At 45.9% G+C, this 71,504-nt stretch overlaps 1 protein-coding gene across 3 annotated transcripts; it reads left to right on the plus strand.

Moving 5' to 3' along the window:
- The first annotated feature begins 13,446 nt into the window (after positions 1–13,446).
- Positions 13,447–49,190, plus strand: SFXN1 (sideroflexin 1). 3 transcript variants are annotated; one of them, XM_032851849.1, is made up of 11 exons: positions 13,447–13,569; positions 25,926–26,100; positions 31,867–32,037; positions 32,738–32,836; positions 34,189–34,264; positions 34,839–34,924; positions 36,027–36,154; positions 38,035–38,084; positions 44,179–44,228; positions 44,622–44,669; positions 48,120–49,190. In XM_032851849.1, exons 2-11 carry the CDS (start codon positions 25,937–25,939, stop codon positions 48,214–48,216), a joined length of 969 nt encoding a protein of 322 aa, XP_032707740.1. In that variant the 5' UTR covers positions 13,447–13,569; positions 25,926–25,936; the 3' UTR covers positions 48,217–49,190. The 3 variants fall into 3 exon arrangements, with proteins under 3 accessions (XP_032707740.1, XP_032707739.1, XP_032707738.1); XM_032851847.1 differs by lacking the exon at positions 13,447–13,569 and adding an exon at positions 13,831–14,159; XM_032851848.1 differs by lacking the exons at positions 44,179–44,228; positions 44,622–44,669; positions 48,120–49,190 and adding an exon at positions 40,672–40,755 and having other exon boundaries at positions 13,471–13,569.
- Positions 49,191–71,504: the final 22,314 nt, after the last annotated feature.

Raw genomic sequence — 71,504 nt, forward strand, 5'->3', positions numbered from 1 at the left:
TAAAAGTCTGGCACAGCTGTACTCAGGGGGGGGAAAAACCAAACAAGACAGCCTTTTGGGAAACAACTTTAAATATAGGTAGAGGCGGAAATATTTACAAGATTCTAATTCAGCTTGCTGTTTAATAACCATGCAAGGAAACCCAAGTATCTGTAAAATCTCTTTGGAGATGCCTGGGCTCTGGGTCTTCCCAGTGTAATGTGTCTTTAGTTACACGAAGCCTTTTGTAATGATTGGCCATCAAAGGGAACACTATTCAAACTGGCATCTATCATTCTTGGAAGGTTTATAAGCTGCATTTTTCTTTGCCATTTTCATTTTTTTAAAAGCATAGTTAGCAGGTTAGCTAGAGAATAGGAGACCCAGGGGTAGATCTTAAATCTCTAAGATCCATTTGGGTCAAATTTTTGCAAAGCACAGCCAATGCCAAATCAGTGAGGTTTCTGAATCAAAGCAGTAGAAACATGTTATCTTGTATTTGCTGCAGTACAGTATGGGTTATGTTGATGCTCCTGGTGCTAAAATGAAACACATCAGAAGAATGACAGCTACTAAAGCAACAAAGTAGGAAAGAAACTGATGTCTTTAGCGCCATCTATAGGTCAACTCTGGTCGAAGTTTTATTGTCTTTATTTTATTTTATTTTAAAGATTTTATTTATTTATTTTGAAAGAGAGAGAGAGATCACAAGTAGACAGGCAGGCAGAGAGAGAGGGGGAAGCAGGCTCCCCACTGAGCAGAGAGCCCGATAATGGGGCTCAATCCCAGGACCCTGATTTCTTGACCTGAGCCAAAGGCAGAGGCTTAACCCACTGAGCCACCCAGGCACCCCTGTCCTTATTTTAAGTAGGAAGAAACAAGCTCAGTAATATTTGTCAATTTGTCTGACATCGCCTACTAATAAGAGAGAGGTCTGAGCTTCATGCCTAATTCTATCTGATTGAAAAGACTGGGCTCTTTGCAGTTCCTTCACATTTATATGTTCATTCATTCTGTAATGATTTATCAAAAACCTACCTTGGGTCAGGCCTCCATCACATACGTGCACACATACACACACACACACACACACACACACACAGAGTTTTTAAATAAGTGTGGATTTATTTATAATTTACAACTATATGGCATATGGTTGGCTCAGTTGGTTAAGCGTCTGCCTTTGTTTCAGGTCATGATCCCAGGGTCCTGGGATCGAGTCCCACATCAAGCTCCCCTTGCTCAGTGGGGAGCCTGCTTCTCCCTCTCCCTTTGCCTGCTGCTCTCTCTGCTTGTGCTTGCTCACTCTCTCTCTCTCTGTCAAATAAATAAATAAAATATTTTTTTTAATTTACAACTATAACTTGTCATGAAAGAAAGAGAAAAGAGGAAATAATGTAGTATAAGGATGATATTTTTGGTAGGTTACATTATCATTCAAAATATTTGCTGTCCTTCCTTGGGAAAATATTATACTTCCCCAGCTCATTGACTTCAGGTTTGGCCATAGGACTCATGGTGCCCTCCAATGGATGCATTAAGCATCCACACTCTGTTGCAGGAGTGTTCGTGTGACTTATTTTGGCCAACAGGATGTAGCTGGAAGTGATATGCATTTTTGTCACACAGATAGCTTAAAACCAGCTCACAGTTTACCATCTCTCTTCTCTCTGCCTTAAGTGCACAAAGTCCCAGGTAGAGGCTGCCCATCAGCCTGTCCTAGAGTGAAGCAATTTTGGATCAGGCTGACCTTTGATGGACAAGCTGTTGCTGTAAGCCACCGAGATCTGGTGGTCATTTGTTAGCGCGGCATAACACAACCTATCCTGACTTACGCATCTTCATAACTGAGGGCTGGTCAGTGAAGAGTTATTTGTGGAAGTAACATAGGAGCGGAGACCTTAATGAAGGGTCCAGCTAGGTAAAGAGCAGGAAAGAAGTTCCCAGAAAGGACAAAGCAGCCAGTGCACACACCTTTTAAGATGAGAAAGAACTTGGCACATTTGAGGAAACAAGATCTGGATGTCTGGAGCGGACAAGAGTAGTGAGAAATGAAGCTGGAGAGCTGTCTGGGCTTGAGCATAGGGAACTTGAGAGCTAAGTTGAAGGCTGGATTTCATTCTATGCAGGATAGGAAGCCACTGAAGGATTCCAAGCGGGGGATGAAATGATCAGATTCAAGCATTCATAGATTTATATATATTTATATATATAGTAAATATTTATATAGAGAGATTTATATATATTTATATATAATAAATATGTATAATATTTATATATAGATTTATATATAATAAATATTTATATAGAGATAGATTTTTATATAAATATAAATGGAATATAATATATATGGATAGGTTTTTTATTTTTAAAGATTTTATTTATTTATTTGTCAGAGAGAGAGAGAGTGTGCATAAGTAGGCAGAACGGCAGGCAGAAGCAGAGAGATAAGCAGGCTCCCTGCCGAGCAAGGAGCGCCATGAGGAACTCCTTCCCAAGACCCTGGGATCGTGACCTGAGCTGAAGGCAGCGGCTTAACCAATTGAGCCACCCAGGCATCCCTATATGGATAGGTTTATTGTAAATATACTGATACAAAGGATGTATAGAACAAAATTTATAAGTGATAATAAATTACATAATATTTTTATAAATTTCGTAGAGGCAACTGAGTTTTACATTGATTTCATTGATTTTTCATGATTCATTGCTTCCTTGACTTTTGCCAAACTCTTGTATCCTTACCCAGATTATGATTATAATCGAACAAGTTTAGTTCTGAGATAGAAGTTGATATGATAAAATAAAAGACAAATAATTAAGATATATGTTTGAACTTCGCTCAGCCAAGAACGTGAGCAACTTCCATAATTGAATTAATCTCTATTTCAGGCTCCCATTTCAGTGAGGTGGTTGAACGTTTTACCTACCTTCCCATTTTCTTGGGGTTGCCTCTAAGTTCCAGGGCCCATTGAGGGGAAGCACCTGTTAAGCCTTCATTATTTCAAGGAGGTCATTATTTACACATTTATATGCCCCAGAGCAAATGTCAACGTTTACATATCCCTCATTCCTATCTTCCAGGACTCTTCAGGTCTGCAAGAGCTCTTCCTGCCACTCAGTCTTAAGAGCCTGACAACCTCTACAAAGCTAAGATTCTGTCTCGCTATATTCATTATAGAGTCAACCAGGGAAGCAGAAGACAAGGTTCCCTTTCCCTGGAACATATTAATATCTGGATTTTTCAATGCTTTCCCTCTTCTTTCCTCCACTTTCATCCTGAGGACATCATTCTCAGTCTTGGGGAGAAGTAAATCTCTACACTCCACAAATATTCCGACCCACAGTTTAGTACATAGTATAGTAAAAACTGGCTCACTCTTCGGAGAAAAATAAAGTTGAATCCCTACCTCGCAACATATACAAAAGTAGATTCTGGATGGATTCAGGACCTGAAGGTGAAGCATAAAACTATACACTAAAGAACTAAGTGTGAGGAATATTTTTATGACTTAGTATCGGGGGAGATTTTGTAGATCAAGACCTCAAAAGCTGAAAACATCAGGCAACAAGTCGTTGGGTTTGATTACATTGATGTTACCACAAGTACTCCCCCAGCCAAGGGAACGAGCTAGACTCCAGCACAGGGTCTGCTTAGGAGCCAGATGATCTGGGGTGGCTTTAGTCAGAGGTAGGAGTGGCTTTTTGTAACTCACTTGCCAGAGAGGGTGACCAGAAAGACACCGTATGTGTGTGCCGGCTGGAGTCCCAACCCTGTCTCATCAATATTCTTCTCAGAAAGTCCCAGATGACTCAAAAGTTTCTTTGCAGCCTCTGCTTTCGGTGTAGTCCTGAGGCTCTTCCACTCATCCTTTCGCTCTGCCTGGCATGCTCTTCCCCTGATCTCTGCATGGCTCCTTCCCTCCCTTCATTTGGGTGTCTCTGCTCCAACATCACCACCAAAGACAGACCTTCCCTGAACACCCACTCTGAGTCATCACCCCCATCCTCTCCTTGCTGCATCTGTGCTCCGTCCTCTTAACCAGCTTTCTTCACTCTACTTTTCACTCCCTGAAACCCCATATGTTTGGTTCAATGTCATCTTCCCCATGGGAACGTAAGCGCCCCAAAGGGAGGGACTCGACCTTGTCAGTGCCTGTCTACTGCGGGCACAGAGTAGGTGCTCAGTAAATGTGGGGTGGGGGCTGAATGAAAGGATTGGATCTAAAGAGCAAGCAGGAGATGGAATTCTTCTCAGAAGACGGAACAGCGAGTACTTAACCAGAGCAAAAAGAAATGTGAAGTATTATTTCTCCCTCATTTCTGCCCTATTATGTTAAGATTAATTTGACTAATGAACCAGTTCCTTAAAACTCATAATGGAGTGAGTCAGCTCTCTCAGAATAATCCACATTGTGTTTAGCCTCCAGGACCTATTTAAAGACATAATTGGCTTCCAAGTGATATTTAGTGTTGTTTTATTTTTAAACAAAGAGCCAATTCATGATGTGTTTTTCAGATGCATTGTGTGTGAGACACGCTGGCCTCTTACTCCCAAACAGGAATGCTTTTAGGATTATGTCTGCATAGTTGAGGAACGGAAGTCTAAGGCCTGTCCACCTGCTGACCGCAGTCCAGCCCCACCACCGGGCGGACAGCTGGTCAACTCTGCAGTTAGGGCTTCGATCCCGAGGCAAACCCCCTTGTGTCTCAAGCACGGACGGGCCCCTTGGAATCAACTGGAAGATGATTTTGTAGCTTCTTTGATGTTTGGTCCATCCTGTTACAGTGGCAGTTTCCATCCCTGGCCACACATTGAAGCTTTAAAAATCCAGATTTCATGTCCCACCTTTGAGGATTCTGATTTAACTTGTCTGGGGAATAGAGGGAAAAAAAAAAAAAATGGGAATTTTCAGAAGCTCCCAGGTGCTCCTAAGCCGGTACTAGTGTTGAGTCATTGTTTTAAAAGATCCTTCATAGGACTTGAAATCTCGCTGCCGCCTGTCCTCTGCCTGGATAAGTACCCTTGTTTTCTCCTTCATTCACTCTGCTACTTGGGCCTCTCTGCTTTGCTGGCCCTTCCTGGTCCCTGACCTCTGATCCTGACCCCATTCTCTCCCTAACCTCTTCGGTGAAGGATCTCATGAGGATGCTCCCTCCAGCTTTGACATCAGCCCCGGGTCCCAGGCAGAATTCCTGCATGTCACCCAGCTACACAGCCCCCGTGTGGGTGGGAGAGGGTTACCCCTGCCCCTTCTTCACTCACCCTTGCCCTTTGCGATCTACCAGCAGGCCGACCCCACGCACCACCTTCCCCGCATGAGCCACAGCTCTCCCATCCACACCCAACTGGTTGGGCCTTTATCCTATGACACATACTATGTCTTCTGCAAAGAATGTCCTTTCAATCCTCTTCAGCTCCCTTTCTCTTACTTGTCCTTTGAGCCCTGGTTCATCTATCACCTTTGCCAGGAGCCATTTCCTGACACGCACGTAAAACGGACTGGTTGTTTCTCCCTCTGGATTCCGTGTCTGCTGCTTGGACCACCTGGCCCCAGCCTGTGTCATGCTTGCTGCCTCAATGGATCCTGAGCCTTGCCTCACCGGCAAGACCGTGTCTGACTCACCTCGGTGCCCAGAGTGCCCTCCTGAGCCCTAACCCAACACAGTAGCATCCGAGAGCCTGGGATTGAGCCACTAAGTAAAAGGGGCATCAGGGAGAACGGGGAGGTCTGGCTTGGCTTACAGGTGAGTCTGTGTTGGAACCGCAAGCAGTAATCTATCAGTTTAATTTTTAACCTTCTAAAGGTTAGAATTATCAGGATGCAGACCTAATGCAATACAGCTTTGTGTGCAAGGAGCAAATTAGTGAACAGGGGCTTGATGCAGCCCACAGATGTCTTTTGATGATCTTACCTGGTGTTTAAAATCATAACTTAGTTATCAACATTCAAAAATGAGGAAATTCTTCAGATTTTACAGATTGTAGGTGCCTCAGAAAAGGAGGCCCCACAGAGCCCCTATTCCCAGGGCAACAATCTGCTGGGCAGGGCGGACTCCGCCCCATCTGGTGGGTGTGCCCTGCTTGCTTGGCTCAGGTCTGTGCACTGGGCTGCTTTTCTGACCATGACCCAGCTAACCCTGGAGGGCCTTGGAGCTTGAGTCCCTGGTCTCCATCAGCCTGGTGTATGGTTATCAGCGTGCCCTCCACCATGCGCCGTGAAATTAACAGCACCTAACCTAGAGTCACAGAAGCCGTGCAGCATAGGTAGATGAGTTCACAGCTCTGAGCCCCTTCTCTGCCTTCCAGCAGCTCACCGATAAGAAGAGGAGACAGACGATGATCACAATAAGATACGTGATGAAATAAGCACTTTAACAATATTAACACCAAAGCATGATTTTTTTCCATTCACACCAATGGAAAGTACAATAAAACACCTGGCAAACTGAAGGGCAGCTTCCTGGAGGAGATGTCTTTCGAGCTGGCCTTTGAAGGATGGGTATCGGTTTGTCCAAGAATCCAGACTCTCTGGAAGAAAGGCATTCCAGGCAAAGTGTATGTGGAAACAGGAGGAAGAAAACAGCCTGGAACAGTCTGGAAACAGTGTATCTGCTGCAGGTATAAGGCAGGAAGTGAAACTTATTCAAGTTTGAGGTCAGTATCAAAAAGCCTTGAATGCCATACCAAGGAGGTTGGCCTTTATCTGGAGGGCAAAAACAGGCTTCCAGTTGCAGAGTAACAAGAGCTTCATATCTTGGAAAAATCACTCTGGAGGCAGAGTTAATGGGTCAAAGCACATCCACCAAACATTGAGAACGAAATGCAGAAAGAAAAAAAAAAATCAAAATCTGCCTTCGTATCTCTAAGAAGTTTGTATATGAATGTTCTTGGCAGTTTTATTCATAACCCTAAACTAGAAACCTTGTAAATTCTAAAAACAGAGTTCTACACAGTGAGAAAAAACAAACTACAACTAAATCCAACAACACAGATAAATCTCAAAAACACACCCAGTGAGGGACGCCTGGGTGGCTCAGTCCCTTAAGCATCTGCCTTCAGCTCAGGGACTCTGGGATCGAGTCCCACATGACGGGAAGAAAAATCCCAGCTTTTCCCTCTGCCTGCCGCTCCCCCTGCTTGTGCTCTCTCCCTCTCTGTCAAATAAATAAACCAAATCTTTAAAAAAAAAAAATAGTGAGTAAAAGAAGCCAGACACACACACACAAGCATATACTGTACAGTTCCATTTAGATGAAGTTTCAGAACCCTAATTAGAAACAAGTGATAGAAATCAGAAGAGAGTGGGTAATAATATCAGGATAGTGTTACATCTGGAGTGGGAGTGTAGGGTTAAGGTTAGGTTTAGGGAAATAGGACAAAACAGAGAAGGAGGGGCCATAGGCCATAGGGACGAGTTTTATTGTCAGTAAAACACACAAAACAGATTTTCTTGTCAGCAAAATCGGGAGATAGTGAGGATTTAAAAATAAGAGACAGCACGATCTGATTCACTTTTTCAAAAGACCAGGAAATGGATTATTAGAGGCAAGAGTGGAAGTGGAGATGGAAAATGGGGCAAAGAGGACTGTGATGTTTAGCTTTCTGTGTCAACCAGGCTAGGCTACAGACCCAGCTGCTCGATAAAACACCAGCCTGGGTACCGCGGTGAGGATACTTTGTAGATGTGGCTCACACCTACGATCCGCTGACTTTACAGAGAGAAAACTAGCCTTCCTAAGTGAGGGTCTGCCACATCCAGTCAACCGGAAGGGCTTGCCAGCAAAACCTTATTTTCCCAGAGAAGTTCAACCTCTCAATACTGTAGAATCAATTCCTGTCTGGGCTTCCAGCCTGCTGTCCTGTCCCACAAATGTCACACTTGCCAGCCCCACCCCACCCACATCACGTGAGCTAATTTCTTATCAGAAATTTCTCCATACAGGGCGTCTGGGTGGCTCAGTTGTTAAGTGTTTGCCTTTGGCTCAGGTCATGATCCCGGGGTTCTGGGATCGAGCCCTGCATCGGGCTCCCTTCTCAGCAGCAAGCCTGCTTCTCCCTCTCCCTCTGCCCCTGCTGGTGTTCCCTCTCTCGCTGTACCTCTGTCAAATAAATAAAATCTTAAAAAAAAAAATTCCTCCATAAATGGATAGGAAGAACTAGAGATATATCCTATTGGTTCTAATTCTCTCAGGAACTGACTGATACAAGCAGTTCACCCCTCAGGGTTCCGGTGCCGACCAGAGAAGAGGATTGTGAAAAAGACTTCTCTGCACTCCGCTTAAAGTGGGCACACGAATGCTGTTACTGCTGAAACCCCACAAAAGCAAATGCACCTGAGTGGATAGTGTATAAGAGAGTCCCCTCACCAGCTTGAGTGGATGACGATACACATCCTCTCCGTGGAATGTTCCACAGTCATTCCAATAACTAAAGACCCTTTCCTCAGAGGTCTGTCTTGAGGACACTCCCTGCCACCTCCCCCTGCTTCATGTAGCCCTAGCACGTCCTACCACTCTATACTGGTACCCATTCACTGTGTTTATTGTCTGTCTCCTCCTTCTAGAATGCCAATGGCCTGAGGGCAGGGGGTTAAATTTATTCTTTTCGATGTAGACTCCTGAGCCCCTGGAACAATTACTAATAAATAACTGGTGTTCAATAAACATCGATTGAATAAAAGCAGGAATGAACGAACAACAAAGATTATAATGCAATCTGAGAAAAATATTTATGAACTCTAACTTTATTTTATTTTATTTTTATTGAATGATAGTAAAGCAAAGTTTATGAAGCAATGGTACAAAGCTCCCAAAGAGGGAGAGGACCGGATTGCCCTGAGCTCTGACTTTAAATGAAGACCGTAGATCATAAAATAGGCACATCACGATCTAACCACATGTTCAGCCAACACGTACTAAATCCACCACGTGCCCTGGACTGTGCTAGACACTTGAGATGGAACTTGGAGCGAGATCATTGCTGTTGTTTTTTTGTTTTGCTGGGTTTTTTTGCTGTTTTTTGTTTTGTTTTAATTTTTAAAAAGGGTTTTTGGTCGAGAGAGAAGACAGGTCTCTAAGACCATAGTGGAAGAGTATGAGGTAAGTGCCCACACGAAATTTATGAAGTGCTCACTGGGCCATGAAGCTGGGACTCGGGCGACAGCAGCTCTCAAACATTGAGCCTCTAACATTGAGCTTCTGTGGCCAGGCACCCTGATAAGGTCTGCATATACGTCTTCTCTGGTCATCTTCACAACAGCACCATAGAAACTTCAGAGACAGAGAAGCTAAGGTACAGAGGAGTTAAGGAGCTCGTCAGTTTAGGGTCTCAAAGCCAATCAGGGCAGAGATAGACTCAGAAGCCAAGCTGGTCTGCTTCCAGATCCTGTGTTCTTAGCCCAGGGCTGCGTGCTTCCATCATACGGATGGGAAGTGGGAACTCAAGCACAGGATGAACAGAAGTTTGATGGGTCAGAAAAGAAAAGAAAATGCTAGAAGAAAACTTAGCTTAAAAATAGAGCATGGAGTGTGTGCAAGAACTTTTCCAACCTTTTCAAATTCATGTGACTGTGTATTTATTCTATCATCATAAATGCCTAACATAATCTGGAACTTAAGTTTTCACTAGAAGCTTAATATTTAAAAAAAAAAATGATTCTCGCTAAATTCCCCGTTCTATTGTGAGGAAAAATTCATCTGGCGATATACTCAGCAAGATCTTTCTTCAGCTCACTGAACTTTTAGTATGCTCAGAAATGCATCCCCTTCTTTGCTGACTTAAGCATTGTTTTCTTTTCACCGTGCCCCAAACGGTTCAAAGTCCACATTAAAACACAAGTGTTTTGCAACCTTTGCCTTTGCAAGCCTAGCATGAATTCCCCAGCACCCTGTCCCCTCATCAACAAAGCTGGAAAACACCATCTTAGCTTCCACACTATCTGAGTTTCCAAAGGCTGTTTATTTGAAACAATGGTAGGAACACATGTGGACACTTACTTTTCATTCTCACAACCTCAATTCTTTTCCACTTCTTCCCTCTGTCTCCTTTTCCAACTTTTTCAAATTTAGTAGCACATGGCTCAGATGTCACCCATTCTATGAACCCCACCCCAAGTCAATCAGGAATAGAAATCTAACTGGAAAGAGCTTTGTGATTTAAAAAAAAAAAAAAAAAAGAGTGTATGCGGGTGGCTTTGTTGGCTCCCATAACTGGAGGCCCAGGAGCCCAGGTTGGCTGAGCCAGGGCCTGAAATGATGTCATCTGAACTTTGCCTCTTTCATCTTTCAACTTAGTTTCTCTTCTGCAGAGTAGCAGAAGGTCTGCCCCGACAGACAGCCCCTGATCTACATTCTCCAGCTCAGTAACCCCCATAGGGGCAGGGGAGGGGCACGAGACCACCTATAAATTCAGGACAAGGTTCTGTTTGGTCCAGCTTGGGTCTTGTACCCAGGACCGTGGTGGGCGTGAGAAGATAAATGATTGACAATCTGACCAGGATCAAATGAAGTGAGATGAGGGAGCTCCACCAAAATAAGTAGGGGTGCTGGGAAGGCAAAGAAACGCACATGATGACAGAATTTGCATTACAGGATATCCCCCATTCTCCCTCTGCCTGTATATCTACACATATTTGCGATGTCACTTTACAGCTCCTCCCATCCAGAGATAAAATCTATTTTCCCCTGGATCGGGGCTGCGCTTGTAATTTGGTTTGACCAGTGTGGGACGAAGTGAAAGTGAAGGCGTTTCAGTCCCAAGGCTTGGCCCTAAGAAGCCTTGAGTTTCCTTCCTCTATCTCTCTCTCCCTCCCTCTCCCCCTCCTCTGCACTGTTGTTGTCGGTCCACTTGTCCCAGCTGAGGGTCCAGACACGTGAGAGAGCCCTGCTAAGACACACAAAGCCACCGACAGCCCACAGCTGACCAGACACATGAGTAAGCCTTGCTGAGCCCAGTTCCCATCAATACAACTGCCAGTCAACATAGCCCCAGGAACAAAAATAAATGTTCCTTGTTGTGTATACTCCTGAGGTTTTGTGGTTCTGCTATAACATTACTGTAGCGACAGATAACTGATACACTTTGTCTCTGTTCTCTGTCTCTTGCACAGCATTCTGCAGGAGGCTAGGCAGTCCCCCTTCCGAGCCCTCACAGCCCTTAGTCAAACAGTCCACATTATACTGTTGCAATTTTTATACTGAATTATAATCATTTCTTGTAATTATTTATTTCCACGTCTATCTCTTTGCCAACAAACTCTGTGAAGGAAAGACTTTTTTTTTTTTTAATCTTTTTGAACCAAACATTTGGCACAGGTTATGATAAAGAACAGAAACCGGTTCAACATTCATAGGAATTCTGAGGATAAGGAATGCCACCAAAAATCTATTTGTGAAACCTCTGCTGAGTGCCCAATCACTAGCCTGTTGGAGTATCTTTACTTATGTGTGCGGGCCATTTGTTTTTCCCTCTCTGTAAACTGTAAATTCATGCTTTTGTCTTTCCATTGGGTTATTTCTTCTTACTAGTTTGCAAACAATTTTTGGTAATATTTTCTGGGTAGGTATTCTTTACCATATCCGCACATTGAAAATATTTCCTCCCGGTCCATGAACTTTTCACTTCTCTTGTGCTTTCATTGGCGAGTTATCAAACTCAATTTCTGAGTTTTCCTGAGGTTTAACTTTTTAATCTTTTTTTTTAATTTTTGTGCTTTTTGTGCTTATTTAAGAATGTCTCCTTGGGGCACCTCGGTGGCTCAGTGGGTTAAAGCCTCTGCCTTCGGCTCAGGTCATGATCCCAGTGTTCTGGGATCTAGCCCCACACCAGGCTCTCTGCTCAGCAGGGAGCCTGCCTCCCGGCGCCCCCCCCCCCCCCCCGGCCTGCCTTTCTGCCTACTTGTGATCTCTGTCTGTCAAATATATAAATAAAGTCTTAAAAAAAAAAAAAGAATGTCTCCTTATCCCAGGGTCATAAACATACCATCCTATATTGTCTGCTAAAAACTTGGGAGTTTTGTTTCTCATACTCTAGTCTTTAATGCATCTGGAGCTGAGTTTCGTGTACGGTATAAGGTAGAGATTCAATTGCCCCAGTATTATTGAGTGAGTATTTATCCTTGCCCCCTCACTTGGGATGCCAGCTCAGAGCACGTTTCTGCACGAGCAGGGTCTGTGTCAGGTACCTCTCTCTGGCTGTCCTAAGCTATTTGTTGATCCCTCACAAACACACTACCTCCTCATATTTTTAGGATGAGTCACTCCACCTTACTTTATTTTTTTTTTAAGATTTTTATTTATTTATTTGACACACAGAGAGAGAGAGAGATCACAGGTAGGCAGAGAGGCAGGCCGGGGTGGTTGGGGAGCAGGCTCCCTGGACGATGCAGGGCGATCCCAGGACCCTGAGACCATGACCTAGCCGAAGGCAGAGGCTTAACTCACTGAGCCACCCAGGCACCCCTCCACCTTACTTTTTCTTCAAAATTGTTTTGGTTATTTCTCGCTATTTTTCCATATACGCTTTATAGTTATCAAGTTGTAGGGACACACTCTTAAACACACTGGATTTGTCAGAATTTTGTTTGGAATTGCATTGTATTTCTAGGTTATTTGAGGAAGAATTTACTACTTCAAAAAAATAGAATCTTCTCCATGAACATGATGTGATTCACCATATATTAGATTTCATCAGCCCCCAAGATATACCCAAAAACCCAATAATTCTCACCACCTCAGCTGTATCAGCCGGGTCCAAGCCAACGGGGTAGCCTCCCTCCTGGCCTCTTGCTGCTTCATGACCTTTCCATACTGTACCCAGAGCCATTCTTTTCTTTCCTTTTTTCTTTTCTTTTTCTTTTCTTTCTTTCTTTCTTTCTTTCTTTCTTTCTTTCTTTCTTTCTTTCTTTCTTTCTTTTTCTCCCTTCCTCTCTTTCTTCCTCTCTTTCTTTCTTTCTTATTTATTTTGTGATTTTATTTATTTGACAGAAAGAGAGACAGTGAGAGAGGGAACACAAGGAGGGGGAATTCCCACTAAGCAGGGAGCCCAATGCGGGGCTCGACCCCAGAACCATAATCCCGCGATCATGACCGGAGCTGAAGGAGACGCCCAGAGCCATTCTTTCAAAGACGTAAGTCAGTTCGTGGCCCTTTTAGCGCCTAAAATTGCCTTGTGTAACACACTCCACAATTTGGGAAACACGGGTTTAAATGAGCAAATGAGTGAGTGAATGGGTGGCTGCGGACTTTCTGCAAGATCCTGGCAATAAAGAAATGATCGAGTAGGGCACAGTGCCCTCGGAGAAACCCAAACGGAAAGCAATGGCGGTGGCCTGAGCAGAGAGAGCCTCACAAGGCTTCGAGGAAGAAGCTGGAAGCTGACCGCGCGGGGAGGAGCCAGCAGCGAAAGCGCGGGCACGGGGGAGAGCGCGGGGCTCCACGCGGCCGCGCTCCCTGCGCACGGGGACGCGCTCCGAGGGCGCGCACCAGGCGGCGGCGGCGCGCAGGGCCGCTCTGGCTGGAGAAGCGCTTCCGGTGGCGGCGCAGGCGGCGCTTTTCGGGTGCTGCAAGCAGCGCGGGCGGCGGGGAGCGGTGAGTGGCTGGCGGCGGCTCGGGCAGGGCTGGGTGGCGAGTGCGCGGGGAGCCCCGCGGAGGGGTGAGGGCCGGGGAGGGGGCGCGCGATTGCGGGCCTGCAGCGCGGAGAGCACCCCCCTACTTCCCCCGGCGGGAGGTCGGGAGCCCCTGCGCCGTGCCGGCGATTCCGGGGCTGGGGGGTGGGGGTGGTCCCTGCACCTTAGGGACCCCTGCCCTCCCGCTGCCTGGTACCTTCCCCGCCTGCAGCAGCATGACCTGCCCCTGAGGTCCCCCTGAGCGACGTGATGGAGTGCGTCTCGCCCCGGACGGGAAGGGGCTCACCCATCCACGCGGCACGCGCCCTGCCACTCTGTGCCCGGCGGACGCGTGACGAAACTCCCCGCGGTGAGGCCACCCAAAATGGCTGCCGCGGGGACAGGCCACCGCGCTACGGGCTCGAGGGTTTGCCTGGTGACCGGGTGTTACCGACCCCCGTGCCCCCACATTCCTAGCCCTTGGCTTCTCCTCTTGTCGCACAGCTGGGCTCCGGGGTCAGAAAGGAGACCACCTGGCCTCTGCCCTGGAACCCGCAGTCTTTCAGGAAAGAGGTGAGAGAGTGGTCCTGGACCGGCCTTGCATCTCTCCATGCTCTCTGATCTTTCCCACGTGTCACAGGTCTCTAACCTTCCCAGAATGACAACCATGGCATCCACTAAGTGTATGTAGGTGACTTAGGTCCATTGACTTTTACATTCTTCCAATCCTGTGAGGTTGTGGGTTTTGCTTTTATGATCTCAATACAAAAGATGGTGGTACTCAGAAAGGTTGAGTAACATGCACAAGGTCACACAGTTGGCTGCCTGTAACGCAAGGCCAAGTCTCAGCTTAAATGTTATTTGCTCAAAGATGCTTTTCCTTGACTGTGTTGTCTCAAACTGAGCCCTCAGGCAGGCGTTTTTTGTTAGGCTACCCCTGAGTTCTTATCTTAAATAGCATCTGTCATCAGTTGAAATTAACTGTTTCCTTGCTGGTTTTTTTTCTCATCTTGTGACCAGGACCTATTTTTGTCTTGCTCACCTATCCCTCCCTGTATCCGGTAGACCCTCAATGAATATTTGTTGAGTACCTGAATGAAAATGCCTACTTCTGAGTGATTGCATAGCTCAAGTGCTTAACCACTTCATGGACAACTGCCTTCTGAACACCCACTGCATTTTGTTCGTACTTTTCTCAAACTCATCATCCCTTCTTTTGCCTTGCCCTCTAGAGTTTGACTTGGGCGCCTCTTGATTTTCTCTTCTATTGTCCATCCCCAGTTTCCATGTGTTGTAATAGGTGGGAACCGGGTATGTTATTAAATAAGGAGGCTTTGCGGCTCTTGTGGTGCTGGACCCAGACATGACATGCAAGATGTATAAGAAGAGAAGGGGAGGATGAGTGGAGGCTCTACCTAAGTAGGTCCTTTCTCCCTTTAGGACTGCAGGTATCTAGCTTACAAAACAACAATTTGGAAGGAAAGATCTATCTGTTCCTCTCTAGTCTAGGCCTATGTATCGTCGCTCCAGGTATGCGTTTAAGGTGTTTTAAGCCCATGGGCCTTCAGGACAAGAGGCCATATCTGTGGTTGTAGTTGTCAGAGAGGAACCCGTATAGCAAAGGCTGGCTGAACTTCAGGGTCAGTCAGATGTAGAATGCTCTTAATACTCTGTAGAAGTTTTATGAAATCTCATGTGGATGGGTAGAGAGGGGTGCCACCTGGGAGGAAGCATCCATCCCCCACCCCTTTTTTACTTCCTGGGGAAAAAGCTTAGAGGCTATCCAGAGCAGCAGTGACCCTAAGAGCCTGTCCATCATCCAAACTTTTTGCTGTCCAGTACCTTAGAATAAAATATGGCATCTACACCCGTCCTACTGTGCAAGCAATGGTCAGATGTATTTAATTGGAGTATAGTCATGGGTGGAACCCACCTTTTATATGAGGTTAAAGGTAAGAAATCAGTATCAATAAGTCAGAAAAAGGCTGACGTAGCTACCATGTGAAAAGTTGTTAAGTTAGAATAAGTATCAGACCTATGCAAATATACAAAGTTCAAAGTTGCCAAGTTTTAGTTAGCTATTACTTTGTCCCATGTTTTCAGAGACATTATATGTAACCTGATTTGACTCTTTCAAGTGGGTAGTAAAATAAATACTCAAATGAATAAATACTCAAATGAATACAGTTTGGTAGTATTTTAACATTTTTAGAGGCTGATGCCACCATCTCAAGTAAAAACCAATAGAATTTTTTTAAAAATGGTTGAGAACTTCACCCATCCTAAGTAAGTGATTAAGAAACCCACGCCCAAAGTTGATCTTAAGGCCTGGAATACGGCTGATGATTGCACTGTCCCCAGGATGTTCTCAAGTTAATCCAAGAGTGGATCTGCATTGTGGGGTGGGAGACAGGGTGAGAAGGAAGCCAGCAGGGAGACAGGTAGAAGGCAATAATTCTCCATGTTTTCTTGATTCTAGAAAAGCCCTCTGGAGTAGAGGAGAGTGTGCAACAGAAAGCCACTGATGAGTGGAAATTCACTTTGAAGGAGTCTTGTTCTTTACCCAGGATTCAGCCTTCTGGTCTATAATTTGATCTCCTGTGTGGAGAGAATGGAGAAAGGAATGGTGTGTGTGGACAACCAGCCCAAAGCCAAACAAATTAGTAAATGGGCTTTTTAGGCTCCTCTGGTTAGGGTGATTACCCTTGGCAGCCACATCACCCCTGGCCTCCCACGGGTCAGAAGTGTGACAGAAAGACAGACAAGCAGCACTTCTGGGCTCTGCTATCTTGGGGGTGATGCTTGATTTTTCTGAGCAGCTCGACAAATAAGCGGCATTTTCTTAGAGGACTGAAATAAGGATTTCACATCTCATAATGCCTTAAAAGCCTAGTGTCTGGCACATAATGGGCGTTCAGTCCTGTCCCCCAGACAGTGACTTTGGCGGGCTCTTTTGCACCTGCCCAGCCCCAAGTAAGCAGACCAGGGTGACCCAGCTTTCTTACCTCTTTCAAGCCTCTTTTAGAGTTGTGTTAGTCACCAGCAAGTTTCCAGTTTAATAATGTAATTTCCATTGTTAATTTTTAGCCAGGTTTAAAGGTCTTTGTTAATAAGTCCCTGATGAAAAACACATTCTCTGCTAACTTGTTACCTGCAGAAATTTGGAAGAAAATTTTTTTGCCAATTTAAGTATTTTCTTGGCATGTAGCTGAAGGTCGGAAAATAAAGTTTATCTTGGAGAAAAGTGATTTTTGTTGGACATTTCTGATCATCTTCTTCAGGCACCCAAGCTCCAGTCCTTTGCTCCCACAACCCCATCACTACCACCCCCATCAGCAGCGAATGCATGTATGGGCAGGACTTCAGCCAGTGAGGACAGAGCTCCCACTCCTGGGAGACTGGTTTGTTAGACATGTGCCCTGCCTTTGTTTAGCATTTGACAGTTAATAAAGGTTTAAAAGCCGTCTGGTACACCTCAGCTTACTAATCCTACCAACTCTGTGAGCCGACTCTTTCCTCCATCTTGTAGATCAAAATACTGAGGCTCAGAGATGGGAAGTGACTCAGCCGGTGACATGGCTTGAAAGGAAGTGACAGATCAGGACTCCAGTCCACACTGCGCTTGGTCCAGTCCAGTTCTGATTCCAAAGGTTGTCCGGGTAAGGTGCTCAGAGGACCAGGCCACAGGGCAGGGAGCTAGCCTCAGCAGGAACCTGCCAGAAAGAACAGGCCAAGCCACCAGCCAGGAAGTCATCTAAATGTCCTCACTAGTCCTGCAAGAGGCTCAGGGTCTTCCCTCAGCCAGTCGGGCATTGGGTCATTTTTTTTGTATTATTTTTATGTTCTTTCCAGCATAATTTCCCCAAATTTACTTAATCAGAGGATACCGCCGGTGTACTTCTTAAAAATCTGACTCCTAAGCCTCACCACAGCTCTACTGAATCAGACTCTCCAGGGAAATACTTCCCTGGCCACAACTGCTTCCCCAGCGAGCCAGGTTCTGGAGCCAGACAGCTTGGGTTCACACACTGGCACCCTTCCTCACTCGAGCAAGTTCGCTACCCACCCCTGGAAACAACTGTTGTGAGGGTTGGATGAGATGATAATACAAGGAAAGCTCTCGTATGGTTATTAAATTAGTGGTTATTATGAAGTAGTATCCTGATTTTGTTGGTAAAGATCCAGGAACTTGGAGCAGTGGGCTCATGCGTGCGAGGCTATGGCTTCATCGCTGGAGCTGGGATGTGAGCTCAGGCCTGCTGTCTCCACAAACACAGTCGCCTGACCAGTACACACTGCTTCCCGCCTTCCCTCCGCCCAGGGATCCCCAGTTACAGTCCAGCTTGGAGCCAGGAACGCAAGCTCAGCTCACGAGCTCGTTCAGTGAACTTATCTGGAAACGAAACTGATCACCATTGCCTTGCTGGTGCAGACTTCCCTAGCCATGAGGCTAATGTGCGGTGGGAGTGGGGCCTGGGCCTAGGAGCGAGCGGGTGGTCCTCACCCTTGCAGAGCTGTGTGCTGTGTGCTGACGGTGTGACGTCTAACCGACCAGGGAGGCAGAAATGCCCTCCCAGAACTGTTCATGAAGATGGTGATGTAGTTTAAATAATGCCTTGGGGAAAGATGGAATTCATTAACATCGCCAGCCGGCCTATAATAGGTAATGCCTTATAAGTGGAAGGTATTTGTCATGGCACTCATTTGGGCTTTAAAAGTTTATTAACTTGGGGTGCCTGGGTGGCTCAGTGGGTTAAAGCCTCTGCCTTCAGCTCAGGTCACGGTCCCAGGGTCCTGGGATCGAGCCCCACATCGGGCTCTCTGCTCGGCGGGGAGCCTGCTTCCTCCTCTCTCTCTGCCTGCCTCTCTGCCTACTTGTGATCTGCCAAATAAATAAATAAAATCCTTTAAAAAAAAAAGTTTATTAACTTGGAGTACATGGTGGTGCAGTTGGTTGAGAGGCCAACCGTGGTTTCAACTCAGGTCATGATCTCCAGCTCATGAGATTGAGCCCCAAGTTCAGCTCTGCACTCAGCGTGGAGTCGCTTGGGAGTATCTCTCCCTTTACCCCTCCCCCCACACGCCTGCTATGCCTCTCTCTCTAAAAATAAATCTTTTTTAAAAAAAGATTTTATTTATTTATCTGAAAGAGAGAGCAAGCAAACAAGCAGGGTGCAGCAGCGGGAAAGAGGGAGATGCTGCTCAGCAGGGAGCCTGACACGGAGCTCAATCCCAGGACCCCGGGATCATGACCAGAGCGGAGAGCAGTTGCTCAACCAACTGAGCCATCTAAGTGACCCTAAAAATAAAACCTTAAAAAAAAAATAGCTTATAAACTCTGTGACTTGGCTATTAACAGATTTCAGAGCAGGCTTACTCCGTTGAAATAATGGTTATTTTGAAAAGTCTATAGATTTGGATACAGGAGTCATTCAACAAGATTAGTGATCTGATAAGTCAGCTGAAGCCTTTATCAGCAGAGTTAAGTGATGGCCATATCCAGTAAACTCTATGTGTGAAGCATGTCTCCAAGTTTTTCTGGGGAAATTTAGGTTGCATTCATTAAAATGGTTTTTTTTTTCAACTTACGGTTTACTGTGTGTGGGGTCTTTCCAAACCCAGGATCAAGTCAGTGCTGGGTACAAGAGAGGCCCCTCAGTGAATATTGAATACATAAAGTAATTTTGTGAATGAATGAATGAACATAAAGACCTGGAGAAATTTATTTTGATGAGGCTCCCTGAGACTATATTTCTGTAAAACCTTAGCCAGGAGATTGAATTTTAAGCTATTTTCCTCCTAAGAGATTATTTCTGTCCCCTTTCTGGGGTCAATTAGTGAATCAACATATATAATATGTAAAATAATCTCTTTAGAAATGACTCATTTAAATGCAGTCTAATCCTCTAATGGTTGATGGTCCCAGATAACCATGTCCTGAGTTCATTGTAAGTGATTTTGTCTTTAAGTGATAAAGCCTCGACTATCTTCTGATAGCTAAGTGATGTCAGTCAACCACAGAAAACTTTTTCAAAAGCTCACTGTTTTTTTTTCTCCTACGAAGAACATTTTAATACCTTTAAAATACATTTTTTTTTCTTTAAAATTACTCATAGAAAAGATTCTTAAGTCCAGATTAACAGCTCAAGTGGTGAAACTTCAGGAGGCTCCTTACAGCTATATAAGTATACAAGTAGGTCCCCTTCAACAGCCATCTCCCTGTCAGGTCTCTGTACTGGACTCTTTTAACAGCCTCTGTCTCCCTCAGCTCCCTTACTCCACCCATTCAGGTTGTGAAAGCTGAATCTGTTGAACGTCAGACACGTGCCAGGATGATATGGTGTAAACCATCACATTTGGCTGTTGACCGTCTACAGTTATCAAACCCGCTGGTAACTGGCTCGTAGGTTCCTGCTGGGCAAGTTCTTCACTGAGTGCCCCCACCCCCGCGGCTGTGACGTTCTGCCCCTCCTGTCTCTCTCTTCGTGGCCTCTCCGAATTCCTGAAGACCATTCCGCAGTTGCACACAACTGTCGAAGCCTCAGGTAGACACACAAAGGGAGCAGCCTCCCCACTGGTATCTTCTGATTCTCAACGTGGCATCTTTCACTTGCTTCTGGTGCGATAAAGCCAGTCAACTCACACATTCTTGGTGTCCTGTGCAGTCTGTCCCCTTAAGGTATGACATTTTCCCTTACCCATGCTACTGCTGCAATCCAAAGGGATCTATGTTCTTCTCTGAGACTTTTTGTTTGTTTGTTTGAAGGAGGGGTGGGGAAGAGACCATGAGCGACAGGAGGGACAGAGGGAGTGGGAGAGAGAGCATCTTAAGCAGACTCCACGCCCAGCACAGAGCCCAACACAGGGGCTCCATCTCACCACCCTGAGATCATGATGTGAGCCGAAATTAACCGACTGAGCTACCCAGGCACCCCTCTCTGAAACCTTCTTTTGAGCCATACTAGTTCTTGCTCATTCCTGCTGTCCCTGATATCATCATAAATAGTTGTACAACATAATGACTTCATCCAGTGTTCTCTGCAGAAATTCCTAGTTGCTGAGTACCTGTTAAAAAGCGCCAGAACCATGTGCTCAGCTGTGTTTGAGAACAGCTCCCCACGAAGGTGTCTGATCTTTGACCAGGTTCACCCTGGGTGGGGCGGGTGAAGGAGCAAAGCCCAGGAACCGTGAACCTCCAGATGGCGGTGCCCGGCTGAACCAGACTGCAAGGAAACCAAACTGGTTCTTTTCTGTCCTACCCCTGGGGACTTGGCTTCCTCCCCACAAAGGTGCCTGCGGTGGCTTTAGCATCCCCAACCCTCTGACCCAAACAGCTGCCCCCAGTATGCGGGGACCAGTGCTGCCCACCAGCCAGTGGGTGCCCAGGACACGGTGGTTTGACCAAGCAGTGACGCCCTTGGCCCAGCCAGCAGATGGAAAGGGGGCATGTCCACGGGACCCCCTGCCACGTGGTGGCAAAGTCCCAATGCAGACACATTCCCCCTGGAGGTGGTTGCAGCATCAGAGGCCCAGGTACAAAATGCAGCACTTCTGGGGTGCTGATGAGAGGGGTCCCCAGCAGCACCTCAGTGCCCCCTCCCCCAGCACCCTGACTCAATGCACCAAGAGCTATTGCTTGGCCCTCAGAGTGCCCAGGCCTGGGGCGGGGGGGCCAGGGGGTAGACGACTGCCCCAGGGCCATGGGGGGACCACTCCTGGCCCCACAGTTTAATGTGGAATAGAACATAGATTTTTTAAAAGAAAAAAAAAAATGAAAGTAGGACTCTTGATTACAGAAACTGGTTGATTTATTTAGAGTTGAGAGAGTGAATTGTGCTTGAAGGTTCATACATGAAAAGGTTTGTCTAATTGAAACATGGGAGTTGCAGTTAATAATTAAAATTTTACCTGGATTGAGATCAGCTGTCCTTGTAAGAATGTTAATATGGAATTCCCTGATTAGGCTTTTTTATGTTTTTTGCAATTCGTAGGGGCAGAGACAGGTTATTGAGGCTAGCTAGTATTCTTATGCCAGTATATAGTGCTATTTGAAATCCTTTCTAAGTAGGGAAAATAGTGCTGTATTAGTTTCCTATTGCTGCTATAATAAATAACCACAAAGTTAGTGGTTGTAAAATAGCATATCATCTTACAGTTCTGGAGGCCAGAAGTTGAAAATGAGTCTGTGTGACTTCTGAAGGCTCTTTGCCTTTTCCAGCTTCGAGAGTCTGCCCACATTCCTTGCCTTACCACCCCACATCACCCCAATTTCTGCTTGTCTCACTGCTGTTCCTCCGACTCTCCCTCTCCTGCCCTCCTCTTTCTCTGGCAGGGCTCTTGTGATCACATCAGGCCCACCTGAATAAGCCAGGCTAGTTTCCCAGTCTCAAGATCTGTAGCTTAATCACACCAACAAAGTCCCTTTACCACAGAAGATAACATATTCACAGTGTGTGGGGCTAGGATGTGCACATCTTGGGGAAGGGGCATACAAGGCCCATCGCCATAAGCTTTCAGTGTCAGGGTTTGGGTGGGTGTGGCCTGGAGTCCAAAGTTCAGCCTCCTTCCTCTCTTGCTGGGTAGGTAAGGGTTCCTTGGGAGCAAAATCTCAGATTCTGACCTACCTCTGCCATGAAATGTGGATAGTATTCATAGGGCCCACTGTCATTGAGAGCTGGGATGGAATGTTCTGCCACAGGCACGTAGTAAAGGCTTGCACTCTCAGACAAGCATCTAGCCCAGTTCCTCACTTGTAACGCAAACTCCAAACATTCCCCACCTCTCCCTTTTTCCTTTGCCTGTTAAAGACTTTGTGAGGCCTTCACAGCCCTCTTGCTCACGTGCTCCCGAGTCACCCCAGGCTCCCGGTCGTGCAGAACTTCACAGCGTCAGCACAGTGTCAGTAGGAACGTTTGCCTTTAGAGGAATAGGAGGGCCGCAAAGAGACCGGTTCTGTGCAGGTATTGATTGGTACACTTGGAGGGGAACATAGCTAACAGAGAGTGGTAGAGGAGAAGGAGGGAGCTGGCACACCCGTGCCCAGGAGGGCAGCCCCGCTCTGGACCTGCGGCTCTTCTAATGCCACTGGCACCACTCACGCAACCTGGGCAGGTTATCTCCCTCTCCCTGCACCCCTCCTCCCGGGCCTCTGTTTTCTCATCTGTATGGTACAGATAAAAACCGTGGGTCTTTTTAAAGATCCTATCCAGCTCTTGTGCAATTAGGATGTTTGATTTTATAAAGTAACCAGGTTTTAAACCCAGGTCATATTTGTGGCAACTTGACCTAAATGTTGCTTTCTATTTCAGAAATTGGAAATGGTCTGTTATGGTTTGTTAGATGATGTATGTTAGGCATAAAGGACAAATAGTGATGGGGAGGGTTGTACTTGCAGGGGAGAAAGAGTACTGAGCCCTCGGTTTTATGAGAGCCGTCTGTATCAGATATCCACCACGGAACGAAGCGATGGTTCGGGCCTGAGGGACGGCATAGGCAGCACAGAGAAAGGAAGGCGGCCAGGAAGGAAGCCGCCCCAGCTGCATGTACAGCCATAGCCTGGTGCCCAGACTGCTGGAGGGCCCGGCCGGAGCGCCGGCACAGTCCCACGCCCGGCCTCACTCTGGGCCTGCGGAATCCGCATCTCGAGGCGGGAGATAGTAATTGTCTTTGCAGGGATGAACAGTTCCCCAGGGAGGACGTTTGATGTGTGTGTGCAGTCTCTCCCTGCTTGCTGCACTCATGGCTCAGAATTCTTAGAACTTGCAAAGACGACCATCTCTGCAGTGTCCCCCTCCCGTAGACTGGCCCCTCGGGGTTGTATGCTCCTCTCCTTACCATCCCACCAGGGGGTGTCACCCCCTACTGAGGTGTTCCTTTGGGCCAGTTTGACTAGAGGAGACTGTCTTGCAGGACACCGTGCTCTCCTTGCTTTTTCTCCCGCTGGTCACTCGTCGTCAGCCTCCTTTGCTGTAACCCCACCCGCTGAATCCCCTCCATGCCTGGGGGGCACTGAGGCATCTCAGCAAGGCGCCAGGTCTCTGCAGACACTTCTAAAAACTTCCGCTGCTCTCCTGGATGTGAATTGGAGTTTTTGTTTTGCTTTATTGCATGTTTTATAAGTAACACATGTGATATAGTCTAATACAAAGTTTAGACATTTCTCATACGATGGCACAGCTCTCTCTAGTCCATTATATTTCTTGCATCCCTGGGCTTCCTGCCCATGATGGGGATGTGTCCTAATTTGAAATTTAGATGTTTCTGTCACCACAGCTCAGTCAGCCAGAGCCCAGCAGGGACAAACCTGTAGGCCGACAGAGTCACGCTCACTGGCTTCCAGCTTCGAGGGAGACCACACACCAGAGGAACAGAGTGTGTCTCACCAACAAGGGAGGAGCTAGAGCTTTTGGAGTATCTTAGAGAGCGGTGGACTTTCAGCGATGCTTAGTGAAGTCCTATTCTGATTGGCTCAGACCAGGGCTGGGTGTTAAGGTCTAGGCTGATGTGGCCCCACCACTCTATTTCCTTGGAAAGTACAAAGTTAAGAGAAACGTGGAATGGCGCGTCCAGAAACTCCCTCATCTGAGACTCCACACCTACGCAGGAAATCCAGACTCCTTTTCGTTGTCCAGAATGGGATGTTTCATTCTTTCTGTTACCATTTCAAGTAGCAAAGTTCCTCACAGTGTGGGATTATAGAAGAAACGATGTCTCAGTGAGATCAAAATGCCTTAGTCATTCAAAGAAGGGCAGTGTTAGGACACTTCACCGCTGTGACCTTGGGAGAAGTACGGCTTCCCGTTAACCTTTCACCTGACTTTGTGCTTATTGTTCCAGCTGGCTTTGCAAGTAGCGGGGCCGATTTTTACTTTCTCCGTCTCACTGACCAGCTGTCTCACGGGCACTGCATTCCTCCCACCCGTTGTCCTACCATGCTCGATTTTTGACCCAGTGGGCTAGGATACGTGTTAGTTTGAGATTTTGATGAAGGATAAATGACCAAAGTGCTTAGCATCTGCATTTGGCATCGTAAGCTACCTAAGAACTTGAGAAGCACTAAAAAATAACTTAGTGGAAAATGACCTGGAAAAGAAAGCTGCTATTTGAACTGATATTAGAAACGTGGGGAAGGGAAGCAGGAATAACAAAAGAAAAGCAGTGGTTTGAAGCCTTCAGAGGGACTCAGTCCTTCAGTCTCCTTAATGTCACACCGAGAGATCTGGTCTAAGGAGATCACCAGCTTTGAGGGAAAAGATCATAGACAAGGATACATTATTTATCATGGTGAAAAACTGAAAATAATTTAGACATTAAAGGTGTTGTTATATACCTAAAATGAATATTTAGTGCCATGGGAAATGATCATGAACATGAAGTAAGCGCCAAAGGAGAAAATAAAAGAAAAATCAGGAAATTAAAATACAAAGTATGATATCAACTTTATTTTTTTATTTAGATGCTATGTATAAAAAATGTCTACAAGGAATCACCAAAACATAAAAGACGGTTATCTCAGTGTGGCTAACTTATCAAAGATTCTGTTTCTTTATTCTATATTTTCTACAATAAACTTATATTATTCAGAGCATGACCATAAGCATGCGTTACAATAATACAGTGCAGTTCTAAAAATAAGTGTGTATCACTCAGAGAAAGAAATTAGTTACTTTTGGGAAAATAGTGATGGTTCTTAGCTGTAAAATAGATATTATATGAGGGAGATGATAGGCTACAGTGTTACCCATATTCATGGGCTTGTCGGAATGTATTTTTCCCACCTTTTCCCTGTTAGATTGAGGGACATAACTTTGCATTTTTGATGGTGGTTTATATACTGAACAGGCTGACTGAATCTGAGTCTTTTTCTTAATTGTAGAATTTTTAGCATGTAACCCTTTTTTGCATAATTAGTCACTTCTACCAGTAGAAGTAACAAATTTAGTAGACCAGAATGTAGTAGTAGCTTGGCATTGGTTGTTATGCCCAGAAAAGGGATTTCAAACTTTAAACCCTGTTACTACTGATGTTATTTTTAACTTTTTCTATTTCTACTTTTTCTAGAGTATTTCTAGGCTCCCAAAAGTTAAAGAATGATTAAATACTATGTATCTATCACAAGAAATATGTGGGAAATTATTTAAATTTGGTTACGATCCATCGGGATATATGGACAAAGGAAGTTTTGGATTTAGATTGTCTTTCTACCACTTATAGCAAAGTTATTTTTATAAAGAGGAATGTACATAAGTCTTTATCTGGAAATAAATATGACTATAGAGTTTCTAAAATGTGTAGCAACACTGTTAAGTCTTCAGTAGACTTGTCTTTTTGACCCTCTAGAGTCCAGGACGATGTCTGGAGAACTTCCACCGAACATTAACATCAAGGAACCTCGATGGGATCAAAGCACCTTTGTTGGACGAGCCAATCATTTCTTCACTGTGACAGATCCCAGGAATATCCTGTTAACCAACGAACAACTAGAGAATGCAAGAAAAATAGTGCATGATTACAGGTAACCTTCATGATTATGCTTTTTTGATTAATACGGTAATAGGTCATCATGTTAGCCTGTTGTCTTTTAAACCTTCACTTAGTGATTTTACAACTTTTCTTTTTTTTTTGCAATGGAATCATCTTTACCCCCCCAAAAAAGAGGAAATAGGAAGGCGTGTTTTATCCCCAGAGGCTGAGCCTTAGTGCAGATATCTGGGGTTCACAGTGACCTGAAAATAAGACAGCCATCCTTCCAACTCCTAGGTACCAATCCGTGAGGTCACCTTTCCCAGCACTCTCCCTCCTGCTCTCTAGTTCATCCCTGTATCCATAGCCCACCCCCTCCACTTGCATCTTTCTGTCCCCAGATGGAGAGAGCACCATGCAAAAAGCAGGTGGTCAGAATTAGAGTGGGTTGGTTGCTTCTGAAATTAAGCCTCAGTGAACGAACCTTGCCGGGAGGGACTCAGACGGAAAGATGCTGTAGCAGGTTTGTAGGTTTGGGCTGCGGTTCATGGATTCAAAGAGCCAGTCGTGACGTCAGAGAAGAGCGGTGCTCTAACAAGGCAGTGGTCACAACTGTCTCCATAAAAGACCACATGAGAAATATGTTGGGCTTCGTGGGCCACAGAGGGTTTCTGCCCCATAGTTTTCTCAGTTTTTTATTTTTGTTTTGGGCGTTTTTAAAAATTCTATATTTTTAAAAATACAATCTTTTAAAAAATTAAAAGCCACTCTTAGCAGGTGAGGCAGACAGGCCACAGACAGTAATTTACAGACTCCTGCTCTGGGGGAGTCAGCCAGAAGCTGAGATCTGGAGCAGCGGGCGCTACGCCACCCAAACATGCCGTGAGCGGCACCCACAGGCAGGTGTTTGATGGTCACGTGGGTGGTCAGGGAAGGAAGCAGGGCAGTCTGCAAAGTTCATCATCAGTCACTGAGGCTGGCCAGATCTTAGCCCGTACCAGCACATCAAGAGAAAAGAGCCGAGCGGCAGAACATCTTGGAACCTTATGCCAAAGTACCAAAGAACGGACAGAGGAAGAACAGAAGCACGCGTCAGGAATTCGGGAAGGGAGGTGTTCTGTGAATCTGGAACAAAAGCCATAAAGCAGAGAGGTGCAGATCAAAAGACAGAGGAGTTGAAAAGAAGACATAAAAGCACTGCAAAGGAGGTAACACTGGAGAGCAAAACAGGGGCAGTGGGAGGCACGAATTACAGCGCTGGCTCGCTCGGTGAAAAAGGAGCAACAAAGACGTGGAGAATAAACCCGAGACACTCCGCCAGTGGGGGAGAGCAGAGGTTGGCATGCTTTCCCCGCAGAGGGCCAGGGAGCGCTGTTCTCAGCTTTGCAGGCCATACATTCTCTCGTGCATATCCTTGTTGTTTTTGCTTGTTTTTACAACCCCCTAAAAGTGTAAAAACCATTTTTAGCACACAAGCCATTCAGAAGCAGTCCATGGGCTATATAGTTTGTCAGTTCCCGATAACAGATGGGAAGGTGGAAGCAGATTAGGGTTTCCAAGAAAGGGGGGAAAGCCTCCAAAGGAGCCTGCTTTTGGGAAGATGAAAATATTCCATACCATGACGCTGGAGGTGGCTGCACCACTCTACCTTTTCCAGAACTCACCAAGTCATGCACTTAAAATGGGTGACTTTTACTGCAATTAAATTATACCTCGGTGAAGCCGATTTAATTTTTTGAAAAAGGAGATGCTTCCCAATTAATTTGCAGCACTGATACTGTAAATGACAGAAGTACACTGAAAGAGTACAGTGACCAATCTTGTAAATTAATAATGTAAAAATCCAGAATAAAATACAAGCACATCAAATCCAGCCTTTCATGAAAGTATGAACAAGTAGGATTTATTCTAGGAATAAAAAGTTGTTTAAGGGGTGCCTGGGTGGCTCAGGGGGTTAAGCCTCTGCCTTCGGCTCAGGTCATGATCTCAGGGTCCTGGGATCGAGCCCCACATCGGGCTCTCTGCTCCATGGAGAGCCTGTTTCCTCCTCTCTCTCTCTCTGCCTGCCACTCTGCCTACTTGTGATCTCTATCTGTCAAATAAATAAATAAAATCTTTAAAAAAAAAAAAGTTGTTTAATTTTAGGACATCTATCAGTGGAATTTCTCACATTGAAGCAAGAAAGTCACATCTTGATAGATGCCTGAAAGAAGGTTAAATTATCCATGTGTTCCTCAGAAAATAATTGATCAGCTAGGAATAATGTACTGTATTTCTTTAATATGGTAAAGAACACACACCCACGTTAGCAGCCAGCATCACACCAAATAATGAAAGAGTAGAGCTGAACGTCCCAGACAGTTCAGCAGAAAAGCAATCCTGTGGAATATTTCACCCCAACACCAGAGAGGGAGAGAGAGAAAGAAAGAAAGGCAGAAAGACAGAGAAAGATAGAAAGAGGGGGGGAGGAAAGGAGGGGAGAAGGAAAGAAAGGAGAGAAAGTGGCTTCCATAGTCAAATTTGGAAAAGTTTACAGCCCATTTTCTTTTTTTTCTTAAGATTTTATTTTTAGGGGTGCCTGGGTGGCTCAGTGGGTTAAAGCCTCTGCCTTCAGCTCAGACCCTTCCCCAGGGTCCTGGGATCGAGCCCCGCATCGGGCTCTGTGCTCAGCGGGGAGCCTGCTTCCTCTCTCTCTGCCTGCCTCTCTGCCTACTTGTGATCTGTCAAATAAATAAATAAAATCTTTAAAAAAAAAAAAAAGATTTTATTTTTACATAATCTCCATAGCCAACATGGGGCTTGAACTTAAAACTCAGATCAAGAGTTGTGTGCCTCACTGACTGAACCAGCCAGGCACCCCGATATCCCATTCTTAAGGATGCCACACCCCAATGACTGCAAAAAATTCCAAGAAGTATTAGAATAAATAAAGCCATTAGTCTGTTTTCCCAGACTTGAACATAACACCTTATAACACTCCCCTAAAAGTTTTGCTCTATGAGGCGTTCTCTTTAAAGTCAGGAGCAAGTCAGGGATACCTTTATCTTCACTATTGTATAACATTGTTCTGGAGCTCTAACCAATTCGAAAGACCTAAAAAAGAAGTAAAAGGGGTGCCTGACTGATTTATCAGTTGTGCATGGGATCCTGAATTTGAGCCGCATGTTGAGCGTAGACATTGCTTAAATAAATAAACTTTAAAAAAACGAAGACAGATGAAAGAAGATGTACAAATCATAAAAACATGAGATAATTTCTTTCGTCTTTTTTTTTTTTTGCAAATGATGATTTTCTCACCAATCAACTAAAAAAACCCAATAGAACCAATAAGAGAATACAACAAGTAGGCTACACAAAAAGTCATCAGTTTCCTATACATCAGCAATAATTTATTAGACAGTATTATGTTAATAGCATCCATAAGGCCAAAAATATACATGTACCTATATATAAAATATCTGGGATTACATTTGCCCAGAAGCGTGAAACAGTTCCAGACCCACTTGGGGGTGGTCATTAAAAGAAGCTTTTGATAACTGGAGAAACATGCAGTAAGTCTGGATGAAAAGTCTTAATACAGTACAGGTGTCAATGCTCTCCAAATCAGTACAGTTTCAGTCCAAATACAATTGTGCTCACCTATAAAACTGACAGAATAATTCTAAGCATTGTCTGAAAAAAGAAGGAGCATAACTTAGGTTAGTTTTTGTTTGTTTTTGTTTTATGACGGAGAGAGACCGAGCACTAGCCGGCAGAGGGAGAGGGAGAAGCAGGCTCCCTGCTGAGTAAGGAGCCTGACAATGGCCCATTCCCAGGACCTGAGATGATGACCTGAACCAAAGGCACTTGCTTAACCAACTGAGCCACCCAGACGCCCCAAGAATGAACATAACTTAGGCACTTTTGAAAGAGGAGAGACTGCTGTTCTACCAGGCATAGAATAGATTGTCAGTGGGAGGGTGGGCATGGGCCCCACAGGGTAAAGATAGTGGGAACTCTATAGAAAGCCCCAACACCAACCAAGCCCAGCATTCACAGGATCTCAACTGATGATGACTATAGCATTTCAATCTGGGTGTTAGGGTGGCAGAGCAGCCAATGGTAAAGTCAAGTTAAGCAAGTTCAGCATTTTCCTATCTTAAGATAAATCCCAAATAAATTAAAAACCTCAGCGACAATTAAAAAAACAAACAAACAAAAAACCAAAACAAAAAATAACCCTGTTACGAAAGTGCAAGACGTAGAGGTGAATATTTGTATAACCCTGAAGCAGGTCAGCCCTTTCTAGGCAAAGACTGCGTTTTTTCCTGCCTGACTACATCAAGATAAAAATGTTCAGGGGAGCAGATAACACAGCTAACAAGATTGGCCTACAGCGGGTCAAGTTGGATCAAGTTTACACGAGAGCCGCTTTGGCAGTGAGGGTGCTGCCCCCCCACCCCAGGATCAACAGACATACTCAAGTAGAGAAGAATGACAAAAAACATATTCACCGCCTCAAAATTTTACATAACTTTGGGCTCAGCATTTGTTTCTGATTAATAATCTTAGATGCAGAGGAGAGATTTATTAAGGAGATTGACTTCCTCATCCTTTACAAATGGAAAAGATTAGAAGCAATTAAAGTGCCCCGAAGTAGGGATTGGGATAATCCACTATTAGAATCCTGCGGCGGAAGACTGGAGCATTTAAAAGGATGATGTGTTAGTTTCCTAAGGCGGCTGTAACCAATTACCACCGACCGAGTGGCTTCAGACAGTGGAAATTTGTTCTGTTGCAGTTCTGGAGGCTAAAGTCGGAAACCACGGTGTCGGGAGAGTGACTGCCCTCTGAAGGCTCTGCGGGAGAATCTTTCCTCTCCTCTTCCAGCTTCCGGTGGCCCGAGGGATGCCTTGATGTTCCTTGATTTGGAGCCACATTATTCCAGTCTCTGCCTCTGAAATCACAGGACCTTCTTTGTCTGCACGTGGCTGGCATTCAAGGGCACTGGTCATCAGATTTACGGCTCTCCCTTATCAGCATGACCTCATTTTAACTATTACATCCACAAAGACCCTGGTTCCAAATAAGATCACATTCTGAGGTTCTGGGTGGATATGAATTTGGAGGGACACTATTCAACCCAGTACAGCTGATAGAGAAGAAGCTCTAAAGATATAGAAAAGCGTTTACGAAATACTATTCATTTTTAAAAGGTCGTCCTAAAGCAACAGGTATGGTGTTCATAGAGATCCTGAGGGGGCATAGACAGATCTGCAAGACTGTGGCTGCGTCTTCACAAAACAGTATCAGTGGACATGAGTAATCAAGGGCTTCAGTGGTTTTAATTGCATTAATGAATGTCTATTTTCTAAGTTTTTAGCAATGAACATGTGTTTCTTTGATAACAGGATAAAACAATGAGCCCTTCTAATCTGGGGTTTCAGACTGTAGGTATAAAAATTAATTGATGTTCTTGATTGCCACAGCTTTTGTCTAATTGGTTGAAAATATTACAGAATTTGCAAAGTTCAAAATACATTTTTAAATATGTCATTTAAAACAAGGGTATTTCAGAGTTGAATACTTTAAGACACAAAATAAGTTTTTGTTTTTCAAAATTGCAGACGGTTTGAGATACGTGGGTTTGAAATGTTCATTGTGTTTACTTTCTTTTGTGTTACTAAAATTTCCCCGCAGGCACAGTTGTTTTAGGTAAGGGTAAACTTCAAAACTTTTCTAGCGCCATGTCTCTAGAGCACTGGAGAGCTCTTGGAAATGAACGGTTTTTTTTATTCTTCTTCTTACTTTCTGTCCTTGTCACTTCTTGTTTCCCTAGGCAAGGGATTCTTCCTCCAGGTCTTACAGAAAATGAATTATGGAGAGCAAAGTACATCTATGATTCAGCTTTTCATCCTGACACGGGTGAAAAGATGATTTTGATAGGAAGAATGTCAGCTCAGGTTCCAATGAACATGACCATCACAGGTTGTATGATGACATTTTATAGGTAAGTTATGGAAATGTAACAACCGTTCACTTTATACTCAGAAGCTTAAAGTACATTTTCGTATGTAAATAGTTTTATTGAAATAAATGTCATTCCACGCTGACTTCCATTTTGTGTAAATGTCATAACTTGGGGGTGGGGGGGTGGCCTTAACTTTCCCCGGTGCTAAATAAATAGTATTCTCTCTGTCGTTCAAAAGGAGACTGAATTTTTCCCTAACTCTTAACACCCGAAAGAAAATGAGATGGATAGCCGTAGCCATAGCCATAGCCGTAGCCATAGCCATAGCTGTAGCGGTAGACGCAGACATTCAGGCTCTCACGTGCTGTGAGGAGGCAGCAGGGCTCCTTCACCCACACACAGCTGGCTTTTCTCCCCAAGAGAAGGAGCATTGAGTGTCTGCTGTATGCCAGGCTGTCTGCAGATTTAAGATCAGGTTTAAGGAGGATGACTTGATCCTTACTGTAGCCCTTTGAGCTTGGGGTTACCCAGAGCCAAAGAAGGAGGCTGAGAATCAGAGGGCGCCCTTCTGCCCCGCCACTCAGGTCTGAAGCCTTCGACGCAGGACGCACGGTCTCTGACCTAGCGTTCTCCTTCCGCAGTCCATCTCCTCTGTGGTTACTGGTGTTCACATTTTCTGTTCCGCCCAGCGGCTAGGTCACAGGCGATGGCCGGTGTGTGATGGATCGCTCTGTTTTAGGACCACACCGGCGGTGCTGTTCTGGCAATGGATCAACCAGTCCTTCAACGCCGTGGTCAATTACACCAACAGAAGCGGAGACGCTCCCCTCACTGTAAAGTAAGACCCTGAGACTTAATCATTCTCCGTACTGCCCCAGTGTGCGTTGGGGTCAGTGGTGTGTAGACTGTTGGTGTTCTTCAGAATATCATGGGGCATATTTTCCAGTAGCCCTTCTCTTCCTGCCTTCCCATCAAGATGATCATCTTATCTTGTCCAGCCTGCCTTCTCAGAGATCATTCATGCTGTTAGGGATGCTGGTGGGCACACCCTCAAGCAGGACACAGGGTGGGCAGTCGAGGGCCAGCCTGTGGCAGATGACAGGCTGTACCCCCGTCTACCCCGAGCCTGTGGCCAGTTAACACCATCAAAATTAGCGGCGTCCAGAGTGTGATCTCTGCAGAAACCAAGGGGACTTTTATTTAGGATTTGTCTTTAAATAAGCCATCTATAGAGCCAAACAGAAAGTAATAGCTATAAAATATTGCCTCCTATAAAAAAAAAAAAGTGTTCAAGCAGATTTAAGAAATTAGCGAACCAAAACTTTTAGCTCAACTTGGAGAACACTTCAGAGTGTTTTCTTTTTTGTCACTTTAGATAGCTTCTGACAGTCCGTATCCTTCTCTTGTCACCATATGGAGCAAAGGCTGTGGAAATCTGTCACCAACAGTGTTTAACACACCTTCATTTCTTCCAACCCTTTGAATTCACACTTATTTTATTTATTTGTATTTAGTTATTTATTTATTTATTTATCTTTTGAGAGAGAGCACACCGGGGGTGGGGGCGGGGGAGAGAAAGAGAGGGATACAGAACCTTAAGCAGACTCCACACCCAGCACAGAACCCAGTGTGGGCCTCGATCTCACGACCCTGAGATCATGACCTGAGCCGAAAGCCAGAGCCAGATGCTTAACTGACTGAGCCACGCAGGTGCCCCTCCAGTTGTATTTAAAATAAGAGAAAACAGCTGTGCTTAACTGCCTGTTGCAGATGGGACTTCTAGGATTTTGATGCAGCGAGTTAGTTTTAAGAATAGCAGCATGGAAGTTTTATCCCAGTATGTGTATTCATACTTTGAGAAGTACTTTTAATTTAGGCAGATATGCTGCCGCACTTCGGCTGAGATGCCGTTCCCTACACACGCGCAGCTCCTCCGTTACCCCCAGTATCGACTCCCTACGGCCGCTGCTGAAGGTGCTGGTCGGCTTGTCTGCATGAACAGCCACTCTTCCAGGGGCTGCTTGCTTCCAGTCTGCGTTTGTCCGTTTGTAGAGTGATAATGAGGCTTGTTTTGTGGGCTCTTCCTTCTTAATCATGCCCTTTCACATTGTCCCCTCGTTTTCTCAGAAAGTGTTGAACCCGAGTTTCCTGATGGGCACTCGTTTTTCACGCTCTATCCTTTCTTTGCAGTGAGTTGGGAGCAGCTTACGTTTCCGCAACAACTGGTGCCGTGGCAACAGCTCTAGGACTTAACGCGTTAACCAAGGTACTCGGATTTTTATTACCCCAGTAAGGCTTCTTCCTTTGTTCTTACCCGACTGCCCCCAGGTCTCTCCATTATTTCTCAAAATAGCTCAGGTCCTGGGACTTTCTTGTTACCATCATTATCTTTGCCTGCCTATCTCAGTGGGGTCTCAGAAGTGCTGTCACCAGCCACCTCTGCCAAGCCCCTGGTCCGTCCCTGGCACTGCGTCTTATGTGGCCAGTGCTCCCCAACCCTAACTGCCCACTAGAGGCTGTGTGCCGAGGAGTGGGCCCGCACCCACACCTCTGGAAAGGTGGAGACACCAGCTCCTGAACTCAAGACACCATGACTCCAAGGCCTACCCCGGTCCATCAGCCAGGCCAATCTGGTAAATGTCTTGGAAGCCCACCTTGTCCCAGTGCACCCGTGCTGGAAATCCACAAATACTCCCAGGAAACAAGTTTTGAAAGTACTCCTGGCCTGAGTTGCCACACAAATAAGACTGTTTTTAGCAAGCTTTCAAGGAAAAGTAAGTATTTGCATTCAGTCACATGGGCAAAGTAAGATAATGCATTTGGGATTTTTCTTTCCGCAGCATGTCTCACCACTCATAGGACGTTTTGTTCCCTTTGCTGCCGTGGCTGCTGCTAATTGCATTAATATCCCATTAATGAGGCAAAGGTAAGATTCATATGCAGTCTTAGAAAGGACTGGTGCTTGACAGTACAGTCTGGTAATAATTCATTTTGTTGGAACTTTTAATAATTCATTTTAATATTTATGGATGGAATTACATGGGACCTCAGGTTTGTTTCCAAGTAATCTATTGTGGGCACAAGGATAGCTCCGTTAATGAAACAAGCTTAGCCATGAGTTGCTAATTATTGAAGTAGGCTAATGAGTATGTGGGGGGTTAGAATACTCTCTCGACTTCTGTGTAATAAAAAGTTTAAAACATATATTTCCAACTAACATTTGGTTGTTTTAGAGCTAGGCAAAGAAGGCCCATGCACAGAAAGTCTGTTCTCTAAAATAGGCTGCCCCCCACCCCAGAACTGTCTTAATGGGTTTAAAATAATATTAATCTATATTTTTGGAAGTATTTTATAGAACTGGTAGAAATTTAAAGGGAAGAAAGAACAAGAAAAAGCATTTTGGAACGGATAATGAAGAACAGGGTAAAATAGGAGCTATAATTTTAGTGCTAGTGGCCAGAGTTAACTATCCAGCGGTGCCATAGACTAGTGATTCCCATGTCAGTGTGGTGAGTTTACTCACTAATGCCGTGTTTTATAATTGTCTCTCATTTGGAAAGCTGCTGAGATTTGCATGTGAGCATAGAAATTAGCCTTACCTTTAAGTTAGCATGTTCACCCTTTGAATTACATTGTTATTAAAAATGCAACACTTTTTTCCCACGGAGTTTACTAGTGTTATTTTACTTTTCTTTTTTTAAGATTTTATTTACTAATTTATTTATTTGAGACAGAGAGAATGACAGTGAGCAGGGGGAGGGGCAGAGGGAGAGGGTCCTGGGATCAAGTCCCGAGTTCAGCAGGGAGTCTGCTTCTCTCTCTCCCTCTGCCCCTCCCCACTGCTCGATCTCTCTTTCTGTCAAAGAAATAAAATCTTTAAAAAATAAAAATGGACCTGTTAGTGCCAAAAATGACACTCAAGTGGGCATTTGGATTCAGTATGGACTTGACGTTCCGTAGCACAGTGCCATTTCCAGCCGTCTCACAACGGCCTCTGTGAACTTCTTTGCCTGCGTTTTGCTCGGCAGGGAGCTCAAAGTTGGCATTCCCGTCACAGATGAGAATGGGAACCGCTTGGGTGAGTCAGCCAACGCTGCAAAACAAGCCATCATGCAAGTCGTCGTCTCCAGGATTCTAATGGCAGCCCCGGGCATGGGTTAGTAGCTCTTTGTCCACGGGCCCTGGCTGTAGCCTGCGGGGTGGGAAGCAGCGTGGGCACGGGAGTGGTGTGATCCTGAGGCTTTAGGGGCATGACATCCAGGCTGTGTGCAGCGTGAAGAGGGCCAGCAGTGATGGTTGGAGCCTGGCGAGGAGGCTGGCCCGCTACAGCAGGCCAGTGATGGGGCTGGTTTGGACCAGGGTGGGGATAGTACGGGTGATGAGAACTTGAAGGCAAAAATTTTGATTTTCGTATACCTTGAGAAGAAACTTCTAAAAATTCTTGAATCAGAATAATAATTTCTACTGAAGATTTACTTGTATCGATGAGAAACCCTAGGAATACAAACCAAGTCGGGTCGGTTAGAGCAGCTATGAAGATGTATGCCAAGCTTCTGCCCAGTTTTGTCCATAGGGCTGGGAGTTGACATGACCCACAGCCAAAATCTGCATTGTTTGTGGCTCCTCTGAGACCCTTTCACTCACTCCTACGACTTCCTGGAGCCACCCTCAGACCAAGGCCGAGAGAAAATTCTCAGACTCACTCAGGAAACAGAGGGCCTGGGAAGTCTAGTGCTCTTTACAAAAAAAAAAAAAGAAATTAGTGGGATTAATTTCATCATCTCAGCTGGATGCAAAAAGCACTTGGCTATTAACCAAGCTGTCAAAAGAAGCACACTTAATCACTTGTTGTCAGCTTGTCCTGCTAGTATCTTTTGTTGTCTTTAAGTGCCTTTTGTCATTGTGAGTCTCATCAGCCCACGAGTAAGAGTAGGTAACCAAAGTTGAAGAAAAGGGCCTGAAGGAAAATTTTGCGGAACTTTATAGTGGCATCAGTTATAATCCCAGATCATTCAGGTTATCTGATGTAGCCACTGTTAAATGATTGAATGAAGGAATCCCTTGGCATCCTCAGGAGACAGCAGTGCTCACTGCGGGGGGTGGGTGTGCTGTGGAAACCGCAGTCGTGAAACAGACCAGGGTCCCCAGAGTCTGGGACCAGCACACAGTCACTAACCCACGAGGGGCTGCAGCGCCTGTCCCAACACACCAGCAATATCCGGATTTCCACATCTGCCACCATCAGGCTTACAACTCCAACCTCTCTGTCCTGCATTTGCTTTTGGTTTGCGTTTTGTTCTTGCTCATTTTGAAAAACGAGGTTCGCCTTTGGAGCTCATCCAGCCCAACAGATCTATTTCTAGTGGCTTGGTTATTTTAAACATTTATGAGTCCCCAGAGAAGAAACACAACCTTTCTGTCCCAGTGGAAGCTATAGAGGTAATTGCCATATGGAAGTGGTTGATGTGACAGTTTAGTCTGCTAGAAATTGTACTATAATTTATAATAATAAATGTCAATAATAAGTAATAATGTACTACTGCTACCCAAGGTGTTACCTGCATTATTGTCTCCAACCATCACAGCCAGTTTGATAGAATTCTCCCCATGTTATTGATGAGGAAAACAGAACACTGAGGCCCAGAGAAGTTAGGTGACTTTTCTTCCTCAAGGCAGGAATCTTTTTCTTAAGGCAGAATCTTTTTACTGGACTCCACGTGGGAGGGATGCCTGGGGGAGGTTGCATTTGTTTAATTAGCACAGAAGGGGAAAATTCCTGAGGTTTGTACTGTTTCAAGGTAAATGTAAAGTTCTCTTCAAGATTATAAAATTTTCTGGCTGGTAAAGAGCATTATTACATTGTTTTAAAATTTTTTAAATGCTAAAGCATTCTAAAGAATTACTGCAAATAATTTCGCTCTGCCAGTGTGAAAATAGCCTAAAAGTGACATAAACCTTTTTGTGAAATAGTTGAAAAGGCGTGAACTGAAAATAAATATTAAAGAAAGATTGAAATGGATCTGTCTTTCCTTGCAGCCATCCCTCCATTTATCATGAACACTTTGGAGAAGAAAGCCTTCCTAAAGGTAAGCCCCAGTTCTAGTCTCTGTCCATTCCTTTCAATTCCTTTTCAGACTTCAAACAATACAGAATATTTCCTACCCAGTGCGTAAAGAATTGAAGGCCACTGGCACTTGGGCACTTGTGTAAATAAAAAGATGTTTCCAGGAACATTTCACTTCTGATCTCAGATCTTTGAAAAAACTTTCATAACTGAAGGTGGCTACCCATTCCTCCTGAGAGGCTGTACTCAGTTAAGGCTTATCTTGGTCATCCTTTGGATGCCCAGCCAGGTGATCATGAAGAGACACTGTGAATTTGGGATGACGTGTGTGTACGTCACTACACATACTACCAGAAATGAAAAAAGAGTTTGGAGTAGTAGCTTTATAGGACCCTGAATACAGTACCCAGTGTATTTTCCTTTGGTGATCATATCTACTAAGTAATTCATTAATCTGTCAGCCACCTCCCTTCAGGGTCTGAAAATATTACAGGATGACACTGTGAACAAGGACTCTTAATGGTTCCCCGCTGCTTTTTCTAGCTTCCCGGTTTAAAGCAGTAGTGTTCGTGCTTCACCCTCATTTTCCCTTTCTTTCACAAGCGGGATACAATAGAACAGGGTGACTCACTTGGCTCATGCGGTTTGGAAAGTGGCCCTGGTAGATCTGCCAAGAAAAAGGAGCCCGGTTCCTCACTGGAGGAGCAGGTGTGTTGTGGGGAAGACCACAGCTCTCCTGGGGTGAATTGTTTTGGCTCTGGGAAACAGAACCATAACATCGGGGGGATGATATATAAAGCTTTAAACAAGGACATAGTTCACAAGCCAAACACTTCCTGAATGACGTCATTGATTAGGAGTATGTTCACTGACCCGTATACCTCCCATGTGCCCCAGAAGGAAAGCTACGGTCAACACTAAGTGAGCATTTCATAAACTTTCAGTATAGGGGCATTCTTAGAGAAGTAAGCCAGAAAGTCTGCTGTGAGGAAACAGTAATGTTGAGTGCCTCCTTTGACCCACGGTAGCCAGGTTGTCACCTGTCAGTGCCCCAACCCCATGTTAGGGAAAGGGGACCCTCTCCAGCACCTTTTCTCCTATTCTTGTTTGCGTGCTTTGGGCACATGGAAGAAGTTTCTATTCCATGCGTGTCCTCTTCTAGCAATGTTACACGTCGGTATGAATTGTGCAGTGTGTTGTCGTGGCTCTGTAGCGACAGGACTGTCCCGAAGAACAAAACAGTTACATACATGGAAGCAGGAAAGCTGTTGGTACGGACCAAAATGTCTTTGTGGACTCATCTGGCATTTTACCTACCTGATGTAGCCACTGAGCTCTTCTTCTGTGAATTAATGATGAAGTTTTGCCCAAATCTCTTCCTGGTGCAAAGCTCAGAAAAGGATGAACCCTTAAAAGCTGCTAATGGATTAGTTTATGTACTAGAACAGCGACTATATCCTAAAACTACCAAATTACATACACATTTGGAATTCATCAGCTTTGACATCTCCGTGATTTTCAAATAATCTGAAAAAAATTAGTGCTCCTTTCTCTATCCGTCCCTGCTTTACTTATGGGAAGTGATCTAGGCTTTGAAAGAAGAAACCTATCAAATTAATTGAAGTGGAGTTTGCAGCATCCCTCCAGGACACTGGCAGTGAGTGGCCCCTCCAGGACACCCATAACTGTGCAGACATCGACTTGATGCCCTGAGTTTTTCTCTCCTGGCTCTTGATCAGGAAAGGCTTTAGGATTAGGATTATAGCTATGGGCTTTCTCACATTAATAAATGAGTGTATACTTTGTTTTCCTCCCTCTCCTCAGTGTGCACCTTTTAGCTTTGCTTGATACTGTATTTCGCCCATAATAACTTGGAGATGTGCCACCTCACCTGTCCTTCACAAAGCAGCCCTCTGTCTGCCCCACTCTCCAGCGCTGAAGGGCCCCACCGGGAGCTGGGGGAGGCCACCGGCCTCAGAACCACCGTGGCAAGGTCTGGAGCGGTGGTCAGAGTAGCCGACGCTCAGTCCTAACGTCCCGCTGGCTACAGGGGGTCCGGTTGTGCCTGTCCTGCCCCAGACCTCGGAGGAGGACGTTGCTTTGGGAAGGGAATGGCGGAATGTTGTTGAGCTGTTCATACACACGTACCACTCCCCAAGCGCAGCGTGGCCTTACCCTGAAATACGGCATTTTGCCCACATAAAGAGTTCCAGAGGACTTAACTGAGAGTCTAGCTCTTGCTAAAACATAGGCCAGGGTGGCTTGTCTTACTGTCCCTACATTTCCACCTCCAGAGCACTTGCCCATGCCTCGGGAGGGGCCGGCTTCACCGTGCCCCTTCTACAGAGGGTGCAGAGGCCACTTGTCCCACGGCTCATTACGACCACATGGGCGGTGTCTGCCTCCCTCTGTGCCCTGACTGTTCCCAGAGCCCCGGTGGCTGCGTGTGCCCCTCTGCAGGGAGGTGCTTAACCGGGCTTCTACCTCGGCCGTGACCAAACCTACCTGCAAACATGAAACAAATGGCACATTCTTGGCGTTTTTAGCAGTGAGCTTGGGGAGCAGTCAGTGTGACTCATCCCTCCCCCTGCACTGTACCTTTTCCCCAGTGGAACGCTGGAAAAAAGCATCCGCAGTGGACAGGAGACTCACAGAAATCTTTGTGATAAACCAGAGAGCTCACTGCTGACACCCTGGCCCTTCAAAGAACGGGAAGAATAACTCCAGTGGTCCCTTTCCCTTGAGGCGCTTTCACTGGGAGTAAGTCCAGTTAATGTGGTTTGGGTCAGATTGTGGTTCCTCATTCCTCAAGTTCTACTCCTTCCATATCTCCTTTAATAAAAGGTGGCTGCTCTGTCTACGCTGGAGATTTTCAGGACTTTCTGTTAAACGTGGATGTAGCATTTATTTACCCACCCTCTCATTTATTTACTCGGTTACGCTTTGCTGAGTGCCCATTACATGCCACACAACATGCGACGAGCTGAGTCATAGAAACAGAGCTAGAGTCCTGCTCGTGGGGACCATACAGCTCAGGGACGGAAAGAGGTACATGGCAGGGGTTCTGATCCTTGCTGATTACAGCACAGGGAATAGAGGAGTTGACTCCCTTAACGACAGGCGGTGGCAGAGACTAGAAGAGGACGGCTCAAGGCTCCATGCTTTGCCGCAGCTCACAGAGAGGACACAGCATGGCTTCTTGGGAGACTTGTGGATGCCGGGGTCCCTGGCATTGGGGCCCTATATAGGGGGTTGACCGTACCATATATAAAAATTAACAATATATAAAAATTAACTCCCCGTGGTTCATATACTCCAGACGTAAAAACCAACAACTGTAAAACTCCTAGCAAAAAATATAATAGACCACCTTTGAGATCAAGAGTTTGGCCAAGTTTTCTTAGACAAAACAGCAAAGGCAGTTCATAAGAGAAAAAGTGATAAATTGGGCTTCATCAGAAGGGTAACATTCTGTTGTTTGAAAACTTTAAGAGATGAAAAGAGAAATAGGCTGGGAGAAAATCTATACAAAGATTGTATCTGGTCAAGGATTTCTATCCAGAAGATTTAAGTCGCTCAGTACTTGTTTAAGAAAACAACCCAGTTTTTAAAATGGGCAGCAGGTCTGAACGGATGTTTCACCAAATACATATCCTGTATCAAATAAGCACATGAAAGACACTCAGTATCTTTATTTACTGGGGAAATCCACATTCAAACTACATGAGCTGTGACCAAACACCTACAGGAATGGTTAAAATCAAAGGGACTGACCACAGCATGTGTTGGTGAGGATGTGGAGGAACTAGAACTCCCATATCCTGCTGGTGAGAATGAAGAATGATACAGCCACTTGGGACAGTAGTTTGGTAGTTTCTTAAAAAGTGAAATAGATGCTTCAGTCATTTCACTCCTAGCTATTTACCTAGGAGAAATGAAAGCCTGTGTCTATAAAAGATGAATGCTTCACAACAGCTTTATTTGCAATAGCCCCCAAACCAGCAACAACCCAGATGTTCGTCAGCAGGAGAGTAGATGATCAAATTGTGCCTTTTCCATACAATGGAACCCCTCACTCAGCGAGGAAGGGTGACGAACTAGTGATCCATGCAGCCACCCGAATGAATCCCAAAATGATTTCCTAAAAGAATAGATATACTTAAAATGCTAGAGAATATAAACATATGTAGTGGCAAAAAGGAGATCAGAGGTTGCCAGGGAATGGGGTGCAGGGATTAGGAAAGAGAAAGGAACTGCCAAGGGCACAAGGAACAGGGAAAGCATTAGGGGTGACGGATACATTCATGACCTTGATCATAGCGGTGGCTTCACAGCTGAGTACATGTATAAAAACTTAGGTTGTACACGGCAAATACGTGTGGTTTACTGTATGTCAGCAAAGCTATGAGAAAAAAGACGCTGGCAGAGAGCCATACTAACTTTTTGTTAGTATGTAACTTTTTGTTAGTAGTAACTTTTTAGTTAGTTAATAGTAATTAGTAGTTAGTTAGTAGTAACTTTTTGTGAGAGCTATACTCACTTTTTGAGCTTTTTCCTCATTGAATATATGTCTTTTACACTTATGATTATTCTTTAATTCACTGTAAATTTTTGTTTACAGTATCCTCTGTTTGCACAATTCTAAGTGTGTAAGTATGTAGGGGAAGACCAGACCTCCACAGCTCACTCATGGAGTCTCAGGCTAAGTGCTATTTAAGAGGTAGGGGTGAGTCAAGTGGTTAGGGTGCTGGAGAGGAGTTGGGAGACTCAGGGATGACATCCAGGTTGGGTTAAGTCAGAATTGTCCAGGCCCATTGTCATTGCTCAGAGCCTTTCCATCGAAACCTTCAGCACGAGCCATAGTCCACCTTCCACTCATATACACCTTGTTTGAGACTGCTCACAGCTGGCCCCTGGGATAACACGTTAGCCCCGTTGGCTTCAGACAGGAGCCCACTTGAAATCAGAAGGCCACTCCCGGGTTCAAGTTCATCCTCCACACAATCTCCTTCAGCACTTAGTCTGCCTTCCCTCACCCGGCACGGACGTCACGTCCGGCAAGTGCCTGGGAGAGGACGTACGTCTCCTTATGAAGATCCATCATCGTCACACAGAGCTAGTTACCCAAGATACAATATGTCCTTTTCTTGCTGTCCTTTGAGGGGTGGGTCTGTCCCCTCTTGATGACATCTCTCCCTTCCTCTCTAGTACATGCCTCTCTCCCCTCACGTTAACCTGCGTGACGTACTTATGTGCCAGAGGAGTCTTCTCGGGGACCAGGGTACGCCTCTCATGCAAGCCTCTTGGGGATCATGATCTTTGAACAAGTTGTGTTGACTCTGCGCTAAGTTGGCTGATTTCATAATAACCAGTGCACGACTCAGCTGCCGCTGTTTCAGGGGCCTTGTTTCTAGAACCATCTATCCCATTGTTCTCTATCTTGCATGTTTTGGTACCACTCCTTTTTGAAAACTAAAAGTCTAACAGTGCCTATTCTCCAAAAGACCAACCAATTCGTTCATTTCCATTAAAAAAAAAAAAAAAGCTACAGGCAAAAATTTTCTGTGGCAGCAGTAATTTTAACCATATTGACAGCAACTAAAAGCAAGACAGGGAAGCTGAGGGGGAGGAGGGAAGTGTCTGCTGGGTCCTGCTATGCTCCAGGCTCCGTCCCGGGTACTTGACGAAAGTCAACCTGGTGCAGCTCCCACGCACTTGGAGGCAACTGTTGCCTTGGAGAGGGCGGGCTCTGGCTGCCCTATCCCCACAGTCGGGAACCAGGCAGCAGGGCAGACGGTTGCATATAGGTCTGTCTGTCTGCCATCCTGGGTACCGGGCTGCACCGCCTCCCCAGTAGGAGGTGACGATTCCTCTACCTGTTCAGAGCTGAGCATCTCTCAGATGACACGTGCAAGAGAAAAAACTGAGAAGCCACTTGATCTTCGCATGTCGATCAAGGAGGCTGCAGGAAGTCAGGACTAACATGCTTGTTGCAGTGTCACCCCCAGATTCCACTAACCCAGGCCTTGGAACGTCGAGCATTTCCTCCCTATTAATCAGTGGAAGAAATTGTCTCTGTATGAAAAGTCTCCAAAATAATTTCTCTCTCAATACAGAGGTTCCCGTGGATGAGCGCACCTATTCAAGTTGGATTAGTTGGCTTTTGGTGAGTGGAATTAATTTCTTTTTTAAAGGTAGACACACAACATGTGAAAGGTGAAGGAACAGGTTCATAAAGTGGGATGCAAGTTTTGAAAGTGAGGCCATCCCAGAACATCTGGAACTTATGGTCCCAAAAATTAGACAGAAGTAGAGACAAACCTACAATGTTTGGGACTATTTGCATGATACTCTTTTAAACTTCTGCTAGGTCTCTTGATGTTTTTTAAAATTATCTTGATAGTCCTTATAATAAAATTAGACAAACAAGACGTATTTTTTGTAAGGAAATATGGTGCTCAAAGAAAGGGGATTGTTACAAAGGTAAAAGAGAGGAAGAATCTGGAAGTCATCTGCTTGAAAATGCTCTCATTTGTCTTTTTCTTGTTTCTTTTTTAAGTTTGGTATTTGCTACACCTCTGTGCTGTGCTCTGTTTCCTCAGAAAAGGTATGTAAAAAAAAAAAAAAGAAAGGCATGTATTTGCTATTCCTCGGAACCATCATGAGTTTTAATCTGGAAACCAGTTGAAGACGCGGTTTACCGTCTTTCACTTGAAGGGAAGTTGAGGTTCAAAAAGATGAATGAAGCCGGGTCTCTGAGAGGAAGAAGTCCAGACAGAAGTCCAAGACACACCTGTTGAATCTCCAAACTCTCTTTATCCAGCTCCACCATTACATTTGGGAATGCTTTATTCTTTCATAAGAGTCGGGTTAACTCTGGTACAAATATGGCTTCTCATCATCCAGTCCATTGGCCAGGGCAGCCACAACACAGGCATGTTCAAACTTAGAGACCGCCCTAGGGACAGCGGTTATATGCACGTAGCCTCCGTGGTTGGTTTATTTGCTGCCCTTCTTCCTGCTTAGTTTCTTGCCTTAAAATCCTTACTGTGTACTTTCATCACAAGCTACCCTTAAATCCCGCTTTTGATGGAAGAACTGGGTGGATGGGCATTAAATCAGCACGGGATACATCAAGGTCTTCTGCCTCTTGCCAATCTGACATGAAGGTACAGAGAGCAGCAGTTTGTTGTTTTGCTTTTGTCTGAAGGTTCCCAGGCTCCTGCCGTGGTAATACCCCCAGTGGGCCCTGGACCTGGTATAGCCTTTCATGCCCGAGGCTTTCCAAGGCCGACGAGGTGTGCTGGAACTAACTTGCTCAGGTCCACTCCACCTGATAAAGAACTCCGCCTTTTATCTGCTCTCTCACTTCTGTCTTCAACTCCTACTGGTCTTAAATAGGGCATTAAATGTCAAGGAGAGGGAACCTCGAAATCACCTTGATGCCTAGAGCCATACCCCGTGGGAGGAGGCCACACCTTCAGAATTTATCCTCTGAGCCCATTACAGATGCATTTCCTCAAATCTAAAGAGGGGTAATAACATCTATTGGCTTTCCAAACCCCAAAAGCTCAGGACTTAACATAAGAAAAGTTTATTTCTCTAATATATACCAGCGTCGGACAGTTGACCTTGTACTCAGTGACGTAGAGATAGTACATGTGAAATGCTGAGAACACCCAACACAAGGTAAGCCCTTGATATATAAAGCTGTTTCAGTTTAGAGATTGAAGGATTTGAAAATCCATTAAGGAGTTTCCTACATAGGCCTTGGCTTAAATGAAGTTTATTCCCGGTTTTTGCTTATACGTTTGTTTCTTTCTCTTTTTGTTTCTTACTCCCCAGTTGGATAGCACAGGGTTACTCCTATTCCTTGGTTCGTTACGCACTATCCTTGTTGGTCCAAACGTGACCTTATTTTGCTTGATGATATCATGAATATCCATGAGTCCGTTGCCCACTCATGAATACAAATATGACCAAGAAGTTATGTGTTTTTGTAGGTTCTTCCCAGCCCATACTCCTCCCTCCTGCAGATTGAACCATTATACTGCATTTCACATTTATCAGACTGTTGCATTTAAAAATTTTATTATATATATATTTTCCTAATGTTTCATTTTGCCTCTTTGGGAACTTTTTAGGGAAGGGTGTCATGCTACATATAGTCCTCTGCTGCTCGTTCTTTTTTATTTAATACCATGTAGCTAAGATCCATCCACATTCCTGCATGTAGCGAAGTTCATTCACAGTTTACGGCAGTGAAATAGTTCATTGTATAAACATGCTGCAGGGGCACCTGGTTGGCTTAGTGGGTTAGAGCCTCTGCCTTCGGCTCGGGTCATGATCTCAGGGTCCTGGGATCAAGCCCCGCATCGGGCTCTCTGCTCAGCAGGGAGCCTGCTTCCTCCTCTCTCTCTCTGCCTGCCTCTCTGCCTACTTGTGATCTCTGTCTGTCAAATAAATAAATAAAATCTTTAAATATGCTGCAGTCCTCCATTCTCCTGCACACGTGAGAAATAATCCTTACCAGCATTTGTGGGAAGCAGCAAGAAAGTGTTGCTTTGAGAGGAAATCATAGTTTTAAATGTATTTATTAGAAAGGAAGAATGGCTGAAAATCCAGCACTAAATGTCCAACTTAAGGTCAAAAAGGAACAGAAAGAATATACCGCGGGGAAAGAAAAAGGAAGGAGATAAGAAATAGGAGGATCCAGGACGTCAAAAGTTGGTTCTTTGAAAATAGTAACAAAATGGTAACAAATAGTAGCAAAATCATCTTGTGATGTCAGTCACAACGAAAGGAACAGATGATACAAATGAAGAAAACTACAGATATTAAAGCGCGAGTCTTCCCACCACCCAGGAGGGTTTGAATAACTTTAATTCCAAAATCAGGGTTTGCCTTTATAATATAGTAATAGTAATTACGAGTACTTCTAGATAGATGGAATAACAACCAAGAGGCCGTATAGCGTGCTGGTTGGGAGCACAGCTTTGGGTTCAAGAAAGACCTGGCTTTGAATCTCAGGTGTCACTCCAGTTTCCTTATCTGTAAAACTAGGATAATATCAGACTTTCAGGGTTTTTATAAGGATTAAAATGCATAATATCTGGTCCAACAAATGGACAGATCGTCAGCAGCGTCATTTTAAGACTATCCCACGTCCACTGTGTAGAACATAACCATGATGGTACTTTTCCCCCCTATGTTCACAGTATTTCTCTTATTTTTTTACATTTGCTTATATATCTATATTCTGTCTTTTTTAACTTCATATTTTTCCATATCTCAACTACATTATAGACCAAATCTTTTAAAAACAAATTATGTATCAAAAAAAAAAAGATTAATTACATATCAAAATATTACCAGGTTTTCTGGTAATAAGCACTCTGGACAATTTTTCTTCATACTTTTATATAATAAGTATGCATTTATAACCCAAAAAAAACAAGCTTTAAGACATATACACATATAATGCATTCAGTACTTTTAAATGCGTAAAGCAAAGACTGACAGAGGTCATCGCTCAGTAGTGTGTGACAATGGTGATTTTTTTTTCTTGTACAGCTTAGTATTTTCTAAAAGGTTTGCAATAAGCATGTATTATTATACAACGAAGAAAAGAATATTCGTGCAAGTGAATTTTTAGTGTTAAAAATTCCACTAAGTACATTTGACTTTTCTACTAATGGTGAACATTATTTTGTTTCCTTGGGGAAGCGGCATCACCACACACTGCCTCCCAGTGCCAGCGGGAGCTGAGAGTGTCCTTCCGTGCTTGCCTTCCTCCCAGCCATGAACAGTTTTTAAGCTTTTAATAATTGCTGGGCTCTTAAGCTGCATTTATTTGATTATTAGCAACAATTAATTTTCCAGAAGGAACCAGGCATTAATGGTCAAGGCACGGGAAGCATTTTTCAAACAGGACTGTCCTGCAATGCCAGTCGTGATTCAGGGAGCGGCATGGCGGGGAGGTCCCTTCTCCACCGTGTCGAGAGTCTCATTCCCTGCTCTGCCCCTGTAATAATCCTGTCATTTCTCCCTTACCCAGTTCCATGTCTGTGACAAGCTTGGAGCCTGATTTGCAAGCCAAGATCCAAGAGACCTATCCTGAATTACGACGTGTATACTTTAATAAGGGGTTGTAAAGTAGCGGAAGAAACTCTGCAGCTTATACCGCCTACTGCAAACCTGGTGAGGAAAAGCCTGTTCCACCTGGGTTCTCCCAGTTACAGAAACCTTTTAAAGACCCACATTAGCCTTTTAGAGTCAAGCTGCTACTTTTCAGCACAGCACCTGGTACGGGCCAGGCGCCCAACAACCTGTTGGCTCCCTTACATTTGAATCATGATGTAATTTACAGAAATACCCTTCCTCTAGCTTTTATAGTAATTGTTTTCCAAAGATGATATACCAGCCCTCACCCAGAGTTTTAAAAAGCACTGCTAGGCATAGAGTAGATGTTCAGCATACGCTCAATAAATATGTATTGACTGTCAGTGAGTGGAAAGGAAATCTGTTTGAAATACTGAATTTTTTACCCCATTCTTGTTTCAAATCACTCAGCAGTGATTGGAGAAAACACAAAAGCTCTGAGCCTAAGCTATAAAAAGTGACTCGTAAATATTAAGGACGTTTGCTTCCACTTTGGGCAGTGCGTAACCCAAAGTAGATGTGGAGCCTTTTGGATTTATAGGGTAAAAGCTCTTCCATCTACTTCCCGAAAGTCACAGTAACAAACAAATGTGATGAGCCATCCCAGCTGTCAGCAGCTATGTGCATTCATATCGCTGGTAGATTTCTTTGATTGACTTTGAAATTTATTCTGTTTTACATTCCTGTGAAGTTAATCTTACTTTGCACTTGTTGACTTTATATCCAATTATTTACGTCAAATCAAATAACTGAAATGTACAAATGTCTAATTTTGGAAGTATGTTCAATACTGTATGACTGGGTTGGATCTGCTTTATTTGATCTTTTTAGCAGTGAGAGCACAGATCCAGCTAGCTACATATCTTTTCTTCTCATAGACCCCTTCGGCTCTCAGAAAGATATGGAAATAATGTGTGTGTGAATCAGTCACAAATGAATTGTACTTGAATATCATGTGTTACATTCCACCCTGATTGTCCATGGACCACTGTTTACATCATCTGTAGTAGCTTCACCTATGTTTAATGTAACATTATGTTTCAAGTCTGAAGATGTTCAAGGCCTGTGCCGGATGGTGGCTGTGTGGAGTGAGGCCACTCAGTTCGATTGTAATTCAGAGACTTGTAAGTGGGGGGAAAAAAAATGTAGAAACTAGTTTTGACAGATTTTTCCAGACAATGTGACCAGACTGAATTTCCTCATAAAGAAAAAATGGTGTGCCTTGTGTCTGTGTTTCTCTTTTCTCTGAAAGGATTAAAGGATCTGAAGCTTGGGGCCACTCTGAGCCTTCCTTTGTGCCACCAGAATTTTCTCATTTAGATTTTCTGTCTGAAACCATTTGAGGCAAACTAGCTTCCCCATGCCATGCTGGCCTTGGATGTGTTTTGCTGCCATAGATGCTTCTCTTTAAAAAGTAGGAAGAGCCTGAAATTCAAGGCAGATCTTCATGAGGTGCTGAAAAGGTACTTTTTAAGGAGAAACCGAAGCCCCCTCTCCCCCAAACAACCTGCCCTGGTTAATCTCAAAATTCTTACTCCCCAACCCCCTTAACTGTTGGCTCCATCTCAGTATCTTAACCTTCCCTGAGAAATTCATCAGCAGCTGGCTCGAAGGTTGATGAACTAACTGAAACTGTATACACACCAGAAAGGGATCATGAACATGGAGGCGTGTCTTTTTAAACATTATTAACCGAAGCTTCCAACTCTTGATGCTTTTATATAGAAATATGAACTGTATTGTTTAATTGTGGTTTATAAAAAGGAACAAATGAACCAAGATTGGCAATTTTGCTGATCTCTTAGACATACCTTTTCTGGAGAAAAATCCTACATGAAGTGCAATGAGCTTATAAAGGTAAATAGATACCCGTATTTCTATCAACGTCATGAGGAATTACGATCGTGCATATTTATTGACTGCTAGTTTTTATTTCAGTATTAGCACAGCGTCTCGCCAGTGTTGGAATCAATGTATTATTTCAGTTCAACTGGATGAAATGTTAAATAAACTCAGAACGAAAATAAATTCTCTCTTTTATTTGTATGTAAAGGGTAATACAGTTTTATGGTGCAACTGATGGTCCCTTTCATTCAGACTTAACATCTGGGTACCGGCAGTAACTCCTGATTTTGTATTATGCGTTCAGCAGGAAATACTTTCCTGTCTTTGGCTCCCAGCCTTCCACCTTCAGGAACACCGGAACACCGTATGCGCCGAGCACAGGCCTCCTCCCAGCCCCACAAAGTGTAATTCCAGGAATATTTGTTATTATGAGCACAGAGGGGACGTGTAATTCTGCTGTAGGTCCAGATAACGAACACCACTGCACCCAGTGGGGAGGTAAATTCACTCTCGGGTTGTTTGTCAGATTCTAATGTGGAAGTAGCCTAGGACATAGCTCACAAAGAAAAATCTCAGTGAGTCCAACTGGGGAATGTGTGCTTTATGACCAGGTTAATAAAGGATTGAGTGTTTTAACCTTGTTCCAGTCTCTACATCTGTTTTGCTACCGTAACTCTGTTCATCGCTTCAGTGAGTTAACTATATACAAGAGCTTGGGTCTAGAGGTCAGAGCTGGTGTAATCTTGGTTGTACCCACTCTTAAAATACATGTGTTTGGGTGACTGACATTCTCCGTGACCTTCAGTTTTGTTTGTTTGCTCTGGTTTTGGAGAAAATCACTGAATGCACCCCAGAGAGTCGTTGTGAATGAACGAGAGCGCCCCTTTACAGCAGTTAGCATGTTGCCTGGCACAGAGTGAACTCAACGAATGCTTGCCTGGCGTGAATTTATTTGTTCTAGAGACACTGCTTGTCCATTCAGCTTACCAGCTTATCGGTGGTCTTGGTAAGATTTCAGAACCCCAGCAACTTCCCCAGAGTTAACCCACAACCTCACTAGAAATATACCAGGTTAAAATGGTGAAATGGAGACACTTGAATCCATCCCGTTAAAAGGTCCAACAACTAAGGTTTTGCCCAGACGCAACAAAGGTAGGAAAAGTCTCTGCTCGCAAATGAGCAAACCGGGGCTTCCAGTGGTGAGGTGCAAGCTCAAGACCACTCCCGGGCGCTTGAAAACTACAGCTGGAGCCAACATCTGACCCCCAGACCTTCGACCCTCTCCAAAAATGTAAGTGACTGGAATACTCGAATAAAATTAATTTTTCCTTCATGTATGCAGAATTTCACAGAAAGCTGGAGAATAAGCTTATATTTGGTAGTGATGACTATATGGTGTCCCTTCAAACATAGATACTCCAAGTGTGGTCCATAGACGGGAACAGCCAAGTCTGTTAGAATGTGAGTTCTGGGGCCCCACCCCCAGACCGCTACTGAACCAGAACTCGCAGGAGCCCTGTTGCTGTCACAGTGTGAGAGGTTCTGGCTGTAGCCACATCTCAGGTGTTCCCAGAGATCTGAGTGTCATTGGGCTCATCTCAAGATCCACTTACAATTTTCTAGGAATTTGCATATTTTGCCCCTCACAGGATTCTAAGAAAGTATCAAGGCTCAGTGTTGATACACTTAGGGACACAGTATCAATAAGCTTACGAGGGCAGGGACGTCTGTTTTGTCCACTGACCTATCTCCAGCACCTAGAGCAGTTGGTGCCAGCCATGGGTCCACGTGATACGGGGTTCACAATGGACCCTTTCCAGGAGTCTAAAAAAGCGTCCTCTTTTTTCCTTGCAGAAAAGAATCCATTTTGTGTCACGAAGAGGAGATCATCACCAGGATGTGGAAAGAAGAGGGAAGGTGAGCTTTTCTGGGAACAGAGCCCGAAACAAACACTGTCCCTAGAAAGTGAGAAGGGAAATGGCAGCAAGCAAGCTGCAACCATCATTATGGGGGTGCCCCTCCATCCCTGGGGGCGCGCCCCTGCCCCTAAAGCCTCTGGAGCAGAAAGGGCACTTGGGATGATACACGTTTAATCCTCAAGAAACCTGTTGTATCCCCATCTCTGAAGAGAAGGAATTTGAGGCTCAGGGAAGTGCACTAACTTGTCTCATGCTGCACAGCGGCCCAACCACCCTCTCAGTCCTGGCCTGTCAGACTCAACTATTTCCCACTGTGTTTCATGGATCCAAAGTGGCCTTCTCCTCCTTCCTCCTTTCTTCCTCCTTCCTTCCTCCTCCTTCTTCCTCCTTCTTCTTCTTCCATATGTCACTCCTTATAATTCCCCCAAGGGTTTTCTCTCCATTCAAAAGTCAGGAAACAGACTTGAAGAAGTGGAATCACTTGCCACAAACCTAACTTGGTTCATTCAAAGGACTACGGGAGACGACTCACATTCCCACATACACACCCACACATACACAAGGTGTGTGGAACCTATAGGTCAGCAAGATCCTTTCTAGAGCCCCGAATTAAAGTAAGAGTGGGGAGCTGTGGTTCTCAAAACATGGTCCCTGGACCAGCAGCAGCATGAAAACTAGAAATGCATGTTCTCGGGGCCTTCCCATAAGTGCTGAATCCGAAGCTCTGAAGTTGGTGGGGAGAAGGGGACCGGCCAACATTTAGCAAGTCCTCTCTGAGTAATTCTGATCTATCCAAGGTTGGGCCGCTAGGTGGATGCTTGGATGATCGCTGCAGCTGAATTTCGCTCAGCTCCATGCACTGAGGCAGCAATCTCAACTTCCCCATCTGCAGAATGGAAATAACCCTCCTTCCCTCACTGGGTACTTACGAGGATTCGGGGAATATTAATAAGTAGGCAGCAGCCAGGCTGGTGCCTGGCACAGTGCACACTCGCCCAGCACATTGTAACTAAAATTCAAATGTGTGATCCCTGGGGCTGAAAGTTTGGCAACACTCTGGTGGTGATCTTGCTGGGAAACAGGCACTCTCATGACTGCGGGGTGGGTGTGTGAGTTGCTAGGATTTCTCTGCAAGACAGTTTGGCAGTATCTATCAAAACTTACAAAAGCACATGCCCTCTTTTAAGCAATTCCACTGCTAAGAATTAATCCCACAGATAAACACAGTCAGGTTCATGGAAGGCCTGGCTACTCGCATGGGAGCCATATGGATACAATGTGTCAGGCAGAAGTTGGAGGAAGGGGGAGGTTGGAGGGTGTTTCCAGAGAAATTGCTAGGCAGAAAAAAAAGGATGCTCGACTGTGGGGTAATCGAAAATACAAGAACACATTTTCCCTTGGGAACTTTTAAAAATGTTTCTGATTTGGATTCTTCCAAGATGGATAGATAAATGGATTAGTAAGAGCTGATTGTCACAAATAGAAACAAACTAAATTGAGAAGAAAGACTATCTTACTATTTTCTGGGTGGTGGGATTATAAGTGATTTTTGAATTCTTTTAGGTTTTACTGATTTTTCAGACTTTCTTCTGCTTCAGGATTCAGGACATAATAAAAGTATTTTTAAAGCTTCTGTGTATGACAATCCCAATTGTCTAATAAATGCACAGATAAGTATAAAAGACAGAAGGGTATAGACCAAAATGGTTAACCGTTGTCTCTGGGTTTACAGGTAATCTGTATTTTCTTTACGGTTTCCTGTGTTTCAGATTTTCTGGAATGCATCTGTATTCATTTTATCATCAGATAAACAAGTTCAGGCTGAAGAGTAATGCCATGGCTTGACGCCTCCTGGGATCCTCTCCAGCTCCAAACAGGCTCCCTGGTTTCCCAGCTCGCATTGGGGAGGGAGCTGCAGCTCTGGAGGGACGCCGCTAGGGTGCACCATTGCCCAAAAGGTAGCGCGGCTGAGTCCCGTGCCACCCCCCCGCCCCCCAGCTGACCACAGGTGTCCCGAGGCAACCGACCACAACCGGAGTGGATCTCTGAATTTCCGAGGCTACCCTCAGGCAGAGGGTAGAGGAAGCCAGGGGAAAGACGAAGCGATGGCCGAGTTTGGCATGCGACAGGCAGTAATGGATTTAGCCAGGGAAGCCCCTGATCCAGGCGGGCGGGGGTGGAGCGGGACACGGAACAAGGGGAGGCCAAAGCATTCCGCACCCTCAGGCTCCTGAGTGCTGTGATCCAGGACAGTGACACCAGAGAGATGAACCCCGAACCCGGCTCGGAGAGGGGAGCTGGGAATCAGGGAGGGCTTTGGGAGTGGCATATCAGCAAGATGAGTACGAATGACTGAAAGGGAGGAGAGAAGGGGCCCGAAGATCGCCAGGGCTTCTGCTTAGAAAAACAGTCCATGGGAAGATCTGGAGACCAGAGAAAGTGTGGCTAAGTATTGAGTGTGCAAGCGAAGGAGCTTTCAGGAGGATGTCGCCAGCTCTGGGATAGGGTGGGGGGTGCAGGTAGCGAGAGCCTTTCAGTGCTCAGAGAAGAAGCAAGAGTTTCGTGCAAGGAAGAAGGGCAGTCAAATCCTAGCTCTGCCACTTACTATTTTCAGGATCTGTGAAAAGCCAGTTCCCCTCTCTGAGCCTCAGTTTTCTCCTTTGTAAAATGGAGACAGTAATGCTCACTTTGGGGTCTTGTGAAGCTTAAAAGGGGTAAGCGGAGAAGCCTAAGTCAGGACTTTCCTTCCATTGTCTTTTTATTTGACTATTTCTGCAGTAGCGTCCAAATGGAAAAGCCAGGCCAGCAGGCCGTTTGTCGATTGCTCACGGTGTCAGCTTCGCAAACATTAGTAGTCCGGAGGAGTCATCCCTGCTAGCTTCCAGGGGCAGGAAATCATTTCATCATGTGTGATTGCAATCAAGAACCCGTTCTGCCCTCTTATTCCCGTTTATAATGAGAATGTATTTTAATCATCTGCAATCTCCAGGAAAGAGGGTAACACAGGGAAGAGTTGTTGTTTTTTTTTTTAACATAATAAAAAGCTAAAAATAGAGATAAAACCATCCACTCTATTGAAATGCTAAAGGCCGCCACCTCCTGGCACAGACTGAATAATAATGCCGGTTCAAAATGCAGGGGCAGGATGGGGGTGCCCACCCCCAACCCCCTCCCTGCAGAGCTAGATAGAGGCTGTCAGGTGAACTTTCCAGGGCAGATGCGGGCTTGGACAGGTGCAGGAAACACAGGAGCCCAGCAGACCACGTCTTCTTCTAGCCAGGGCTCCTCACCAGAAGAATGAATCCCATCGGAAAGTCCAGTGATGATGCCCCGAAAAGGAGAAAGAGAAGCTGGAACCGGGTCCCACATCCCCCTGGGGAATTTTCAGCTTTGCGAGGGCAAAATCTGGACAGTGGAGGAAAAAACCAAAAGTGTCACAAGCTGCTAGGTAGAGCCTGACAATAAAAAGTGGTGGGAGGAAGAGGAGGCAGAGGATAGAAAAATATGGATGGCCCCTAAGTCCGAGAGTGGAGAGTAGGGGAGAGAGGGTTTGGGGCACAGGGCACAGAGAGGGGTCGCTAGGCGGAAATGCATCCTTACAAGTCCACTGGGTATTAAGAGGGCATCCCACTTGAGCTGGGTTTCTCACGCTGGGTTTCTCACGCTGGGTTTCACTCCAGAATCAGCTGAAGAGCATTTCCCAATTCTTATCGCTCGGGCATCATCCAAATCAATTACATCAGTACCTTGGGGTGGCCTGGGGACTGGCATTTTAAGCTCTCTCTGTCATTGCGAGGTGCAGCCAGGATTGAGAACTACTGTTCTGAAGATACGATGAGTACTTTCATAAAACTCAGTGACTCTAGGGGTGCTGGGTGGGGTTCTCAGTGCACTACAGGGTATGAATGCCCCACACTGAGCTCACACTACGGACATGTGCTGTCATCGGCATCCAATTAACTGCAAGCCAGCTCCCATTTTCGGAGATGGCTACCATTCATTGAGCAGGTATTTTGCCTTTCACTTCAATCTCACAACAGCCGGTGAAGTAACCACTTCCCGGATGAAACTGTGACATTTCAGGCACCGGCCGGAAGGAGCAGCCGACCAAGACGCAAGGCAGGGGCAGACTGAGCTCCGGCATCTGGCTCTAGCCCCTCCTGGCTGGTACACCAGCTGCGCGTCGTGTCCTGCCCAGGCCCACCCTCCCCTCAGCCTCTGCCCCCCCACCCCCACCCCCAACACCACGACCAAGACTCCCTGCGGGCGGCCTGGGCGCAGGAACCTGGGACAGCGCTGAACCTGGACAGCGCTGAGCCTGAATGCCAACAGTAGATGGCCCCAAGACCGCAGCTTACCGGTTCTAGAGAGCAAGGCTCTGCATAGACTCCAGCAGAAATGGAAGCTTAACCGAAACTAAAGGGAGATAAATATCCATGATTGATTTTTTTTGAGGGGAAAGAATGAGGTTACAGACAAAGCCAAGCCATATCCATTTACAGGGGAACATGGGGGTTCGCATAAACACTTAGAAGGTCTGGATAAACGCAGACCAAATCATTCCGCAGTTGTCCCCAGCGGGGCACTGGTGTTGGGCACCTTCCGGTTCTGGGCATGGACCTGTTTCTCTGTTCATTCACCTCCCAGCAGCTGCCCTGCCTCCAACTTGCTCTCCCCTCCTCACCCTGCTTCTTTCAAGACTCAGCCTCTCTGGCTTAACAAGCTCTTTACTTCTACTAAAAAAAATTCTACATACTTAGAAGAAGAAACCAAGAGAACAGAGAAGCCAGTAAAGTGATAGCTCCCTTCTTCTTGTTTCCTAATCCCAGCCCCAACACCAGCACCTCCCCGGGACAACTGCGGAATAATTTGGTCTGCATTTATCCAGACCTTCTAAGTGTTTATGCGAACCTCCATGTTCCCCTGTAAATGGATATGGCTTGGCTTTGTCTGTAACCTCATTCTTTCCCCTCAAAAAATCGACTATGGATATTTATCTCCCTTTAGTTTCAGTTAGTATTTATTTAAGTAATCTCTACACCCAATGTGGGTTTCGAACTCACAGCCCCGAGATCAAGAGTCACAGGCTTTCCTGACTGAGCCAGGCAGGTACCCCTACTGTGGATATTTTCCAAGGCAACATAGATCTTCCGCATTCTTGTTGAGAGCTGCACAGAATTTCAAAACATTAATTCCCATCATTCCCCTATCAGTGGACATTTCCATTATTTCCACGGTTTTGCTATTACCAAAAAAAAAAAAAAAAAAAAAAAAAAAGCTGCTGGGAATAAAAGAAGTTCCTAGAAATGAGATTAGCTAGATCGTCAGATGTGACCTTTTCAAATTTTGATAACGATGGTGATGATGGTGATAATGAAAGCTGTCTATATTTAACATTGATTATAAGGCATTATAAACACATTTTACTATTTCATTTAAGCCTTTCATCAATTCTATAAGATAAATTCTATCTTATCCTCATTTTTCATGCAATGACTTTGCAGCCCACAGAGATTGACTCCCTTGCCCCAAATTATACAGCTAGTAACCAGACTGTCCTCCAAAAAGGGAGTGCCAGTTTCCATTGTAGCAACGGGGCCCATTTCCTTGACTCTTCCCCAACAGAGGATATAATGGTCTTTATAAGAACTAATCATCGATCGATTGAGAGATCCTTCTCTGGGCTTGCTTCTCATGCCTTCACTGGTACCACCCTGTTTCAGGCCATTGTATCCTCTACTTCACTGGCTCCTGAGGCCAAGCTTCCCCCTTCCAGTTCATCCTTCACACTATTGGAACAGGCATACCTTCTCCCGGAGCCCCCTGATGAAGTTCTGATTCCTCAATCTGACAGTTGAGACCCCATCAGCCTGTTCACATCGATATTCCTTCTCTGGCCCTCCTGTTCCTATCCCATCAGCTTTCACAAACCATGTTCACATACTGCCACATCTCTGGGCATGTGTATGTGCCATTCCCTCTTTCTGGAAGGATTTTTCCACCTTTGATATGCCTGGAAAACTCCTATTCATCCTTCAAAGCCCAATAAAAAATGGCCCCCTCTTAAAACCAGGTGAAACCAAGAAAAAGAATACCAAAAAGTTAATAATGACGGTGGAGATGGCAAGTGATACTTCTTTCTGTCTTTTACTCTGTTTTCTAAATGCTTTGCAGTGAGTAACTACTACTTTCAAAATTAGAAAAAACAATTTTAATTTTTGAATATTTCACAGTTGAAATGTCTTTAGTCTGTGCTTTATAAAGTAGTGTTTGGGGGCCCAGACCCAAATCATTCTAAATTATTCCCTGAGATAAAGAGAAGAATTTTGGCCTTGACTTTCATTATGTTTGGGTCAAAGTCGGTGTCCTTTTCCTCTGAGAAAACTTCCAGCGTGGCTATCATATAGTTGAACCCCAGGAAGTGGTTACTCAGTGCATTAATGAAGCAACAAAGTCAGGCACATACACCTTGGCTGACTTCTAAAGTGTCAGCTCCTCAGGCATCCAGAACTCCTCCCTCATCTCCCCTCCCACAGAGAGCAGGGGTGCGCCTGACCTGCAGCCAGCCCTGACATGTGATCCTTTCAGGGCTCCTCAGAGGCTCAGCTGAGAGCAGACGTCACACATGTGGCTCAGCAATGGGCCGGTGTCCCGCTCCCAAGTACGGGAGGCACAGTTCTAGAGCAAAGAGACAGAAGAGAGGCATCAACTCCGTTCTGCGCTGTGGCTGAAATTCTGACCCCTCCGGTCCCTGGTGGGACCCCTGGTGGAACCCCTGGGGGAACCGCTGGTGTGAGGGGCAGACTTACAAACTACGCAGCAGCTCAACCCTATCTGGTCCTCCTTGGGAGGAATATTAAGGTTCCAGAGAATTCGCTTTTCTCCTTGGGAGGTGTTTGTACAGATCAGTGGGTAACAACTCTTTATCCTGCATAGTAAACCACTCTGAGCAGTGTCTTTAAACAATGAGGGTTCGTGACTTTGCCTGATTCTGTGGCTGGGCAGGTGATTTTTCTGTGGGTTCACCTGGCCTCACTCCCGTAGCCGCCTTGGTTGCCGGAAGGTCCGAGATGGCCTCTGTCGCTGCCTGGTAGTTCATGCTGGCCATTGACTGGGACACCTTATGGCCTCTCGTCTTCCAGCAGTCTAGACTGGCTTCCTTGCTCGGCCTCCAAATGGTGTTCCCGGAGAGAAAAGCCCCAGGGCAGAAGCACTCATGAAGCCTCAGTTTACACCGTGTCTGCTTGGTGTGCCACCAGCCAAAGCAAGTCACCTGGCCAAGACGAGCATCAGCTGCGAGAAGGTTTAGCACCTGTCCCTTGACGGGAGCGGGGCAGAACTAGACCCTCGCTTGGCTGCTGGACCCGTGAGGTGAGATAACTCACATAGCTGGGGGATGTCCAACGGCGCGGATCTGGATGATACCCACGCCTGCTCCAGAAGCTGGAGAGAGACCAGGAGAATGACCAACCACCTCCCTCAGGAAGTTGCAGACCACAGCGCCGTGAAGGCCCGGGTGTTCTTGGAAGGAGATGGCCAGTGGCAGCCACAGACATGCGTGCTCCCGGCGTTCCCTCCAAAAACTTGCCCTTCAGTCACAAGGAGTGCGTCCTGCTGCTGGTGTCTTGCCACGACAGCTCTAGGGACCCAGCTCTATCTGAGGCCGCGCTCTTCCTGGGAAGTCCCTGCCAGGCACAGCACATGGCAGGGCACTCGGGCCGTTTCTGTCCAGCGCGAATCTTCTAAAAACTATCTTGGCTCTACAACTCCCCACTGCTCTGGCCACATGTCAGGTCCGTACCAGGGGCTGAGGGTTTCCTGACTCCTCCCCTATCTCCATTTTTCATGGGTGCTATACCCCAGGGGCCATTGGCTCTGCTACAATTATTGGAGCATTTCCCACGCCTCAGACACTGTGCTAAGTGATCTGTGTGCGTTGCCATTCACGAGGCAGGAGCAGAGAGCTTCTATGGCTGGCCTGGAGGCTATCGGCCAGCAAGAGGCGGAGCCTGGGTGAGACTTGGACTTTGGGTCTGGGTCTCTGGAGGGCAGGTTCATGAAGCAGTGAATCTTCATTCTCCCTTCTCTGGCCTCTCACTGGAAGGTTTTCTAGACTTTAATTCCTTCCATATTAAAAAACAAAACAAAACAAAAAACAAACAAACAAAAAAACCCTACACTTTTCTTCTTGGAATTTGTCTAATTTTGGAATGAAGTTTCCTGGTAATCTAGTCACATGTTTGTTAGCAAGAGCTAAAAATAAAGGCTTCTCCCCAGTCCCCTTGCCTCAGAAGTGCCACAGCGGAGACTTGGGTCTGATCAGAAGGTAAGCACTCCGGGCGCAGGGAGCACGGGGAGCATGGGAAGGGCTCCGCTTCCCCAAGCTCAGCAGGTCCTCAGAGGCCAAAGACCTGAGTTTGGTGGATGCTATAGCAGTGAGGAAGAGGAGGGCTTGGGACCCCTCGCTCTAGAAATGTGTCCCCGACCCACGAATGACCATTTCCCCCACGTCGTACCTGCCTCACCTCAGAGACACAAGGTGACCTGCCCCTCTCGCCTGGGGAGGGGCCCCTGTTGCCATGAGAATGGCTCTGTTAGAGACTGGAGCCTTTACGTCTTCAAGAATAATATCACAGCACACTGGCCCCCTCTCCCTGCGGCCCCTCTAGACTCTTCTATGCGTCAGAACCCTAATTTCCTCTGTAACTCCTTTCCCATCCATCTCTCTGATCTAGATAGCTGCCAACCCCCTACCACCCCCAAGGAGTCCATCTTCAAAATCCCCCAGAGATTTCCCACATCAAATGAATGAAATAGATGTATCAGAACAGGATTAAAAGGGAGCAGACTGTGCCATCCCTCCAAGGTGCCACTTGGACATGTGGGTGACTTTTGAGCTGAAGGCAATCAAGACCCAGCAGACTCGGAGAAACCTTCACTTCTCCCTTAAATGCCTGCAAGAATGTAGATAGGGGTCCTATGCCAGAAAGAAAGCAGGTGCCAGAGGAACATTCAGCTGAAAGACTTCTCTGCGTGGAGGGCGAACATCTGATCTCACACACCCGCTCTTCTCACCTGCCTGTGAACTGCTCTTGGTCCCCCTGAAGCCCCAGTCCCCTAACTCACCTGAGTGCCCTCGGCCTGTGCCACCTCCACTTGCCAGCCCACTTACCCCTCGACCTATGTCCCGCCATGAGACCCTGCACCCACAGCCAACACGGATATCAAGCTGTAGATGCCAGACCTTACTGTGGAAGTGAAGCCCTGGCGAAAGGCGTGGATTCTAAGACCCCACCCAGAGCTAGGACCCTTCTCCCCGAAGGAAGTGTCTGTACCGGGGCGGTCCGAGTGAGATCCCTGCCACTCCCTGCCCTGAGCCCATTGAGGCCCCCTCCATGCCCTCTGCCCATAGAACCAGCATGTGCTGCGGACACCACTGACCTTCGACCCTCACGACTGCCCGCCCCGGACAGACAAATACCTAGATCTGTGGCCCCGCAGCTGCTGCCTGCTGGCCTTTCCACTGGAGGCCACCATGGCTTTTGTGGACCACCAGAAGTTGGACTGCCAGCTTTCCAGAAGTCCCAGCTCCTGCCTGGGCGCAGAATGCAAAAACCCCAAGGCCTTGAGCTGCCTCCCTGGAGGGAGACAGTCTGCAGGGGCCTGGAAACTAATGTGCCATGCCCAGTGGGACCGTGAACTGTCCAACTCCCTGACAGAACCTGAGGCCCCGGCGGACCCGCTGGCAGAGGTGGGGTTGGAAGGGTATAGCTGGTATAGCTGGTATAGCTGCCGCTCTGTCGGGGTTGGAAGCTGAGGCCAAAGGCCCCTGGGTGAGCATCAGCCGGAAGCAGAGGGCCCCATGCCCAGTCCATAGAAAACCCTTGGTTCCTTCAGTAATCTCGAAGTACACATGGGCCGGCTTCCAGGACGGCAGCCCTCTGCCAGCGACCAGCGTCCCTATACCTGGACCCGGAGCAGCAAGGAAGGCCGCAGGAAGACCCACCAGCAGATGCACCCTAGGAGCCCCCACAGGGCCAAAGCCAGCAAAGCCCCTGCCACCGACTCTGACTCTCTGGAACCAGCTGCCCAGGCCACTGCCCCATCAGCAGCCTCCCTCCCTTGCAGCCGTTGGCAGGTGCTGGAGCTGCCGCCACAGAGAGTGCGGGGCTCCGGCAACAGAGAAATGAACCTGCAAAGAACCAGATGTCCACCAAGAAGATGCCAGAGCCTGTGGTGGCATCTGGATGCCACCATCTAGATGCAAGAGCCGTGGGCCTGGGGGCATCTGTGAGTTCTGTGGGAAGCATTTCACCAGCAGCAGCAACCAGATGGCAGGCCAGCGGCCTTACACCTGCGAGCTCCGCTCCTATAACTGTGCCCAGAGCAGCGAGCTCCACCCCCACCACCACCTGCATGGTCTGGAGCCCGTCAGCGCCTGCTTCGAAGGACCCCACTGCTGTTTGTCCTTCCGCCTGCGGCCCGCCCAGGACAAACACCCGCAGCAGAAACACCTCGAGGTGGGCAGGGACACCTGAGCTGCAGGAATGCCCTCTCTTCTGCCCTTGGTACCACTGTTCCCACTTCTATCGACCTCCTTGTCCTCCCTCTGCTGTGAGTAAATCGGTCATGCCTGGTTACAAAACAAAACAAAACATAAAAACCAACAACAAAAAAAGTGGCTTATAAGCCTCAGTTGCCTGATTGCCTTTGGGTCTCGTATTTCTATGAGGCGGGCTCCCGTATGTACAAATTAAATTTGTTTTTCTCCTGTTAATCTGTCTATGTCAATTTAATTATTAGATCAGCCAAAGAACCTAGAAGGGAAGAGGGGAAAAATTTTCCACCCCTATAAATCAACCAGTGCTGACTTGGCTTCTGGCCCAGGTACTGTGTCTTGGAAAATTCCTAAGCCACTGTGTGAACCTGGGGAAATCACTTACCTCTTTGAGCCTCGGTTTTCTCATCTGTAGAAGGAGCATAATAATAATACCCATCTCCTAACATTTTGATGAGGATTTATTTTGCACAAACAGGTGTTTGTACAGTGCTCGGCACAGCACCAGGCACACAGCCAACACTTACATGTCAGTTACTGACTTAGTCTGTTGGGGCCGCTCTAACGATACTATAGACTGCAAAGCTTGTAAACAACAGAAATTGATTTCTTATAGCTCTGGAGGCTAGGATCAAGGTACCCGTAGCTTTGGTGTCTGGAGAGAGCGTGCTTCAGCACTGGTGGCCATCCTCACAGGGCCTTTCAGAAGTCTTCTTTATAACGGAGATTATCCCAGTCAAGAGGGCTAAGCCCTCAGGACAGGATCCGCATCCCAAAGATCTCCCCTCCTACCACCATCACCTTGGGAGCTAGGGTTTCAGCATAAGAATCTGGAGGGCACACAAACACACAGACTAACAGTCACCAGTTACCCTCTTACTTTTGGTTCTTCAAAGAATAAGACTTGGGTTCGTGGTTTATTTATACGTGACCCCAGGAAGTACAGTGGGGAACTGGGAGAATGAAGGGAGAAAGGCCAGTACAAGGTATTGGCCAAGTGGGCTCCTGCTGTTAGCACCTGGAGATGAGGCCCTCAGGAGACCCTCTGAGGAACAGTGTAGAAACATCAGGATCTTTCCCCCAGAGGCTGGGAGGCTGGGCCTTTATCCAGACTCTCCTCCCCGACCCTGTAGGGGTTGCCCTGGGAGGCAATGACCAGCCTCCTGTGCATCTGAGCACATCTGCCTGAGGAGAGAAGCCTCAGCAGAGAAGAGAGAGGTGGGTGCTTGAGGAGGAAGAGGTGAGCCCAAGGGCCGACTCTGGAGGGCCACAGGGCTGCGGAGCGGACCATGTCTCGTGTTTGCTCTGGTTATGTGTTTTCACAGAACCTTACAATCTAATTTCACTGTTCTCTACGCTGCTCAAATTTCAGTACTCAAACTGGCCCCGTGGTTCACTCAAAGGGAAGAACGCAAACTCCAGCTATCAAGGGCTTCTGTGTGCTAGGGACTGAGCTCAGCACCCAGTCCTCGAAGGACTCAAAAGCTTGGAGATTAATGTCCCCATTTTGTAGGGAACAAAACTGAGGCAAAGAGAGATTTGGTAACTTATCCAAGATCATAACGCCTGTAAGAGGCAGAAATGGGGCTCTGATACACAAAATAAGATCTAGCATCAATCATCTAGACTTCTGCTGAATTAAATTAAAACAGCATAAAAAACAATAACAAAACCCAAGAACCTGAAATAGCACGATTCTATGAAGTGGCCCTGAGGCTGGTGGGTGGCTAGGACAGAGCCAGGTACCCAAAGTCAGGTGCCTAAAAGGCTAAGTTAATGACCTCACCGAACACTTCCCAAATTTCCTCCTCCCGAGACATCGCTCTTCTTAGGGAAGCCCAAGTCACAATTTGCACATTTAGAAGGAGAATGGCTCTGGATTCATATGGACTAGATGTCATTTTTCATAACACCCTCTCTGGTTCCCAGAATCCTAGGTGTTTTGTTCAAAACGTGCTCAGAGACTGAAATTGTCTTTGCCAATATTTTATTTAACATGGGTTCATTGTGGGAATTATAGTTTATCATAATAACATTTCACAACCAGTAGCAAGCGGGATAACATCTCTTAATAAGCCAGGGGGAAATAATACACCTCCACGGTAGATTAATTACACTATTGTTCCAGGCAAAGGGGAGATGAAAGAAATAAAGTCCAAGTTGAGCTAGGTATAGCTTTTTAAGAGGTAGTTCTTGGAAGAGCATGCTGAACCAGCCAAGAGCTGATGTCCAGATACCAACATGAACTGGGAGCCCCTTGTGGCTAGAGCACAATGCTTTCGTGAAACCAAGGCTCAGGTGTTGGCAGGCATGGTGATCTCCTTCGTGGGGCCACTGAGTGGTCTTCACCACTGCCAGGAGAGTATCCTTGCTGTGGCAGGATCTAACATCCCAAGGTCTTCGGAGAGCTATTTAGATCAGCAGACTGAACACTCTCGGCACATCCTCGGCACATCCTCACATACCGAATTGTCGGTATTTAAGGTTTAAATGTCTGTGATGTCCTAGTAGTTCCTCCATACTTTCATATGGTTAAGCACTCAGTAGCACAATGGTTTTGGTGATGTCATCCTGCCACAGCTTCCCCCGTGTGGGACATACAAGTCCCACCTTCAGAACCAAACAGCTCCAATGAAGCCGTAAACAAGGAGATCTGAAATCACAGCCAGCCAATACACAACACCTGGTTTGAATATTAAATTTTACATCTCCCTCTACAAATTGCTATTAGTAACACGGTGCTTCCCTGCGGATTTTTAAATTTGATCCTCCCCAAAACCTCAAGATAAAGCTGTTTCTGGCCCCAGGGAGACTAGATAACTACAAAATCCCAGCGCACGCCTCTGGCATGGCTGGGACTCACACCCAGGGGCGGGGCTCCAAAGCACCTGTTCTTTCCGCCCTCCTGCTCTGCGCCTGTGAGGTTCTCAGATGGGTTCCCATTCCTGTGCTCATTCATCCACTCCTTCATTCTTCCCCTTCCTTTTGACCACATGATGCCAGTCCTCCTGTTTGGTTCTGTTTCTGCCAACTTAGGGTCCAGAATGACACCAAAACCCAAGCTGGGGCTCCCGTCCCTGTGCCTGTTGTGTAGCGATGCCAAGTCTCTGAACTTCAATCCCAGGGTGACTCTGATGAGGGAGCAGGAGGCTGGCTGAGGACAAAGCAAAAGCTGGCACCTTGCACCCCCTCTCCACCCGCTCCCCTCGGTAATATGTGTGACATCCCTCAGGCACCCCTGGCTGCCCTAAAGGAAAAACAAATAGTTAACTTGCAGAGATCACAATCCTGCAAAATAGGAGTCTCCCTCGGTTTGTAAATGTCCTAGAAATTTACAACAAAGAAGCTATCTTCTCAATAGCCCAATTCCCAGAGATGAACAACTCAGTTCCTCAAGCCCTAATGTCGCCCTCCCCTCCATAAACAAAACTGAAAGAGGCTCGGGTAGAAGGAAATGTAAATAAAGTTAAGTTTCCCCTATACCTAAATCTCACTAACAAAGACACTTGATAGCAGGAATGTGACATCCCACCAGGAAACTCCCAATTGTCTTTATGTTAGTGCCTCATTAGAGGAAAAATGGGCTTGGTTTGATAGTAACCAGGCCTTCAATATCCGGACAGTCTTCCTTACCCTGATAGCACTTCTAAACTCCCCTTTTGTCCTCACATACCCAACTCCTGTGTATATAATCAGCCACCCCTCACAACCCGGGGCAGCAGCTCTTCCTGCCCACGGATCCTGTCCTCGTGATTTAATAAACCACCATTTTGCACCAAAGATGTCTCAAGAATTCTTTCTTGGTCATCGGCTCCGGACCTCAGCCCACCGAACCTCACCTAGGTTCTAGAACTTCATCAACTCCACCTGAGTAAGTCTTGGGCTGTCTGTGTGTGCACAACACAAACTCATCAGGGGACGTGCCCACCTCACGCAGCTGTAGGGCGTGAACGGAGACAGGGGTTGGAGAAAGTGCTTGGCCCCATGCCTGGCGCTCAGAAAGCGCTCGGTAGAAATGTAAGCCCTGATGTCCTCTGTCAGGCAGGAAGCACCACCCAGATCTGCACCTGGATGGTAGAGTCAGCTCTGGGCCACGGGAGGATGGGGGTTGGGGGCTTGTGGTTAGCTCTGAGCCAGGAACAGAAATTCAACATTTATGTCCCCACCGGGAACAGGGGCCCCGGCTGGGACTGTGGGAGGAGACTCCTTCTCTAAAGGGGACTTGAGAAATGGGGAACCTTCATTTCTACATCAGGGCCCCATTTATCCTGAGAGTCTCCACTGAATCCCACACGGAAGGCAGAATCAAAGGGGGCCGTATTTGCATCATAAAAGAGATGATTGAATTCAAATGCAGAGTCTTTACCTTTCAGAGTCCCCAGTCCTTTTGTTCTCCTTTCTAATCATTTCTGGCAGTTTGTTAAAAGGCTAAAAAAATTGTGGCATGGGAAGATATCAATTCAGAAGGAAAAAAATATGGTCAGAAGAAGGGTTAATTTGAATTGTGGGCAGAAAGCCTTTTTCTTTTTCTTTTCCTGTGAGCAGCCCTGACGGGGGGGCGGGCGGAGGGGAAAGCAGCGACTGACTGACAGGGCAGAAGGAAAAGGATCTGAATTCCTGGTTCCCTTCTTTTTCTTTTCTTTTTTTTTCTTCCCAGCAGGGATCTTTCTTCAAAGAGGAATTTTAAAACATTCTGTATACACATCTGTTTTTAAAAACAAAACAAACTGTACAACTATTTGATACATGCAAGCAGGACACTTGCAATGTACTTGACCGGCTGCCTTCTGTCCTGAGACACAGACGAACACCGCCCACAAGGACCCACTTAACACATGGGCTTACCCTCCTCAAGATCTCTGATGTGCATATATTGTTTACATTTCACAGATGAGGAAGCAGATTCTGGAGATCAAGAAAGTACCTGGAAAGTGCGTGAGAGAGAGACTGAATCTCATCCTTTTTAATACAAAGCAAACAGTGTAAAAAAAGACACAAAGAGAAGAAGGCAAGAAAAAAAATAAAGAAGGGAAGAAAGAAGAAAAAAGACACAGAGAAAAGAACGACTCCTTCGATATTATAAAGAAAAAAATGTAAAATATTTAAAAAATGTATAAGCAGCTAGCTTTTAGGACAATGCACTGAGCCAGATGCTTGGTATGGGAAGTAGGCCCAGAGCAGATACAGACTCTGTGGAAACAGACCTCTGGGGCCACGCTGGGGCTGTATATCCTGAGTAAGAAAGTGAAGCCACCTGCTGGGGACCCTCCCTGGGGCTGGGTACAGTACCTGTCCTGTCTAGAAGGTGCGACCACAGCCAGTGGTCGAGACAGTGACAGTGTCATTTCTTAGCATCCCCATGTCCTCCTACAGCCATGGACAGAATCAGTAGGGGAGCAAAAGGAAAGAAGCTGCAGAGAACACTTTCATACACCCTGGTGACCATATACCCCAGGAGATGGCAGGCTGGAGCCAAGCCACTGATGGTGACAGAGGAGCCTGGGTCCCAGCTGTGTGGGAGCGGACGGAGGAAGACGGGACTTCTAGAAGTCCCAAGAGCTGGAACTGCAGCGATTGTCTATAGTCAGTCACCTGGAGAAGGTGGTCTGGAGGACCCAGGAGTAAACACGAATGCAGGACTGGCGGGGGCCTAGACGGGCTGTGATTGGAGAGTGAGTGCAAGGGGACAGAGGGGGCCTGGGCCATTGGGGTTTTCCAGAATGCAGGGGTGTGTGGGGGGATGGGGAATGGACAGAGCTGCAGTGGGGAACCCTGCTGAGAACAGCATGTAGAAAGACCTAGCCACCGCACAGGAAGGCTGTGGGCCAAGGTGGGAAAAGGTCTAGCTGCTTGTGGGGGAGGGACCTGAGGAGCTAGGGCTTTACGGGATGCTGGCCGCACTGAGAGATTACCATTTTCAGTGCTTTGTGGGGACAGCAGAAGAGCGCCCTGGAACAGCACTGGACCCATGTTGGAGGCAGCGAGACAGAGTTTACTGAGACCAGGGCCGTGGGGCAGGAATGGAGCCCAGCTTTGACGGGGAACCAAGGTGACTTAGGATCCTAAAGGGAGAACAAAGGGGGAATTAAAAGGGGCCCAGGAGGAAATGGGAGGAAGGTGGTAAAGAGAGAATGACAATGGTTTGGCAGTGTGGGCCCGGTGGGTGGGGCAATGGACATCTTGTGGTTTGGCCATATTGTGTTTTCTTGAGCCAAGACTCAGTCCAGAGCCTGGGGTCACGTTCCGAGACATGGCCTAATGTAGGTGGACGCCTGGCGACAGCGGGGTCAAGTCTCTTAGCACACTGAGGCCAAGTCCTCTGTGCCGAGCTAGAGTCCACCGTTCAGTGCAGCAGCTTGGAGCACTTCCCCGACCCCCACCCCCCAACCTTCTGCGCAGAGAAGCTGTGAGGGCCTATTGAACCAGAGCGGCCCCACCCCGGCTGAGCTGCCATTTTGTTGTAAAATTTAAATTGACTCTGCCCCCCTCCTCCAGGGGAACTTACTTAAAAACAAGCCCCAGGTAACAAAGTCCAAATACAAGGGTGGGGCAGGCCAGGTGGAGGTATTCAATCAGTTGGGGGGGGGGCGCATGCTGTCTCCCTCGTTACCAAGGAGTATGGGCCCCACCCTTTGGGCACCTTTTGGGCGCCAGTTCTGACCAAGGTGATAGGCTGGGTCAAATGTCTACTAGGGTAAATGGTAATTCAATTGGTCGCCTAGCATCACTCTGCAGCTTTCTCGGTGTGTTACAATCTCATTGGCCACCTGTGTGTGGCCAGGCCCAACCACATGGCCTTTGCTCTATAAAAGCTAGTCTGTGAAGCAGAGAGAGGTCGCCCTCTCTTGCAAGAGGTGTGTCCCCGAGCGTTCAGTCTGATTCTTGATGCTTGGCGCGGAATAAAGCTTTGCTTGACCTTCACTTTCTATCAGTCTCGCTCCTTTAATCACGGACATTTTTGGGGGGACCTAACAAAGCCACCATCCTGTACTTCCCTGGAAAATTGCATTATCTGTAGCTCACCTACGCCTTTTTAGACTCTGTGTCTGTGGGGGCTCTTTTCCAGCTCTTTTCCAACTAGCATGTAACTGGTAGATATGCAGGTTGTAACTAGTATGTAACTGACAGACATGTAACTTGTAACTAGCATGTAACTAACAGACCGTAAGTTCTGTCCTGTCTTGCCCCCTCCCTGCCCACACAGTTTGCCTTCATTCACAATTATTTGGACACTCCTTTACTCCATATAAATGTGTGCTTTTCTGGCTTTTTCTCGGAGCTAGTTAAAACATCTGCCTGGTTCCACTGTTGATTAACAACCAGAATACAGTTTTTAACGTGTGTTCCTATTTGTATCTGTATGAGACCTGTGATCTTACCTATTTCCGAAAATTATCTCTTAGCCACAGGTATTTCCTCCAGAAAGTTCGGGGAAACCCACTGAGCTTAAATATAACTAAACACAGAAAGATAGTGATCAAAGAATTTTTTTTTTAAGATTTTATTTGACAAACAGAGATCACAAGTACGCAGAAAGGCAGGCAGAGAGAGAGAGGGGGAAGCAGACTCCCTGCTGAATAGAGAGCCAGATGCAAGGTTTGATCCCAGGACCCAGAGATCATGACCTGAGTCGAAGGCAGATGCCCAACCCACTGAGCTACCCAGGCGCCCCAATCAAATAATTTTTTAAAAAACAGGATAATTATTATAGTAATAGATCTGTCAAGGATAAAAAGACATTAAAAACCTATCACTCCAAGCAAGGGAAAACTATAACCCATTATTTCAAAATAAGCTAGAAGAAAAATAAAATAAAATAAATAAATAAATAAAAGAAAAAGATTGCGGCTAGCAGTTAAGAAAGAATAACATAAAGCAGAATCAAAAAAGCTCGGGAACGAATTAGAGATAAAATTAATAAACACCGTAGAAAAATCACTGTGAGAGAATGACAGGGCCAAAAAGCAAAAGAAGTGCCACAGAAATGAAGACTCCCTTAAGGAAAGATTTTGCAGAGAATGATAGACACAAAAGATAGAGTAAACTATCCAATGTGTATATAATAGCTCCCAAGGAGGGGAAAATGCAACATAAGGAAGTAAATAGCAAAATCTATAACCTGAGAAATTTTCTAGAAAAAAGAATCACTTGAATTATACAATCTGAGAAAAGCAACCCCAAATGGCCAACCCCAAGACCTATTTTAGTAGGAATTTGAACCTTAAAAGAAAACAGTACGTTGGATATCTACTTAAAATGAACAAGTTATTTGAGCAGGAAGGACAATCAGTTTCGTCAGATATCAAACTAGCCATCAGAAACACTTTATGTCAGAACTCTAAAGAGTGACATATTTAAGAAGTTCAAGGAAAGGAAATAAGAGTCAAGGGTTTCATCTCCAGTCAAAGAGATCAAGTTAAAAAGGCACGGCACAAACTGCTGCAAGCTTCAAAGAACGTGGAGAATATTGTTCCCCTGATCATTTTCTGAGAAACTTACTAACGAGCAAGGTTCAGATGGAAAACAAAAAAGACCCAGCGCAAGGGCTTGGGGGAGCCCTGAGTATGTATAACAAGAGAAGAAGCCCGGGGTGATGGGGACAGGAGTGACAGACTAGTATGTAACTGTTCTGTGTTCTGACAACTATATCTGAGCCAAGTTTCAACACATGGGGAGAGAAGAGAGTGTATGAAGTGTCCAATAACCTCATTGATGGCCTTGTTGGTATTCACTGGAAGTAAAAAGATGTTACTTTAAAATAGGTGCTGAGAAAGGAGGGGAAGGATACGAAAAGGTCTTCATTAATTTCAGCATTTCTCATGGTCAGAAACCAATAGACAAACTGATAAAGAAAGGGCTACAAATGTCACACAGAGCTATTACTATAAAGGTAGCCATTAGAACGAAAGTAAAAATGTCATACTACGGTCCCTTTCCCGCACCCCCATTCCCACAGTTT

Source organism: Lontra canadensis, unplaced genomic scaffold (genome assembly GCF_010015895.1).
Source record: "Lontra canadensis isolate GAN:19392208 unplaced genomic scaffold, GSC_riverotter_1.0 scaffold5, whole genome shotgun sequence".
Taxonomy (NCBI): Eukaryota; Metazoa; Chordata; class Mammalia; order Carnivora; family Mustelidae; genus Lontra; species Lontra canadensis.

Excerpts from the sequence above, each read along its gene's own strand:
- SFXN1 (XM_032851849.1), top strand. The coding sequence starts at position 25,937 with ATGTCTGGAGAACTTCCACCGAACATTAACATCAAGGAACCTCGATGG. Across the intron at positions 44,229-44,621 it reads GTTGGATTAGTTGGCTTTTG|TTTGGTATTTGCTACACCTC; the intron begins GTGAGTGGAATT and ends TTCTTTTTTAAG. Across the intron at positions 44,670-48,119 it reads GCTCTGTTTCCTCAGAAAAG|TTCCATGTCTGTGACAAGCT; the intron begins GTATGTAAAAAA and ends TCCCTTACCCAG.